At 42.2% G+C, this 72,089-nt stretch overlaps 4 protein-coding genes across 10 annotated transcripts; 2 read left to right on the top strand and 2 right to left on the bottom strand.

Moving 5' to 3' along the window:
• Positions 1–3,281: 3,281 nt before the first annotated feature.
• Positions 3,282–28,313, bottom strand: LOC109431857 (unextended protein). Its single transcript, XM_019708115.3, has 2 exons — positions 26,837–28,313; positions 3,282–5,882 (listed from the first exon to the last, which is right to left on the bottom strand). The coding sequence occupies exons 1-2, from the start codon at positions 28,142–28,144 to the stop codon at positions 4,557–4,559; spliced, it is 2,634 nt and encodes an 877-aa protein (XP_019563660.3). The 5' UTR covers positions 28,145–28,313; the 3' UTR covers positions 3,282–4,556.
• A 13,253-nt stretch (positions 28,314–41,566) lies between these two features.
• On the top strand, positions 41,567–45,109 carry LOC109415749 (uncharacterized). Of its 4 annotated transcripts, XR_009998647.1 has the most exons (3): positions 41,572–42,959; positions 43,024–43,128; positions 43,185–43,616. XR_009998647.1 is itself a non-coding variant. In XM_062856172.1 (2 exons), exon 2 carries the CDS (start codon positions 43,761–43,763, stop codon positions 44,541–44,543), a length of 783 nt encoding a protein of 260 aa, XP_062712156.1. In that variant the 5' UTR covers positions 41,567–42,817; positions 42,879–43,760; the 3' UTR covers positions 44,544–45,109. The 4 variants fall into 4 exon arrangements, 3 of the variants coding, with proteins under 3 accessions (XP_062712156.1, XP_062712155.1, XP_062712154.1); XM_062856172.1 differs by having other exon boundaries at positions 41,567–42,817; positions 42,879–45,109; XM_062856171.1 differs by having other exon boundaries at positions 41,567–42,642; positions 42,709–45,109.
• Positions 45,110–50,086: 4,977 nt separating this feature from the next.
• LOC134290020 (copper homeostasis protein cutC homolog) lies at positions 50,087–52,476 on the top strand. Its single transcript, XM_062856945.1, has 2 exons — positions 50,087–50,758; positions 50,824–52,476. The coding sequence occupies exons 1-2, from the start codon at positions 50,204–50,206 to the stop codon at positions 51,052–51,054; spliced, it is 786 nt and encodes a 261-aa protein (XP_062712929.1). The 5' UTR covers positions 50,087–50,203; the 3' UTR covers positions 51,055–52,476.
• Positions 52,477–54,184: 1,708 nt separating this feature from the next.
• Positions 54,185–63,159, bottom strand: LOC109431740 (uncharacterized). 4 transcript variants are annotated; one of them, XR_009998845.1, is made up of 3 exons: positions 55,742–63,159; positions 55,614–55,681; positions 54,185–55,549 (listed from the first exon to the last, which is right to left on the bottom strand). XR_009998845.1 is itself a non-coding variant. In XM_062857070.1 (3 exons), exon 3 carries the CDS (start codon positions 62,329–62,331, stop codon positions 56,029–56,031), a length of 6,303 nt encoding a protein of 2,100 aa, XP_062713054.1. In that variant the 5' UTR covers positions 62,332–62,717; positions 62,782–62,849; positions 62,910–63,159; the 3' UTR covers positions 54,185–56,028. The 4 variants fall into 4 exon arrangements, 2 of the variants coding, with proteins under 2 accessions (XP_062713054.1, XP_062713053.1); XM_062857070.1 differs by having other exon boundaries at positions 54,185–62,717; positions 62,782–62,849; positions 62,910–63,159; XR_009998844.1 differs by having other exon boundaries at positions 55,614–63,159.
• Positions 63,160–72,089: the final 8,930 nt, after the last annotated feature.

Here is a 72,089-nt window from a genome sequence, read left to right on the forward strand (position 1 = left end):
TCGTCGTCCTCGTCGTCGTCGTTGTCTCCATTCGTGCTCTGTTGATCTACTTGGTCGGCTTCTACCATAATTAGAAAATGTAAACAAAACAACTTGAACCACTACGAAGTCACGCACAAAGTTTGAACATCTAGCTTTGCAGCAAGTGTTGGCAGCTGATGTAAACAAAATTAACAGCGTTGCCGAATCGACATATGTAACTTCCGCTTATCTCTATGTAGAGGATTTCTACAACATACCGGAGAGGAAAGTATGACGTCACCATGCACGTTACTACAACCCATTTAGTCCCTCAGCTTCCATGACGGTGTGCGCTCGTTGTGCACTAGAGCCAGCGTTCACTAGAGGAAACAAACCATCATCCTTATTGAAAAACTTGAAGGCAATTCGCTCAAATTTCAACGAATGGTAATAAAAATATATCACTGCACTTCATTTATCATCTAGATAACAGTGAAATAATTTTCATTAGAGGATTTATGAATTTGAGCGAAAAAACTGCTTTTTAATAGTTGATGATTGCTGATGATTGAATGATGATTATTTGAGCCTTAAAGGCGACGTGACCTGGTCAGTGAAATATAATTGGTGAATTGGAATGTGTTTTCGTGTTCTATGATCAGAGATGATGGTTCATAGGAGTGGTTTACTTGGGATCCCAACATGTATATGAAATAATTTTCAACAAATCCTTGGGGCAAAGTTCTTTGAAGAATTCAAAGAGGAGGTCATGGAAAAATTCATGGAGGAATTGTTGAAGAATTATTCCTTAGCGGATTCCTGGAAGAATGCGTGGGGGAATTTCTTATGGATTCATATATAGTGATGTACCGAATATTCGGCCGGCCGAATATTCGGGCCGAATATCAGCCTTTTTTCGATTTTGCCGAATATTCGTTTAGCAGAATATTAAATGTATTATTCGGCCGAATATGCCGAATAGGCCGAATAATGACTAAACATAGCAACAACAGGCTGAATCAAGAATTCAATTAATATTGTAAAGTGGATTTTCGGGGCATTTTATTTGAGAAAAGTTACCTTTTCTGTGATGTAAAAACGTTTCTGAAGATCATGGCTGTCAAATTGTACTTCCTTGTAAACGATCTTGCCATCCATAATAATTTCATGAAATTTTTAACAAGAAAATCGGCCGAATATCTGACCAACTATTCGGCCGAATATACGGCCGAATATTCGTTTCGCAGAATAAAAAAATTTGAAATATTCGGTATTCGGCCGAAGGCCGAATAGTACTATTCGGTACATCACTATTCATATACCCTTTTCACATGTTACGCTAGGTCTACAAGATCTCAAATGTTCTCATGAGTATCTACATCACAATAAACTCAGTTAACATGAATGAATGCAATATATACATCTAGCAGATGTATATGATCGGAATCAAAATCGTAATATTAATATTATGATAAATTTCAAGTTCTTGACTAAATAACAGCTTTATGAAGTTCCTGCATCTGCATGAACTCCAATTAATAGTTTGTAATGTCTCTTGAGCTTCCCGAAGATGCAGTTCGTTGCGATTGGTAACGTTGCGTAAATTAAAATAGCAAAAAAGTTGCTGTTACGGCTAGATCCCATGTTCTGAATTTCAGAGCAGTTTGAATAATCCTGAAGATTTCGAAAGTATCTAATAGTCTCTGTTAGGGTCCGTCCAAACGATGATTAGGGGAGAAGAGGGTTCTGGCCAAAGTCTACGCTCCATAAAAATCTCGAAAAGTTTGTATGGACAAAAGTCTACGAAGAGGGTCTGAGATGGCCAAAAACTTACAATTAGTGGACCTGAACATTGCATCTGGTATTTAAATGTAAATTACATCCGTAGACTATATGTTGTAAGCTGAAGGATAGTTTGGATAACCTAACAAATCCGAAAAAAATATCTTTCGCCATATTTTGACATTTTTATGCTTGAGAGCATCAAAACTGTAGAAATACGTTGGAAAAACTGTATAACAACGCTTGTAAAAATTTAGGCATCAAAGGCTTAATATAATCAAGTATTCATTAGGATTACCATTTTGACCTGGTGATTTAATCATTTTTTTTTTTCGATGCAGTCTTGGAAGTGCTCATTGTGAACTACCCTTTGGTCAACATCAAAAAGATAAAAAGAGTATCAAATCCAGCGCACAATGTACGCTTTACAATCTTCCAGATAAACCCCAACCAATGCCGTAGGTACCGGTAGCGGGCGCTACGGCACAACCAACGTAACGTCTTGAGTGGCACATTTATCTAGATTTAGTCAATCACCTTCAAGTTTAAAACAAATCAGTGCACGCAGAAAGCGATAACTTAATTGGTCTTATCAATTTATTCCTCGCCTTTTGCGACAACTTTGTCCGCATCCGTTCGGTCGTTCGTTTGTAAGCGACGACGAGACGTCCCATTTTATGGCCCACAGAGATACGTACAGAACTGAGAATGGTGATAAATACTGTCCCACGACGTCCAGTGGAATGAGTGAGTGTGAGCCAATGATGATTCATGGCTGTAATTTGTTATTCGGTTATTGTTCCGACCTTTGGAAGAGGTTTTTGGATATGTATAGGAAAAGGTGAGAAAAATAAGCGAAAACCAACCAAACAAACAGAGTTAACTAAATTCGCTGCACACAGAAATGGCATACTAATTAGCAGTGCAATGATGTGTAAAGCAAAGCGCAATGGTGAGGCATGTCATTATTAATAAGTAAACAGCAGAGTCTCCTATGGTTAACTTACTGCAGATCCACTACCAGCTTGATCATGAGGTAACGATTATGGGCTGTGCACGTTGCTAAAGTATTTTGAACTGATTAAATAAGATATCCAGTACCGCGTATTTGGATGTTCGACTAGAAGTCGTTCTAAAATGCATCTTCATTTTAATCTCTATCTCGATAGTCAGCATTACCGCCTGTGGGTCCACAGTTGTGCCTTTTTCTCACTTGAATATCAATGACTGATTTCATTATTGAGTATCGCCTCTGCATTGTTTTCTTTATGAACTATTTAAGATGGGAAGAGAGGGACAAAACTAAACCTTGATAGAGTGTTGACCCAAACGAACTAAAGTGCACTAGCCAGCATGCAGCATCTGTCGCAATTTCTAAAGAAAGTTAACCCTCCTAAGATGTTAGGTTTTTCAAACCAAGATGGCGCAGTGCACGTTCAGCGTGCCTGTCTGGGTCATATTGACCCCATCATCCTACTAGGGTTTAAGGTAGTATGGCCAACGTTCGAAGAAAATAAAAACGCCGAAAGCACATTCAATTCGATTGTGTGAAAACTAGGTTTTATTCGCATAATCTCCTGCATTGATTCGTACTGATAATGCACAACAAATGTATTTATTTTCTCTTTCTAAATTGCAGCAATGAAATGCTCTGGGACGATTCGTGTTATATAAATGTATAAACTGTGTAACATCATAAAATAAACTAATACCTGCTTTTCCTCCATTACTAAGTTATACTTCAGTGTTCAATGCGCGCTATCCAGCAGTGTGTGTTTGTGTGAGTTTATGGGAGGAATGGGAGGGGGAATATCCCGAAACAAATCGCGACGCGTTTTTTTTTTGCCCGTCTCTTCTACTACGAAAAAGGAACTTAATTCGTGATTTGACCTACGCTTTCTAGGTACTGTGTAGTTCTTTCCTTCTACTAGATACATACATACCTACATGTATAGTTGGTTACAATTTGGGGGGTTCTGAGTATAGGAAGCGATGTTCGATGTTTTGGGCGTTTTGGGGGTTTCCCGAATATGTGTAGTATGCAAAATGAACACACCTCTTTTGAACACGCGATTCCCTCGCAGCACGCGCGCGGAGAAGGCCACTAACCAACTTTATGGGGTAGTGATGAAATTCCTCTTTCGGGTCATGCCTTGTCAAAACGATAACATTTCAATTCATTCCAAAACGAAACAAATCACGGTACATATAAGAAATTATGTCAATTGGTTCAAAATTGACTGAGTTATAAAATGTTGTATCTTATTTTTTAGAAGGATGCCCTCGTACGTATAACAAAAAGATCGAAATCAATCGGTGGCATAATCGCTTTGTGTTCGAATATGATGCATTTGGGATTACTAATAGCACCGTGATCCTATTTAATCATTTAAAAAATGAACATATACACTGAAAATTATGCTTTCAACAACTGCAACAAACAGGACTTCAGTTTATCATAAAAAACGTTGAACGCAACTTATCGTTCAGAAGTAATTCAGCCTGTTTCGCGCTTTGGAACATTGCTTAAGTACCTAATCATTAAAATATCATTGATGTCAATCGTGACGTGGCATGACCCTCCTAAAATCTAGTATCATTTTTAAAGGTTCGTTTTCAACTTGTTTAGGGCAAAAATAATAAAACTTTCATCTTTTTATTAATTCATCTTAAATAGTAATAGCTTTGATTTGATTTTTCATAATATGATAATATTAATCTTTGACTACAACCAGGACTACAAACATTACTATCAACTTACTTGGCGAAAAAACAGTTTCAGTAGTATCATATGAGAGGGAGACAGAGAACATTCAAGATTTGGAACGGGTCAGCAGCGGTTTCTCCGAGTCGTCGAACGTGACCGCGAGGCTGTTGCTGCGTACGTTCGGACCAACCCCGAGGCTCCCCGGCGGAGGCGCCGGCACTGGTCCATTGTTATGATCCGACGAAAACAGCGCCGTCGTTGGCGAGGGCGCATTGCTCGTCGGTTTGCTGGCCCTCGGGGTGTGGAGGTTCGCCACGGTGTCTGCCCCGTAGCTGCGGTCATCTTCATCGAGAGAATGCAGCAGCTTTTCGACTTCGTCGTCAATCGGGTCCATCGATTGATCGCCGAAGCGCTGCGAACGCTCCATCAGGGTAGCACGTTTGGCCGCTAAGTACAGGTTGCGCTTGATTTGAATGTAGACCACCTCGGTCACCGCCTTGACGGTGTAATCCGGGATGAAGGTGTGGCGCAGCATGGCATCCATGTTGAGCGACTGCAGTGAACCCATGATCTGCTGGGGCGAATCCACCGGTACATCCACGCCCACGTTCTGGATCAGGGCCTGCGTTCCGAAGTAAGTAAATGGGCCACTCTCGAAAATTAAGTTCTCCCTGCCGACGGTCACTTCAACGCGACCTTCCAATATAAGCGCAAAATAGTCCACCGGCTTTCCACGGGTGACGATGAACATGCTCGGGTCATTTCGGTCCTTTCCTTTGAGCTTGACGTGGTGCACAATGTCCTGATTTAGCAAACGGCGGAGAATCGTTTCTGAAACCATCTCCTGCTTAAATGCGTCCACCGAGGTGCTCAGGTACTGGAACGTGGCCAGCGTGAGCTGTGGCGAAATGCGCAAGCGCTGCGAGTTTGTGTCTCGCCCTTGTGCGAATACTGTAAAGTCCTGGCGAAGTTTGGACCGATCCCGACGCACCTTCCGGCGATTGTCCGTGAAGACGTCCGTTTCGTCCATAATCTCCGCCTGGATAAGTTCCTCGATGACATCCTCGAGTGTAATCAACCCGACGGTTTCGTAGAACGGATCTCCCTCGCCTTCGTTGTTGACCCGATGGACGAAAGCCATGTGACCCTTGTGGCCCTCCTTGAACCCTTTGAACATCACATCCAGGGTTGTGTCCTCGAACACGAAATGGCACGGATTCTGGTAGAACTCACACAGCGTTTTCAGCTGGGTATTATCGTCCGGGTCCACGAAGGCCAAGTCCTTGATGTACAGCAGGGTGACTATGTTTTTTCGTTCGCCCTCGTACACCGGTATCCGGGAGAATCCAGACTTCATGATCTCGGTGATGGTTTCAAAGTCCAGCACGGCATCCATCGACAGCATAAATGCATCCTCAATGCGGGTCATTACCTGTTGAGTGGAGAATTATAATACATAAAACCGATTAATAAGTCGTTTTCTGTCGAATAAAAGGCAAACAAGCGCATTAGCATGCCATAATTTTCCCGACCCTCGTGGATTTCGGCTTACCGTAACCTTCAAAATTTATTTTAATGTGATCTAATACAGGGTGTCTACTACTTGGAAAAACCTGGAAAACCGGGAATCCTGGAATACTCAGGGAATTTCTGGAGTACTCAGGGAAATTTTACTCCGATAAAAAAAAACATTGGGTCGTATGAACCTGGTAGTAAAAATCCATATAGAAATTTCGCTACAAGGATTTTTTCCAGAAATTCCGTCAGAATTTCTTTCTGGAACTTCTTTAAAAATACCTCCTGGAATGTCTCCCAGGATTACTTATAAAATTCCTTCCGCATTTTTGACGCTATTTTTCTTGGTATTCCTTTTTGATTTTTTTCCGGAAAGGTATACTTCCGGATTTCTTCCAGGATTCCTGAATTCAAACCGATTTCTCCTGGAGTTTTTCACGGGGATGCTTTTTCTTCCCAGAGTTTCTCCAGTGTTTTGCTGAATGAAATCTTCGTAGGATTTCCACCAGAATTTATCCCGAATACTCTATAAGAATATCTGTCGGGATAAATCGTGGGATTTCTTTTAGCACTCTTCACGGAAATTTTACCCGATTCCTTCCGGTGTTCTTCTTGGGACTTCCTCAGAAGATCTTCACAGAATGTCTTTCAGAGTTGCTAAAGGAGTTATTCCTGGGGTTTCTACTAAAGTTCCTCCAAGGGTTTCTGAAGGAGTTTGCACGAATTTAGTGCAAGAGTTCCTCAAAAGATTTATTTCATTTGTTTCCTGTGATATCTTCCTAGTCTCCTACAGAAATTTGTTGAAAGTTTTCGCGAGGCTTATTTTGAAGTTTTACCTGAGATTTTTTTCGGAGTATCTCCTGGAACTTCTCTCAGAAGATTCCTTCCGATGTTGGTCATGAGATGTCTCTCAAAGTTTTTCTTAATTTACCCTGGATTTTCCCCTAAGATTTTTTTTCCAGAGTGCCTTCTGAGATTTCCACAGGAGTTATTGCTGATATTTGTCATTGAATTCTTCTCTTGCATTCTTTCAGAGCCAGGCTGTTTTTTGTAGTTGTACCGGATTTCTTGCACTGATCCACCTGAGAGTTTTTACAGATATTCTATGCATTATTCAAAATTCTTCCCGGAATCTTTACCAGAAATTGTCCCGAGATTTTGGATACTCCTTTAGGAATTTCTCCCAAAGTAATTGCAGGGATTCTTCTACGGGTTTTCCTCAGAATGTCTCCTGAGATAACTTACGAAATACCTTATAGGAAATTCATGGATAAATATTCGAGGGAATTCAAATAAAATCTTGCGAAAAACTCCGCAAAGTGGTATTGAAAAAATCTCGACATGAACTTCAGGAAAAACCTGAGAAAAAAAATGAGAAATCTCGAAAAAAGTTCTAGGTAATAGTAATCCCGAGAAGAAATATTAAGGACATCCAAGGAGGAATTCTGAAAACCTCATGGATACATGAAAGCAGCTGCGGACGAAGTTCCGCGAGGAAAAGAAGAGGAATATCGGAGAACTATCGGAAAAGTTCAATAGTTTATGGATAGCTGTCCCGAAAAACCACTAAGGCTGTGACCATAGTGGGTAAGGTGAGATGCGATCGGATGCGATAAGTTATGAGATGAGAAGAGGGATGTTTGATAGGCCATAGTGCATGAGGTTTTCAATGAGGGTGCGCATGTTGTTTTCACATCCTTTTTCGCCTATTTCGTGCGCATCAACGACTCGCGTGATTTGATCGATGAAGTCACGTGTATGTTGAAGCGCTTCGTTGGATGTGGGTAGTGAAATGATCGTTTCATCTATAAGAGCGGAAAGATAAAATGCACCCGCTTTTTATTTTGCGCGGGTCGTTTTTTTTGCTATAACTTAGTCAGTTTTGATCCTGTTGCAATAGCAAAAACCGACCAGTTAAAAAAAAATCTGGTGTAACTGTACAAGATTGAGATTATTGAATTAATTATTTGGGAAAAGAATGTATAACATGTAATCATATCCGCGTGAGCGATGTCTATACTTTTACTTTCCGAACTGGGCTATCTGAGTGTTGATTTCAATTTAAATCAATATGAGACTGTTATACTGATTTTCGGCATTAAAACATTACTTGATTGTGCTGACTTCGGCAAAAAGAAACAAAAAATCGGCAAGTATGTATCATTTAAGGGTATAGTTTTTTTATTACAAAATTTTCGGCGATATCTACGAGAAAAGATGTCTCTAATAAGTACACAGTATTCATCATAAGGACTGTATCGTTAATTATGAGTACATCTTTGAGGCCCTGTATTAAAAAGACTAAGTCTCATTTTGACAACTGCTGTGGGTTTATGTGTTGCTAGCGTTGTAAACAAAAGATAACCTTCATTAAAAGTTAAAGTTTTTTACGGATGAGAAGCGAAAATCGATTGTGATCAGGTACTGCTATGAAAAATGATTATCGCTAAGAAAATTAGCAAAAGTTGGAGGTGTTAGCGTTTTTTCTGTGTAAAATTCTGTCAAACGATTCGGTATGCATAACACACTGATAGACTCACCCGGACGCGACAGAAAACCAGGTGCGCCAAGTCAAATTTGGACAGCAAAATTTGCAAAATCTTCAAAAGAAAAAAGGAGGTATTCATCATAGATTGCGCAAAAAAAGTGTGGAACGACTATTCGTATGGTTCAGCGCGCCAAGGAGCGTAATTCCCTGAAAACTTACCCAAAACAGACATGTCCAAAAAACAGTCAAATTCTGGGGGATTATGTGAAAACTCGAGCTCGGAAACTGTACGATGATGTTTTTAGCAAAAATTACATGTGCATAATCATGGATGATGAAACGTATGTCATATTGGACAACAAGGCACTTTCAGGGGCACAGTTTTTCACTGTGAAGCGTGGCGCTGATGTTCCGAATTCGGAGAAATCGATTTTTTACAAAAAAAAAAAGTTGGGAAAATGTATTAGTTTGGCAAGCAATTTGTCAAACTGGTATGAAATCGTCACCTTTCTCCACCGTCCCAAGTATGAACGTCGAAATACATATACCGGAAGGAATGCCTCCAGAAACCAATTCTGCCACTCATCTGAAAGCACAAACGTCCTACATTATTTTGATCGAGTATGGCATCCTGCCACTATGCGCGTGACACCTTTGACTGGTATGAAGAAAACAATGTCCAATTTGTGGAAAAGGCAATGAACCCTTCAAATTGCCCGCAAATTAAGTACATTAAGAAGTATTTGGCTTTGATGAAAGGGAAACTACGGCAAAAGGATAGAGGAGCAGAGGACGTCATCAAATTCAAGAAAAACTGGGCCAACCCAAGCAAAACCATCGACGGAACGGTTGTCCAAAACCTTATTAAGAACACCAAGAAGAAGGTGCGAGAGCTGGCAAGATGCACGAAAAATTAAATATAAAATGATACCATGGACTTTTCAGATGGTCAATAAACAATGTAATTGAATTGAGATGTACTCATAATTAACGATACAGTCCTTATGTTAGGTAAAAGAGTATCAATCGGAATTGATGTCACACTGTTTTCGTTAAGGGATCTAGTTTTGCCTGACAAATAAAAAAGCAGAACTTTTCAATCAGAATCCTTCAGCAATTAAGTTGAATACCACAAAACCTTAAACTTTCTAACTTGCACATGAATAACATGCACTGAACAAACGAACATATCAAACATTGATCACTTGATTCAAATCCCAAACCGAGAAAATGAAATGTTCTCTTATACACATATCATAACAAAATTATGCTGTAAAAAACTTAAACGATTTGATGGAATACTATTTTATATGCAACGAAATATGTTATTTTACATAGTGATCGATAGACAACAAAACAGCAAAAACAACAATATATTAACGCATTTTCTATTAACCATTTTATATTACCTACTAGCATTCCCAACACATTAAGCCGCATTGCTTTACATACACAATGAGCGCAATCATAAAATCCATACCCGACAAGCATTCTCTTGCGTTCTCTTGCGATCACATGCGTTGAAGCAGCTCCATCGCATCTCCGCACTCATCGCAACTCATCTACTATGTACGGTTCATGCGTTCTGCATATAGTTTCCACAGAGTGTGCTTCGGCGCTTATCCGATCTCTTATCTCTTTGCATCGCACCTCAGCCACTATGTGCTCAACGTAAAACAGACATGGACACTGGCTTCAGCCGGCGGCTGTACCGATTGAACGAAACTTAACACGGAGTGGCTACGGATAAGACGTGAAAAATTTCATCGCTCGGAGCGGGAATCGAACCCTCATTCATCCGGACTCTAACCGCATGGCAACGAGGTTCAACCAATGACATTCTTAGAAGAAACTTTGAATAGTTTTGGATGGATCTTCAGGAGGAATCCAGCGAGAATCTCTAGAAGTATATCGGGAAACCTTTGCAAGAAATATCGGGACGTACTCAAACAGATATCTCGTGTGAAAGAATCCTGCGGAGAGCCAGGAAGAAACTTTGGAAAAAAAATTCAGGAATTATGCTCAGAAATCTTGAAAGAATTTTTGAAGAGTAGGGGAACTTACACGTATTTTCGGCAGTTTTGTTCTCTTCGTCATGTTTTTTTTTTTTAAACCTGTTGAACTCAGAGTTGGCATTAAATCCTTCCCAACCAAGCTGAATATGATCAAGTTTTAGGCAATTTAGCCGGCATAAATCCCTCATGACGAAGAGAACAAACCTGCCGATGATACCCCCTAAGTCACCCTTTATAATGATACATATTGCCCATTTACTGGCATTTTACCAGGTTTGCTGGTATGTCTTAAACATACTGGAAAAACTTGTAATTAGAAGGCACAAAATGTTGCTAATTGACAAATTGACAGATGAAATTTGTGAAAAAAATCGCGTTCTGGTGGGATTTTTTTCACAAATTTCATCTGTCAATTTGTCAATTAGCAACATTTCGTGCCTTCTAATTACAAGTTTTTCCAGTATGTTTAAGACATACCAGCAAACCTGGTAAAATGCCAGTAAATGGGCAATATGTATCATTGTACCCTTGCTTGCGTCACATGGCGCAGTTCGGTCGTCCGAGCGTCCGACCGTGCCGAGCTCTCGACGCATACTAATTAGACACCAGCAAAACAAACTGCCTGGTGGCTAGGTATGCGGAGTGCGAGAGTAAGTCTCGGCTTCATATAAATAACTCGCTCGCACTTGTCGTTACGTTGAGCGCATAGTGGCTGAGGTGCGATGCAAAGAGATAAGAGATCGGATAAGCGTCGCAGCACACTCTGTGGAAACTATATGCAGAACGCATGAACCGTACATAGTAGATGAGTTGCGATGAGTGCGGAGATGCGATGGAGCTGCTTCGACGCATGTGATCGCAAGAGAACGCAAGAGAATGCTTGTCGGGTATGGATTTTATGATTGCGCTCGTTGTGTATGTAAAGCAATGCGGATTTAATGTGTTGGGAATGCTATTGCTGACTGCACCCCAAATTGGACTGACACAATAGTGTGCACACACCTTCAAAGTGTGATTGCAGCGCAGGGTCACGTCGGATCGAGTTGAGGTCTTCGGTGCACTTATTCCTTGTAAATGGAGGAATAGGTGCACCGAAGACGTCGAGACGATCCGAGGCAAATGTGCACTTTTATCACACTTTTTAGGCTTACCAAAAAAAGTGTGATAGTCCAATTTGGGATGTAGTCTGCAATAGTAGGTAATATAAAATGCGTTAATATGTTGTTGTTTTTAAACATAACTCAATGCTTTTTCACATGACATGCATTTTGATGAACCAGACGTAATAAAAATTTATCATATTGTCTATCGATCACTATGTAAAATAACATATTTCATTGCATATAAAATAGTATTCCATCAAATCGTTTAAGTTTTTTTACAGCATAATTTTGTTATTATATGTGTATAAGAAAACATTTTATTTTCTCTGTTCGGGATTTGAATCAAGTGATCAATGTTTGATATGGTCGTTTGTTCAGTGCATGTTATTCATATGCAAGTTAGAAAGTTTAAGGTTTTATGGTATTCAACTTAATTGGTGATTTGTTGTTGCATGAGGAAGAAGAAGAAGAATGATGGTGTTTTGAAAAAATCCTATCCCTACAACACAGGGGAAGTTTTTAAAATGCCTCTATAAAATCTAAAACAAAATCTAATTAAAAACGGTTTGATGTACGGTGTTAGAATTTGGACGGACTACATATTGAACGTATAAATTTAAATTTAACATTTTTTTCTTGATAAGGTACTTAATTTGTAGTCCGTTCAAAGTCTAACACCGTACATCAAACCGTTTTTAATTAGATTTTGTTTTAGATATTATAGAGGCATTTTGAAAACTTCCCCTGTGTAGTAGGGATAGGATTTTTTCAAAACACCATCATTCTTCTTCTTCTTCTTTATGCAACAACAAATCACCAATTGCTAAAAGGATTCTGATTGAAAAGTTCTGCTTTTTTCTTTGTCAGGCAAAACTAGATCCCTTAACGAAAATAGTGTGATATCAATTTCGATTGATACTCTTTTACCTAATATAAGGACTATATCGTTAATTATGGGTACACCTGAAAATTGCTGTATCTGAAAATGTTTTATTTGTTTTGTAAATTAAATTCAATTACATTGTTTATTGACCATCAGAAAAAGCCCATGGTATCATTTTATATTTAATTTTTCGTGGATCAACCGTTCCGTCGATGGTTTTGCTTGGGTTGGCCCAGTTTTTCTTGAATTTGATGACGTCCTCTGCTCCTCTATCCTTTTGCCGTAGTTTCCCTTTCATCAAAGTCAAATACTTCTTAATGTGCCTAATTTGTGGGCAATTTGAAGGGTTCATTGCCTTTTCCACAAATTGGACATTGTTTTCTTCATACCAGTCAAAGGTGTCACGCGCATAGTGGCAGGATGCCAAATCCGACCAAAATAATGTACGACCTTTGTGCTTTCAGATAAGTGGCAGAATTGGTTTCTGGAGGCATTCCTTCCGGTATATTTCGACGTTCATACTTGGGACGGTGAAGAAAGATGACGATTTCATACCATTTGACAAATTGCTTGCCAAACTTATACATTTTCCCAACTTTTTTGCAAAAAATCGATTTCTCCGAATTCAGAACATCAGTGCCACGCTTCACAGTGAAAAACTGTGCCCCTGGAAGTGCCTTGTTGTCCAATATGACATACGTTTCATCATCCATGATTATGCACATGTAATTTTTGCTCAAAACATCGTCGTACAGTTTCCGTGCCCGAGTTTTCACGTAATCCGCCAGAATTTCACTGTTTTTTTGGACATTTCTGTTTTGGGTAAGTCTTCAGGGAATTACGCTCCTTGGCGCGCTGAACCATACCAATAGTCGTTCCACACCAAGGGGCTAGTCGCTTGGAACATTGTGCCAAGAGGTGCCAAGCACACCGTCTTATACGCTGTATGGCACACCGAGGCACTCTGAGGCACAATTTTGACACTTGAGTTTGGGTGAAAAAACTAGGCAACCATGTGCATTTGACCTGCAAAATGAAAACAAACAGTTGGTTGTCTTGGTAGTTGCCAAGCAAAATCTGAATCATCAAGCAGTGGCACTTCAGGGCACACTGAGGCACAATTCAATACCCGTTGGCACACTGAAAATAATTGGCACAAGTAAAGATGTGCTCAGCGACTCCCCCTTGTTCCACACTTTTTTGCGCAATCTATGATGAATACCTCCTTTTTTCTTTTGAAGATTTTGCAAATTTTGCTGTCCAAATTTGAGTTGGACGCACCTGGTTTTCTGTCGCGTCCGGGTGGGTCTATCAGTGTGTTATGCATACCGAATCGTTTGACAGCATTTTGGACAGAAAAAACGCTAACACCTCCAACTTTTGCTAATTTTCTTAGCGATAATCATTTTTCATTGCAGTACCTGGTCACAATCGATTTTCGCTTCTCATCCGTAAACACTCGCGTTGCTCCACTTGAGGAAAAACTTTAACTTTTAATGAAGGTTATCTTTTGTTTACAACGCTAGCAACACATAAACACACAGCAGTTGTCAAAATAATACTTAGTCTTTTTAATACAGCGCCTCAAAGGTGTACTCATAATTAACGATATAGTCCTTATGATGAATATTGTGTACTTATTAGAGACATCTTTTCTCGTAGATATCGCCGAAAATTCTGTAATAAAAAAAACTTATACCCTTAAATAATACATACTTGCCGAATTTTTGTTTCTTTTTGCCGAGGTCAGCACAATCAAGTAATGTTTTAATGCCGAAAATCAGTATAACAGTCTCATATTGATTTGAATTGAAATCAACACTCAGAGAAGCCCAGTTCGGAAAGTAAAAATATGAGTATACATAAAGACATCGCTCACGCGGATATAATTACATTTTATACATTCTTTTCTCAAATAATTAAATCAATAATCTCAATCTTGTACAGTTACACCAGATTTTTTTTTAAACTGGTCGGTTTTTGCTATTGCAACAGGATCAAAACTGACTAAGTTATAACAAAAAAAAGCCCGCGCAAAACAAAAAGCGGGTGCATTTTATCTTTCCGCTCTTATAGATGAAACGATCATTTCACTACCCACATCCAAAGAAGCGCTTCAACATACAAGCGACTTCATCGATCAAATCACGCGAGTCGTTGATGCGCATGAAATAGACGAAAAAGGATGTGAAAACAACATGCGCACCCTCATTGAAAACCTCATGCACTATGGCCTATCAAACATCCCTCTTCTCATCTCATAACTTATCGCATCCGATCGCATCTCACCTTACCCACTATGGTCACAGCCTTAGTGGGCACAAACAGGAGTGTGTTGTGGATTGGCATCTAAGCCGAAAAGAGAGATGAGTTTGTGAAATAGGAGTGTTCACGGTGCGGCTTCGGAGTCAGTTTGGCTTTCTATTCCGCAGAACCATTACCTGTTCTGTGGCTTAGTTGGTTAAAGCGCCGGTCTAGCGAATACGGAGTCGTGGGTTCGTATCCCACCAGAACGCGATTTTTTTCACAAATTTCATCTGTCAATTTGTCAATTAGCAACATTTCGTGCCTTCTAATTACAAGTTTTTCCAGTACCCTTTATAATTTTTAGAAAATTTGGGTTGTTTTATAATTTATTTGAGTTTATACAGTATTGTTCCGATTTTATCACGCCCATTTTCAAAACTGCTTTGTAATATTTTTCAAAATCTATACGCATTTACAATATTTTTAACATCACAAAACACGCCTTCAACATTCATCTTGAAGAAGAGGGGAAACACTTGTTCTCAAATGTAACAGCAAAATAATGAAAAATAAATAATAATGTAATAGTAAAATGTGTTGTGTGGTTTTATTTCACTCCATCATAATTTAAATTTTAGAACACGGAGAGAGTGTGCAAGACGGGGCTATCAAAAACTCAATCTCAAAAGGCTGAAAATGTTCTAATTCTAGTCTATCACAAAAACCCAGGTCAAGATCACGGGGTTTGATGGCAGTGAACTGCCCCCACTCGCATAACAGTCCCATTAGACTTTTCATCACTTTTGAGTTAACGTTATGAATAGTCATCATTTTTGATGTACTTCCAAGAACAACAATAAAAATTACGAATTTTTATGTCAATATGTGAAAAAAATACCAAGTTGGGACGCTCATATCAAAAGTACCCGCATAACAGTCCCATCATGGATTTTTGTGTTACGTAACACAAAACTGAACAACTTTGTAGTGATTGTAATATTTTTTACAGTTATATATTCATGTACAAAGCAATCTGTGAAAGTTTCGAGATGATCGAAATATTTTTCAAATTTTGGCGATTTTTCAAAGTTTTACATGGAAACAAGTTTTCAAACTTCAAATGCCGTTTTCTCAATTCCTACTTTTTGCAAATGGGACTGTTATGCGAGTGGGGGCAGTGAAGGTTTTTCATTTTAACCAATAGTGAACCCGTTAGAAGCTGAAATTTGTTTTGATCGTAAAACACATCATGATAACTTAATTAAATCGACTTTACCAATGGTTGCGCAACAAGTTCTATATCTTTCCTACATATTGCACACAAAAACCGAGCGATAACACCTATTTCTCATAAAGTATTTTTTGGAATTTCCACACTAGGGTCCACTATTGGGTAGATCGTATTATCTTATCATGTTAAATCGGTGACAATAGTGGACCCCCTTAGATTTAACATATAATAGTGGACGCCAGATTTGTTTACATTTACAAATTTGCTTAAATAATCAAATTATCGCTTCCCAGATTAGATTCATCACATGGAACTGCTGTCTACGAACATGGGTCATGGTCTCCCGGTGGAAGTTAATCGGTAGAAGCAGATTTGAGCTGGAAATTTGAGAATAATTGCTAGGGGTCCACTATAGGTTAAGGGTCCACTATTGGCTAAAATACCCTAGACTGGCCCAAATACAAAAATGTCGAATAATTCCACGAGGCACCCTCTAGAATCGTGCCTTTAGATAAGAAGAACAATCTGTAAAAGATTCAGCTCAATCGGTTGAAAACTGAGCTGGCGCAAGCCCTTGGCTGATTCGTCTCTCGGACAGAAAAATTGTGATTTTTTGACTGACCTCTACCCCCCTCCCCTAATGTACACGTGGACTTCAGGAACAAAATATTTCGACTTTTTCTATATTCAAATATTTTAAAGTTTTTTGTTTCAGAGAGTTATGCATTACATTAAATATACCTATTTCTAAATTCTATATATTACGACTATTTTCGCATTACAGATTATCTACATAGGATACCATGGCTCTCTGAATGTCTGTTCATTCCATGGTTGTCCCATATTTCATGCTGAGATATTAGGAAAACTATCAAAGGTTGCATTTTTTTAGATCATTGCAGAAAAACAATAATTACAGCAACATTTTGGAAATGCATGGTTGATTAATAAACAAAAAAAAAACACATAAAAACGTCAAAATTTGCATAGGCCCCAAGAAGTAACTCTACTAAAAATCAACATTTTCCTCGATAAAACTGTGCAACGATAAATAATTATGCAATTAATTGACAGAAAAGATGATATTCTAGTAATATCAATCACAGTTCGTGTTAAATTTTTCATTTTAATGAGAAAATAGGGGTGCGCAATCTTTGGAACCATTGTTAGCGCTGTGTTCCTAATTGTTGTGCACTTTCAGTATATAATTATCGCACGTGACAAATACATGACTTTTAAACCATTTACATATTATGTAACACTAGTACTAACAATTTCAGGCCTCCCGCTCCTACATGGTTTGTATACAAATGAGTAGGAAAATGTTTGAACCGTAGCTCTATGGCAGGCACTCTCTATCTACAGTGTGACGTAATTTGTGAACAGCCTTTCATTTGGCTTTTCCAGTGGTCAAAGTTAGGGACGATTCAAATGTTACGTCCGCCCTTTTTCAGGATTTTTAGACCCCCTGCCCCCTATTATCACGCTTTATCGCTTACCTAATACATGGAGTATTACACTTCCTCAGACCCCTCCCCTTCCTAAACGATGGACGTCACTTTTGAAAGACCTCTTATTGTCCTACCAGCAACCGTTACTTCAGTCACCGGAAAGCTTTTACATTTGATCTTTCCGACGCACGTTTTGTATGATGGCCACTGAAAAATCCCTACGTGAGGTGCCCATATTTCGTGCACTTAAGCATTTTCAAAATTTAATAAACGTCTGAAATTTTACCATAAAGTATATCAGATTAATTTCTTCAATAATATTTAGTGCTGGCACTGTAGCTCCCAAGAAATATATAAATTAGGCAACTTCACATTATACAAGATAGTTACAGCATTAGTTTTGATTTGTTTAAAAATGCCAAATTTCGTGCACGGGTTCCAAATTTCGTTCAAAATGGGTCCAAATTTCGCTCACTTTAAAAGACGTAGAATTCGCCTAAATGTGTTAATTTTCAAAGCGTAGCATACTCGTACAATACCAATGAAACCATAACGTGTAGATAAAATCGATGTCTGTGACGAACTATGAGTGAATATTTGATGTTTCCCGTGTTCGTCCCGGATGTTAACATTAAGATTTTCAAAATCCTTCTGTAGTTTTAAGGGTTATTATTTTTGATGTTTGTTTTGCTCTTTTTTTGAAATCTTAATAAAACAATATATTGTTTGCTATTTCAAATGTTCACTAACTTTACTGATGGTCAGTAATGTGAATTAATTCTTTTTTTTTTTAATTGTAGCTTTTACCTTTCTATTATGTGGCATTAATAGGCACATTCCTCGAGAGGTTAGTTCTAGTAAAGTGTCGTCTTCCATATTTGTGTTCTGGCAATAAAGCTTACAGCAATAATTTGCTTGAATGAAACTAGCGGCTGTAAGCTACTACTCTCAATGTTTTGTAAATAAAATCATCCCGAGCTTACTTAGTATTCTCACATTTATAAATTTGTTTATTTTTTTTTCTACGTAGTTTATGAGCAGTCCCTAGCTAATTTTAAACCAATTAAAATAGTTATTAGAACTATTATTAATAAACGAATCATGCGATGGCTTTGTAGCCATTTGTGTACACATGAACTTCTAAAACAAAGTTATGAAAAAGAGTGCACGAAATTAGGGACCCATACAAATTGTAGGTTCCTAATTTCGCCAACAACAAAAATGTTGAAACAAAATAAGAAAATAACATTTTTAAGTAATTATATTGCGTATTATAATAAAACATACTGAATTGAAATAATCAAACATAAATTGGAATATTTACCTTTGATAGAGATCGAAATATTTGTTCACTTCCGTGAGTGTTGATTTTCTCGTATCTCTGAATATGGCATCTGCTATTTGCATACATTTGCAATTTATTTTTCAATCTTTCACATAAATCAAATTTTTCATTTATTTTTTTTATTGGCGGAATTGGGGAGCGAATCGGACTGGACTTGAAAAGAAATCAACTTTACAATTAACAATTAACGTCTTTATTGCTCGGTGTTAGAATACAAACTAAAAATTCAAATTGAAAAATTCAAAAGCATGGACTGCTTCGATAGTCGATGGCATGCTGCGTTCGAGGCTGCGTTGCATTTACTCGACACTCCTCCTCAACGCTGCTGCTGTAGACCACACTGCTGTCGAAGTACCCCCAAACGTAGCCTCGCTATTGGCTTTGTCAGAAGGTCGGCTGCCATAGTTTCGCTTGGACAGTACTCGTACTGAACAACACCTTTCGTCTTCAAGTCCTTGGCGTAATGGAATTTGGTCGAAATATGTTTCGTACGATTACTGAACTTTTCAGCGTCCAGCATCTTCAAACAGCTCTGGTTATCTTCATATAATAATATGTTCGTTTTCTCGCCTAGGTCCTCCAACAGTCTTTGCAGCCAAACCGCTTCCTGGGATGCTTCGGAAAGGGCTACAAACTCCGCTTCTGCTGTGGACAAGGAGACGCAGGTTTGCTTCCTGCAAGCCCACGAAATTGTACCTCCACAGTACTGGAACACGTACCCGCTGTTGGATTTCCGATCGGTACGGCATTCTGCCCAATCGGCGTCGGCGAAACCAACCAGACCAGAGGAATCACCGCTGCTGCTCAGTTGAAGCTTCATGTCTGCCGTCCCCTTCAAGTAGCGAACCGTTCGCTTCAGTTCGTCCCAGTCACGTTGGGTAGGGCAACTCACCTTACGACTCAGGATCGAAATCGCCGCTGCAATGTCGGGTCTGCTGTTTACTGCAATGTACAGCAACTGCCCAACTACCTTCTGGTACTCCAAATTGTTTGGAAGCAGGTCGCTGTCCTCTTCTATCTTGCAGTATCCAGGATCGATAGGCACGCTTGACGTTTTGGCATCCTGAAGACCGGCAGATTGGACAACACTCTCGATATACTTCCGCTGGCTGATGAAGAAGTCTCCATTTTCATCTCGATCAACTTCGATGCCCAAGTAAACCTTGATGTCACCGAGACTGGTAATCTTGAAGTTCTTCTGTAGCACCAGCTTCAACGCACCTACGATGCGCTCATCCTCACTCGCCACGATAAGGTCATCGACGTATATGAGAACGTAACACCACTTGCCACCAACTCGCTTTCTATAGAGACAGGGATCTGCCTCACAGCGCTCGTATCCATCCGCTACCAGAACCTCATGAAGACGTTGATTCCACGCACGAGCCGCTTGCTTAAGCCCGTACAAGGATCTCTTCAAACGGCATACCTTGCTTTCCTTTCCGCTGACAACGAACCCCGGAGGCTGCTTCATAAAAATCTCCTCCTCAAGGTTGCCGTTTAGGAACGCCGTTTTGACGTCGAATTGCTTGACGCACATCTTCTTCTTGGCTGCGACGGACATCAAAGCACGAAAAGTCGCATGACGAACCACAGGCGCGAAAACTTCACCGTAGTCTGTTCCGAGTCGCTGGTTGAATCCCTGAGCCACTAGCCTGGCTTTGTAACGAGCTATGTTGCCTGCTTCGTCCTGCTTCAGCGTATACACCCATTTGCATCCGATGGCGCGGCTTCCGACCGGCAGGTCGACCAATTCCCAAGCGTCGTTCTCTTGCATCGATGCCAGTTCTTCCAACATCGCTTTGCGCCACTCGTTGCTATTCGGACTTGATAACGCTTGCTTCAGGGATTTCGGCTCCTCCTGAACCGAAGTTTGTGCACTGCACGCATACCGCTTTGGGATTGCACCAAGGTTGGGTCTAGTGGATCTCCGGGGCGTATTGACATCCACGCACGGCATGTTCGGACGGGCGCCGTCAGATTGCGGCTCCGCTACATCCAATCGTTCATCTGGGACTTCCCAGACCTCATCGTCATCGGATTCGATTTGCTCATCCATCGGCTGCATTCGTTGAAACATGATCGATGGTACAACCAGATTTTCCTCTTCGGGACCTAGACCGGACCCGCAAGTACCAAGAAATTTAACGTCACGGCTAATAGTTACCTTTCCTGTTGCTTCATCGACCAGGCGGTATGCTTTCGACACCTCGCTGTACCCGACGAATCTCAACTTGATGGCCTTCCGATCCAGCTTACCTCGCTTCGCATTTGGCACATGACAATATGCATCTACGCCGAACCGCTGAACATGTCCAAGATTGGGCTTCTTCCCGTACCACCGCTCGTATGGTGTACCGCTGATTGACCGCGATGGCAGTCGGTTCTGCATGTAGTTGGCCGTCATTACCGCTTCTCCCCAGAAACGGTTGCTCAGGTTTCCATCGATGAGCATGCACCTGGCCATTTCGACAAGGTACCTGTTCTTCCGTTCAGCTACCCCATTTTGCTGTAGGGTGTACGGCGCCGTCAGTTGACCAACGATGCCATTTTGCTTCAAAAACGCCTTGAACTTCTTGCCGATGTACTCACCACCCCGATCGGACCGCAAAATTTTGGGCTTCCTTCCGAATTGCGTCTTGGCCATTTCAACAAACTCCTTTGCTTTCTCGAGCGCTTCGGATTTCTCACGCATCAAATAGACCACCGTGTACTTACTGTAGTCATCGATGAACGTGATGAAGTACCGCCTTCCGCCCAGTGTCGTCGTCCGCATTGGTCCACAGACATCGGTGTGAACCAGATCCATCACCGCCGATGAAACACTTTTTGTCGCCTTCGGAAATGGTGCTCTGTGCAATTTGCCTTCAATCACAGAACAGATGTGTATCTTCGAACAAATGTGGAGTTTCGAGGTGGAAGTCGTGAAATTGTCACTTGGAAAACTAGATTGGAATGATTTTCCATGGGAAAATAAAAAAATCATCAAAGCGTGCTACGCCGCCTCCCTATGCTCGCTGCAGGCTAAAGCTTGACTTCCACCACCAGGTTCGCTAGTGTTGAGCTATCAAACGGGCAGTGCTTTTCGTGACGAAGATTCACCCCCGTGCTTCAATGCACACTTCACAAGCACCGGTGCAGTTGCAGCTCTTCACTTTCACGCCTTCTGCCATGGTTGGTAGCTTCAATACCGCTTCACAGTCTCTGTGGCCCAACCGTCGATGCCACGCATGCACACAGTCGTCACTCGTCGTTGCCATGGATACGCGCTCGGTGGGTTGGCGCAACACGAACAAATTTCCGACAGACTCCGCCGTCGCGCAAACTTTTTCGCCTCTCATTATCCTTGCTCCACTCGCATCGAATACGACGACGAATCCTCGTTGCACCAGCCGCTTCACGGATAGCAAATTTGACTTCATCTCTGGAACGTAAAGCGCACACTCTATCGGCACTTCACGCCGTTGGCCAGCATCATTGATGACGGTGATCTGTCCAGATCCGCGACCTTCCGAGCGAGCTTTCGCACCGTTGGCAACCCAAACGTCCTCTGTAGCTGCATCGTCCAGATTGTGGAAGAATTCCCGGTAATTTGCAATGTGGCAAGTCGCACCGGAATCCAAAATCCATTGCTTTTCCACCTGATTGGCGCACCCAGTGAGGAACGCGTAGTGATCATCGTCGTCATCGCGCTGCGACACGTGGTTAGCTTTGTGTTGCTTGGATACCACCTTCGGTTGCTTGGTTACCGCCCCGCTCGCTTTCGTCGCTTTCCACGTTCGGAATTTTTCGCAGCTTGCCTTCTGGTGGCCCAACTTTTTGCAGAAAAAACACCGATCCTTTTCGGTCTTTGAATCTGCATAAAGAACGGTTTCGGAATCGTCCCCGTCACCGTTGCGCTGCTTCTTTTTTGTCCACTCATCGATGAGCTTACCTTTTACCATGTCCAGGGTCAAATCTTCCTCCGGTCGAGCTTCGAGAGCAGTGACCAACGTCTCGTACTCCTCCGGCAGACTGCTGAACAAAATGGCGACCAGCCACTGGTCATCCAGGATTTTCTCCGGCTGCAAATTGTTCAGTTTCTCGAACAATTCCGCCAGCTTCGACACGTGCGCTTCCATGTCCCCGTGCTTCTCCAGGCGTAGGCTGCAGATTTTCCGCATCACCGAAACTTTCGTCGTCAACGTCTTCTTCACGTGGAAATTTTCCAGAGCATTCCACGCCTCCGCCGCCGATTTGGCCTTCCTTATGTGGATGAGTTGGTTGTCCTCCACGGCCAATCCGATTGACGCCAGCGCTTGCTCGTCCTTAGTCCTCCACGCGTCCGTGACCGGTTCCGGTTTTGCATCCGCTACCGCCGTCCAATTGCCCTCCTTGGTCAGCAACAGCTTCATCCGGAAGCTCCAATTGTCGTAGTTGGAGCCATTCAGCTTCGGAAACGACACCAGCCTGTCTCCCATCTTGATGGACGAATACCTTCACCAGTTCCGATTCCGGTCGCAATGGCCCATAACCTATTGGCGGAATTGGGGAGCGAATCGGACTGGACTTGAAAAGAAATCAACTTTACAATTAACAATTAACGTCTTTATTGCTCGGTGTTAGAATACAAACTAAAAATTCAAATTGAAAAATTCAAAAGCATGGACTGCTTCGATAGTCGATGGCATGCTGCGTTGCATTTACTCGACATTTTTGTGAATTGTATTGAGATCAAATGCAGTTTTGAGGTTATAGCAAATTTTGGATGATTTCGCTGTTAATTAGATAATAATGCTCTCAGATGTCAGAAGTTAACGAAGTTTGGGCGCGCACGAAATTAGGGCACCCCACGGTATTTTGGATTGTTCACACGGTGCATAGTATGAAACGTATAAGAATTCAAGAATCCCTCCGTTCCTTCTCCCTCCTAGGACAAAGTATTTTAATGATGACCACTTAAGGACACACTACCTGAACATCTTTAGTTTTATGTTAAAACATTAAATAATAGTATTTTTCCCCTAGCCAAGTTCGCAGGGGTTGACGGTATTAACCCTTTCCTTCCCGCGACTTTGAACGACTATTTCTATGCCAAGAAAGCGTTTCCGAAAAAAGTGCTTGAACAAAAGTTATTGCAAATTGGTCAAATTTTTCGAAATAACGAAAAAAAAAATAGTTGTAAATCAATAGTATTTTGATTGTTTATCAATAGTTCCACTATTGAAACAAGTAGTTGGGAGTTGGGTTTGTCTAATGAGATTACAATCATATTCTAAAAACTGTTGCATCATATTCATCTGATTTCGTTTGTCTCGAGTTAGTCGAAAATCGATGGTGCTCTAGAGCAACCATGGGAAGTAGAGGGTTAAAGTGAAGGAGTTTCATTTTGATTATTGTAATGTAGTGTTCTTTAGTGAAACATATCGTTTCATTTTTTTTCATTTTCATTTTGCAGCATTTGGTGGGGCAATGAGAGCGCAAATCAGTCCAAAGCCGATGATAAGGAGGGGTAATGGCTGAATAGTCTTTGCTGACCACATAAACGCCATGGGATAGGAAAAGGGTATTTTGGTGTGGGTTGAGGGTGTTGATACAGACTTGACAATATCAATGCTATTCAGATGCAAAATAATTTTAAGGCTCAATAGTGAATCGCATACCTTCCAAAACCAATAAAAAACCAAAATCCACAAAATGCCTAGCAAGTCATAGAAAGAAAAAGCGCCCGATTGTTTATTTTGCCAATTAACAAACGGAAACTTCTACCCTCTCCGACTCGCCAGTCACCCCGGAAAAAATGTCCTTTCAGTTCTGGAAAATATATTATTCCCAATTAAGCCTTTAATCGAATTGTGCGCGTGGTCTTATAGTACCGTAAACCGGGGTCAAATTGATCAGCGGGGTGAATTTGATCACCCGGGTACTACATTGTAATTCCATACTAGGAACTCATAAGTGTCGTAATGATCTTAAACTTTTTACGTCATCTGATTCATAGATGTCTAGAGATGAGTTTAGACTTTTAATTTTTTAGAAAATGTTAGTTTTGTCTTATTCTTTCAAGGAATTTGCAATGTATTTCTCATTTAGCTTAAATCATTGCTACTAAACAATCAATTGCTAATAGGACTTCCCGTGAATTCCCTGTTTTAACATTTTTGTGGAGCCTTGGTAGGGATGTAATGCAGCTAATCAGAAAATGTAATAGTTATAAAAAAACCATTTTATGAAGAAATAGCCATTTTTGTGATAGAAATCACTTATTTTAAATGAAATTGACTAACTTTAGGCGTTTAAGGGGAAATTTCGAAATTTAATTTTGCATCTAAAGTAATAAATTCACTAGTTGTAAGATTTTAAACGCGTTATTCGGTTTTAGAAGAGCAAAATTAAGTGGTGAAGGAAATTTTCCTTTCCAACCGATGCTTAATTGTATAGTGATCAATTTCGCCCCAAAGTTTCCAATATTTTGATATTTGAAGTTATTTAACTTAAAGTTTAAATTTGTTGAACAAAATTCTGCCACATGGTTCCATGGAGATCCACTGGGTACTGGTTTTACAGAAATTCTGTTGGTAATATTTGAACAGGCACTGATGTTATCCGCAAAAGTTGTTTTAAAGTGATCAATTTGACCCCGGATTACGGTACCCCTTCTATGTAAGAACCAGTCATTGCCATACATATTAAATGCTAGACATGACCCCATGGATAGCATTTGCATATGTAAAAGCTTTGCTGATGTGACTTTCCTATTAGGCAATTCTCTCATCACATGTTTGTCTTCAAAACCTTGTCAAGCTTAGAAAATTGGAGTTAATTAACAATACATTACTTTACTTTATTTATTCCTTCAGGAATTTATTCAATAAATTCCTTTAATGGATTTAACCAAGAATACCTCTGGAGGATTTCAGGTGTTTGTCGATAATTATTTTACGGGTTTATCCAGGAATTCTAATAGAGATTTTTAAAGGAATTGCTCCATGAATCACCAGAAATTTCTCCTTATATTTTCCCAGGAATTTCTCTTGGAATTTCTCAATGCATTTGCAGCGATTGCTTAAAAATGCTCCAAATATTACCCCAGCATTTTTTCCTCTGGATTTTTTTTTTTGGGAATTCCGTCGGGCATTCGTCCGTGATTCTTGCAGGAATTTCACCAAGGATTTATTTAGGAACTCTTTATGGAAATTTTCCAGGATTTTTAAGACTTCTCCCAGTGATTCCTTTGGAAATGTATCCATTATTTTCTTGTTTATTCAGAAATTCCTTCAGGAATTTCGCTTAGAATTTCTTTTAGTATTCTTCCAACAATTCCTCCAGAGGATGAACAACTAATTATTTCGTGTTGGTATTTATTGAGGAAATCTTCTAAGAATATCCAGGAACTATTATAAATGTTTCCCCAGGGATTTCTCTAAGTATTCCTTGAGATATTTTTTTTTGAGATTCCTCAGCAGTTGTTCAATAAATTTACTCTAGAATTTCTGTAGGCATTTCTCTAAGAATTATTCCAAAGATTATTTCAGACTTCTATGAACTCTCCCATGGATTAATTTATTTTCCAGATTCCAGAGATTGCTTTAGAGATTGTGCTGGCATGTTTTCGGCTAGGACACTTTGAAAGTTTAAGCAAAATAGTGGAAACGGAGCCAGTTTAGGCAGTATGAAATTGTTTTAAAGAGCAATTTCTTATACTAGAGCATCATTCACTTAAAAAATTTAATTAATGCTCGTCTCTGAACACTCACTCAAAACTCCTTTCTTCTTACATATCGCCTTCCCTGCTTATATATTTGACCCTGTGTACTGGAATCTTAGCGTTGATGCAACCTCACGACCAGAATCAAATTTATCGTTTCATATTGGAAAATCCTCGTTACATATTATCACTACCTACCCATCGCCAATCTTTGCTTTCTTCCGATGAGAGAATTTAAATATCTTGGACAGTTCAAGTCCTATTCACATCAATCCTTCATTTAAGGTCCCATCTTAAGTGATTCTGGAAGCCAACATCCACGAAGGTCTTCGAAATAAGACGACACCCCAAAACGCAAGAAATTATAGGTAGCGCAAGAATCTGTTCATTGCGAATTAATAATAAGGAAAATCTACATTACCTCTTCCACCGTTTTCTTCCGCAGTTCCAGCACACCGGAGATAACGTTCACCTCGTCCTTGTCCAGGTCGTTGATATCGGTCGTGACCTTGACCAGCTCCTTCAGGCGCTCGCGATTGTAGAAGTTTCCGATTTCTTCACCAAGCAAATAGTCCAATATTTTGGACGTGGGGTAGGACAACGGAAACGTTATCAGCATGACCGCCTTGGTGATGATTATCGTTTTAGCACCGACGGCAAGGCCATGGCGAGAGCAGATAGCTTGCGGAGTAATCTCACCGAAGATTACGATTGCAATTGTCGAGCAGATGACCGCCACCACCCCGGATGTTAAACTGTCCAACAGAATGGTGAACGTCGAGTTGACCAGCACGTTACCCAGCAAAATACTACACAGCAAATAGTTGCCGTGATCGCGAACGGGCTGGATGGCACGGGCATAGCGCTTTTCTTCGTCCGTTCCGGTGTTGCAAAGAATTTTCAGATCGGTCCTATCCAGTGACATCAGCCCCAGATTCAAACCGGAGAACAACGCGGAAAACATCAAACACACTCCGATGATAACCAGCGAACACCAGAGCGGCAGCATCGGCTCATGACTGGTCATCCGCATCCATGGATCGGAACCCTGATGGATAAATGGTTCCACCGAACGGGCCAGTTGTTCCGAAGTAGTTTCATTCGAGGCTTCATACTTTGCACACACGTAGAAATACTTTCCACTTGTCCCCGGGGGAAGCTCAATCCTCACTAAAGCACTGTGTTCACTAATAGAGTCCCGGCTGACGCGGAATTTGTTTGTTACCGGAACCAGACACGAACCACCATACACATTGTGTTCCTGTGTAAAAATCACCACCGTGTTTTCGGTCAGCCCAGTGCCGTACAGCCGGAGCGTCACGGAAGAGTGCGCCAACACAGACGGAACAGCATCCTCGTCTATGATCGGTTCCTTCTCGGCGTGTTCAACCCGAATGCCATGCAGCATTAGGTTCTGGCTCGACGTAATTACCGCCGCAGCCGCCGTTTCTTCCACACTGTTCTTCCCCCCACCTCCCCCATCACTCCCATCAGCGATACTACGCTGCAGTCGCGGTATCTCATTTGTCTTCGGTAGCCAGAAAAACAAATCACTGCTCTGCTGCTGCTGCTTCTGCTCATTTTCAGGCCCTGCTACCGCTGCTGCTGCACACACACCGAACGATTGCGACACTACGGCCAAAGCCACTAGCACAAATGCCACCGCGACGACGACGACGGACCGATTACTAAGAATTTTTCGCGACGAAACGACACCGGCCTTCGGCATATTTTTACAATTTTTCACCGATGGCAAAACACTACTAAACTGAGGCTAAAATTTGTTGATTGCTGCCGTCGTCGAATCCGTGCATGTTCCGTTCCTCCACCGTTCGATACCGATACCGATCTATATTTTTGTTCTTGCTGCTGCTGACTAGCTGGCTGCTAGCACAACTGCGGAGGATGATCGGAGAATGACTCACTTTTGTTGTCACTTCGCGACTGAGTTCACGCGCGTTCACCGCCTTTAGAGCAGCTCCACCGTCGGTTCCAAACTTGGCAATTCAATGTGTAGAACAGTTCTAGCTATAATACCAATCAAGTCAAATTTCAATTGTTCCGCACTTGAATTGATATTGTTTTTCTTCAAAACCCCTTCTGCATGTCGATGTGCTGCAGAATCTCCACTTATCAGAAAATTTCGACTTGATAGCAATAAAACAACCTTTACACTCTGTTAGAAACTAAGTAATCGTTGAATTGTATGTTAGTTCAAATATGTATCGTAGTAGGTCATGGGATTTTTTTAAATAAAGACTGTCATTAGTTGCCCGAACCTCGCCTGAGTAAGACCTACTTTATCAGGTTATGGGCGCAGAAAAGTTTCCATAGAAACGGGCTTTTGTTTGGAGCTTCAAGATTTTTTCACCCTCAAGAAATTCAAGAAGTTCTGGAAAATGATGTCCAATCAAGCTGCTGGAGGCGTAGGAGCTCAAGATGCTGGAGATGGTCGCCGTGCCGGTGCGCAAGCTGGCGGAACGAGACTGCCCGGAGGCATGGTTTCGTTGCAGGCGAGAGAAGTGCTGCGTGGATCGGAAAATTACAATTCCTGGGCGTTTTCCACCAAGATGGTCCTCATCAAGGAACGGACCTGGTGTGCCGTGAAGGAGCGTAATGCAGGAGATCCGGAACCAAGCGAAGAATTGTCGGAACAAGCTCTGGCAACCATCTGCCTGAACATCGACCGGAGCATATACGGGCTGGTGCAAAATGCGAAAACCGCAAAAGAAGCGTGGGACACCCTGCGGAACACGTTCGAGGACAGCGGTTCCACCCGTAGGATTGGACTTCTGCGTAAGTTGACGGGCATCCGGCTGGTAGGTGCTGAGAGGGACGACGACGTCATTTGCCAGTCCCCCCAGGAGTATGTCAACGAAATCATGCTCACGTGCAACCAGCTGGCGGAGGTCGGCTTCAAGGTGGACGACACGTGGATGTGCAGTTTGCTGCTGAAGGGCCTGCCGAAGAAGTACGATCCGATGATTTTGGGTCTGGAGTCATCCGGTGTGGCGCTGACGGCGGATTTGGTCAAGGCCAAGATTATGCAAGAAGTCAAGGTCTCAAGCGGCTCGAAATCGTCCGACGATGGTGCGTTTTTCAGCAAGCAAAGCGCATCGAAGAAGCAAGTCGACAAATCTGGCGTGAAGTGTTTCCGGTGCAAGAAGGTAGGACACTTTGCGTCGGAATGCCAGAAGGAAGCAAGCGAGAAGAAGAAGGAGAAGCGTGGCACTCAGAAAGGTCATGCAGCTTTCTTCGCTGCCCATGCTGTGCAGTCATCGGAGCGGAGCAACAGCGATTGGTTCTTCGATTCTGGTGCGACCACCCACTTGTGCCGGAACAAGACCATGCTGGAAAATTCGCAGGACGTGTCGACGAAGATCAACGTGGCCAACAATGCGGAAGTGGCCGTTGTGGCGAAAGGATCGGTCAAGCTGGAAGCGGATTGCGGTGAAGCGACCTGGGACCTCACGATGAGCGACGTGCTTTGCGTCCCCGACCTGGCGATTAATCTACTCTCCGTAAGCAAGGTATGCCAGAAAGGATTCAAGGTGGTGTTCACGAAGGAGGAGTGCAAGGTCGTCAATCCCTGCAACGAGGTCGTTGCGATTGGCCGTGAAGTGAATGGTCTCTACAAGCTATCCGAGACGAAGAAGCCAATTGCAAATTTGGTCCAGGACGACAGGTACGAGCTGTGGCATCGGCGAATGGGACACCTCTCTGCCGGTGGGATGAAGCAACTGAAGGAGATGGTCACCGGACTGGACTTCGAGGTTCGGGATCCGGCGAGGTGCATACCGTGCATCGAAGGTAAGCATTGTCGTCAACCATTCAAGGCGAAAGGGCACCGGGAGGATCGCGTACTGGAACTGGTCCACTCGGACTTGTGCGGCCCTATGGAAACCGAGTCGATTGGAGGCAGTCGATACTTTCTGACCTTCATTGACGATGCCAGTCGGAAGACCGTGGTCTACTTTCTGAAGTCGAAGACGGAAGTGCTCGAAGCTTTCGAAGATTACAAGGCCTTTGCGGAGAAGCAAACGGGACAGCGAATCAAGCGAATACGGACGGACAACGGCAAAGAGTACGTAAACCGCAATTTTCGAAACTTTTTGCGGAAAGAAGGCATTCAACACGAGACGTCGGCCCCCTACAATCCGGAGCAAAACGGGTTAGCCGAGAGAATGAACCGGACGTTGGTCGAAAGAGCGAGGAGCATGCTATCAGATGCGGATCTGGACAACAAATTTTGGGCAGAAGCAGTAACGGTTGCATCGCACGTGGTCAACCGATCACCGACAAAGGGACTGTCGGTAACCCCCGAGGAGAAGTTTTCTGGCAAGCAGCCGGACGTGTCCCATCTTCGTATATTTGGAGCCAAGGTGATGGTGCATGTACCGAAAGAGAAGAGAAAGAAATGGGACAAGAAGTCGGAAGCGTGCATCTTCGTTGGCTACAGTGAAGGCTCGAAAGCGTACAGGGTGTACAACGAGAGAACCAAGAAAGTCTACGTCAGCCGAGATGTGATTTTCTTAGACGAAGGTCAAGCACAGCACAAGACGACGAGAGGTGAGCGAGAACCGAATGCGGAAGGAAGCGAACTGGTGATTCAGACCGAGCCAAGCGAAGACGACGATGAAGCCGAGGGCGCCGTTGGCGGCGAGAATCCCCTTGACGAGTCGGTCTACAGCGATGCAGATTCGATCATCGATGAAGAACCCCAACCTTCCGTGCTCCCTCCACAATCAGAGGACCCACAATTGTTGGTAAGGCGCAGTGCGAGGGAGCACACTATCCCAGGCAAGTATCGTGATTATATTATGAGCTGTAGCACTTTTCCTGAGATAGTTTCCCAACCCGAACAGTTTTCCGATGGAGCGGCGGATGAACCCGACACGTTCCGAGAAGCGGTCACCCGGCATGACAGCGACAAGTGGAAGGAAGCGATGATATCGGAGTACGAGGCTCTGGTGGACAACCAAACGTGGGAGTTGGTGGAACTGCCGGACGGAAGGAAGCCTCTACGTTGCAAATGGGTCTACAAAGTGAAGACGAACCTGGACGGAACCGTGGAGCGCTACAAAGCCCGCCTGGTCATCAAGGGTTTTTCCCAGATCAAAGGCATCGACTACAACGAAACGTTTTCGCCCGTAGTGCGGTACGCTACAGTACGGTACCTGATGTCGATGGCAGCCAAGATGAATCTCAAGATCCATCAGCTGGACGCGGTCACGGCGTTCCTACAAGGCGATCTAGGTGCGGAGGACATCTATATGGTTCAGCCGGAAGGATTCGTCGATCCGGAATCACCCAGGAAAGTTTGTCGGTTGCGGAAAGCACTCTATGGCCTCAAGCAAGCCAGCCGGGTGTGGAACCAGAAGCTGGACGCCGAGCTGCGACGCATTGGTCTGAAGCGGTCGGCCTACGACACGTGCGTCTACTTCAAGATTGAAGGTGGTATGGTCCTGATTGTGGCTGTTTACGTGGACGACATGTTGGTATTTTCGAACAACCAGCGTTGGGTGGACAGGCTGAAGAAGGAACTGATGACCAAGTTCCAAATGAAGGACCTCGGTTTGGCCAGCAAAATTCTCGGGATGCGGGTGACCAGAGACGGCAGCCGAGTGATGCTCGATCAAGAGAGCTACATCAATGATTTGCTGCACCGGTTCAAAGTTGCTGATTGCAATATGGTTGCGACACCTGCTGATCCGAACCAGAAGCTGACCAAGGAGATGTGTCCGAACACCGATGAAGAACGGAAGTTGATGGAGAACGTGCCGTACCGTGAGCAGGTGGGCAGCTTGCAGTATCTAGCGCAATCGACAAGACCGGACATTAGCTTCGCGGTCAACATGGTCAGTCAGTTTTGTCAGAATCCAGGCAAGGCACATTGGACGGCGGCCAAACGGATACTGCGGTACCTGAAAGGTACCAAGTCGAGGAAACTGACCTATTCGAAGACATCGGAGGAGGGATTCGTCGGCTACAGTGACGCGGATTGGGGGAATGATCCCGATACTCGTCGATCGATCACCGGATACGTCTTCAAAGAAGCAGGTGGTGCGATTTCCTGGAGTTGTCGAAAGCAGGCCACAGTCGCTCTATCCACCATGGAAGCGGAGTATATGGCTGTGTCGGCGGCGACCCAAGAAGCCATGTGGTGGCGTGGACTACGAGGCGAGCTGCATGGAGTATCTGATGCTGTGCAAATCCGTTGCGACAATTTGAGTGCTGTGCATCTGGCGAAGAAAGAAGTCGGATATTCACCTCGCAGCAAACATATTGACATCCGACATCACTTCGTGCGAGAGAAGTTGGCGCAGAACATCATTGGTCTTGAACACGTCAGGACGGACGAGCAAACAGCGGATGCTCTCACCAAGGCGGTTCCAGTGGTGAAATTAGATGAAGCGATGAAGACCCTTGGAATTCTGTAATTCAAGATTAAGGGGGAATGTTAGAAACTAAGTAATCGTTGAATTGTATGTTAGTTCAAATATGTATCGTAGTAGGTCATGGGATTTTTTTAAATAAAGACTGTCATTAGTTGCCCGAACCTCGCCTGAGTAAGACCTACTTTATCACACTCCTTATGATTTTTCTCAATCGAAATTTAACAAACTTTTCATTCAAAGCTCAATCCATACTACTCCACTGCATTCGGCTGAATTGATTTTATATACTACATGCGAAGTATGAGGAACAAGCAATGAAAAATATTTCTAGAAGCTTCTAGATTTCTCTCGAAACAGGTTCCGGAATGTTCTACATACTGTTAGGAGAAAAAGCAGGTATGGAAAATTCTTCTGAATTTCTGAAGAAATTTCAACAACCGAGTTTCTTGACACTCGAATCATTTGATCTATTTCCCGTTCAATTATAGTTTTCCAGAAGGTCAATATAGGGTGGCGTGGGGTATTATCGGCAGGTATGTTCTCTTCGTCATGAGCTCGGTCATGAGGTGTTTTTGTCGGCCAAATTTCTTGAAACTTGGTCGTATAATTCAACTTGGTTGGGAAGGATTTGAGGCATAATCACTAACTGTAGACGCAACGTATCTCATATTGTAGATAACCATTAGCAATTGTGATTGAACTATTTCTCGTACTGTGCGGGATAACAGTAAGATAACCATACCATGTACAGATCTGCTTGTTTGACAAATGGTAATCCGCCAATTTACAGTATGTGGGATAGGCGGTTAAGATTGGTTACCATAAAAAATTGCTAGTTTTCTCGAACAAATTTACTGCAATACAGTAAAGGATAAGGCCAAGAAACTATCCAGTTTTTTAGACAATGCACTGCATAGCAAATGGTTAGATAACAGTTTAACCGAGGGGCGGATCACTAGCCCATTTTCGATTCAGTCTTTTGTATTTATCGACATTACGCATTGGTGCATTTTGTTGCGCATTGGCGAATTAAGGTTTAAAAATACGTGAGTAATGTTTCGAACTACTTGGGCACCAGCACAAATTCCCGGCACCTCACAGTAAAACAAATCAAAATATCACTTGCCGCATATTTTCCAAACGCACTTCCGTAGGTAATCATCTCTAGCAAAATTTCCGCAACGGGATCCACAGTTAATGAGCTACACTTTCTCTCTGAAACCGCACAAGTGCTCAAAACAACTATTACACGCAGACGGGTGCACTTCGGCAGCACAAAGATGGGTGCTGAAATGATTTCCCATTTGATGTTGCTGGAAGTTCGGCACTGGTGCCGGGAATTGGTGCTGGACTAGGTGCAGTAAACTCGTTCAAAATCAACTTTCTGGCAGAAAATGTTCACAACAATCACTGTAAACGACCAGTTAATGCAATGGTATCTGATTCAGATGGAAGAAAACGTTCGTTTCGTTGTGAGTTTAGTAATGCACAATTTTGTCTCAAGTTAGACTAGTGTGATCGCCAATTCGATTCCCGGTCCGGTCAGGAATTTTTTTTGACTACTTGCCCGCATAGCAAATTACAATTTGTCTTGAGGTTCAAACAATAACCTTGTTCTATCTGTTGAGGTTAATATACGGAAAGTAGTTGCTTTCATGTCCAAGTATATGAAACTCAATTTGTTTAACAATAAGTTACGGTGTATATAATTCATATCAAGTGTTAACAATTTATCATATTTTGCAATAATTGTCTAACTATATGAGGATGAAAACTCGTGAGAAATGGTGCCACTATTAATTCACTCTTTATCATGTGGTTTGTACTTATTTTGCGTAACACACTAATACACGTTTATTTCACAACACGTTACTGATTTTGAACAAGTTCACAAATTGTTGCACGGATCGGTATTTGTGAGCGAATGAATATGTACCGGCAAGCTGCTTGCTACGACACGCTCGCAAAAAAAAAAAAAAACACGGGGAAGCAACGCTTCAAAAGAAATTTAGTTTTCGTGTTGCAAAAACATCTTCATCTTCATCTTCATTTCGTGTTGCAAAAACATCTTCATCCAGACGACGAAGAAGACTGGAAGCTGGGAAGGAAAATTAGGGTTCTTCGGGCAAACGTGGAATGTCTGAGTAGAAGGTTGTGCCAGTGACGAAAACGTTGCGGGTTCGGTTCGGATGATCAGAGACAGCCAGGGACAAAATAGCCCCAGGAGTGAATATATAAAGTATGCCAAAATCCCGGGTAAAATATGTTTAATTGAAATAAATTTACAATTATTATAGTTGTTCATTATTCAAAGCAATTTGATATCTTCTGGTAAGCTTTCAGAGGTTAACAATTTTCATAACGATTTGCAATAAAATTGGATAATGCGGATTTGAATTTTAGCAGCATTGGAAATGGCTGATATTTCTTGTAAATCGTTAAGGAAATTGTTTACTTGTGAAAGCTTTTACTAGAAAATAGTTAATTGAATTATTTATTTAAATTGTTTAAACATAATCAAGCAATACAGTATGCTGTTCATTTAAATATATTGCACAATAAATGAACAATCTCACTTAAATTATTAGTTCCACCATATTTCGACAATTTGGTTTGCAGTTCTCGTTGCGAAAAATGAACAATATATCTACAACATGGCTCATTGTTTTGCAAAAAATTTGTTCGAGAAAAATGCTGATTTTTTATGGTAACCTAACTTAACAGCCTATTCGCCATATAGTGATTTGGCCCATTACAATATGCCAAATGGTATACTACAACAAACTAACACTACCACTTGATGTGGAGACAGATTACATGTGATATTGTTCAGGCATTGTATCAAATTGTTGTGAACATTATGTGAGATAGTGTGCTTACAATTCACAACTATGCGGGTGGGCATAGTGTATTATTGTGCTTGCCTCACAATATACAAATTCATGCAATGGCAGGCAAAGAATGCCCTTCAATTAAAAACTGTGGAAGCGCTCAAAGAACACTAAGTTGAAGCGAGGCAGGCAGTGGGGACGTAGAGCCATAAAGAAGAAGAAGAAGAACGATTTTGTATACATGTTATGCTGGAAATGGGGTCAAAAACCCTATTTCGTGCATTTTTTTCAACGCATTGAATCTTTTGGTGCATTTTCAAAGCATTTTTCAACGCATTAGTCCAAATCATAAATTTTCTAACGCATTTTGGTAGTGATCCGCATCTCGAGTTTAACTATATTGCCACCTAGCATTTTTATTTTTTGCGGCTCGATAACGAACTTCTTTTTTGGTTTACACAAAAATGGGATTACTAACAACGCTTGGTATTTTTTGGTACTGAACAAAGCTTTAAGGGCTATTCCCATTACATCGGGCCAGGACCGTGCCGAGCCCCGGCCGTGCCCCGGTCATCGATTTCTTACATGCGATTACTATGGCGTGTTTGACATCACACCGTGCCGGGGCTCGGTCGGGCCCCGGCCGGGCTAATGAGAAGCACGCCATAGATATCGTTAGAAAGAAATCGATGACCGGGGCACGGCCGGGGCCCTTCAACCCGAACCAATTGCGACTGCTGTTCCTCATCGGTTGGTTCGCTTGTGAAGCAAACTGACTAGTGATCGTTCATGCTCAGTTGCTGCGGTAAATGTGAAGATGGGGAAATGATTCGGTTTTATTTGTTGCTCAAAACTTGTAGAAACAAGCATTCTGTTGGTATGGGAAAGTTGTACGTGACCATTGTAATCGATTTGATTTGAGTTTTAGTTATTTGCACTGTAATAACGGGATAAAAACTTAGTATATTCATTGCCGTATACGCCGGCGAAGAGAAAGATTCAGAGAGCCACTACGCATATGAACCACCGTTTCTCACTCTCAGTAATAAAATTCGTTGCTCATGCTCCCACTTGCTTCTGAAGCATGTTAGCCAATGAAGGTATACAGCTACCGCTCTGGGTTGAACAGCGTTGGTCAAAGAGGAGCAAATTTTGATTCGTCCAGGGGAAAACGCTTCATTTTGCAAGCACTGGGGAGCTGTTTGTAGACTGAAAAATGGCAAAATTTGGCTGCATGGAGAAAATCAGTAAGTTTGACTGTAACACCGATGATTTAGTAAATATTTTAAGAAATAATCAAATTACAGGTTTACATGAATCTAATTAAGCAGTGTTTATTATGGGTTTACTCTTTTTCCACTTTAAAATCTATTTTCATGCAGTTAGTCGCAGCCTTGAGAAGAAAAGTACCCCAAACGGTCAGTGGCAAGAATATTGCCACCAACGCTAGTGGCCTAAACGGGCAGTGGCAACCAGGGTCGTGCAATTTCGAAAGGAAAACATGACGTACGACAGCTGTAGCAAATCGTTTCCCATACGAACGGACTGCTGTGATGCTTCATCTCTCACCCAGCAACACACTCATTCGCTGCTGCTACAGAAACAAGTGTGTATGAAACATGGAATGATACACTTGGATTTTCGTTTCATTTATGAGTCATTGAAATACTTCAACATGCTAAAAACACTATTTAAACCGCATTTTTCAATAGTGGTGCACGCCAATAGAATGATAATTATGTTTTATGAGAGAGGATAACAAATTCGACCACTTAAATCCAATTAATCGGCGCCGTAACCATTGAGAGACTAGCGCGCACCAGTGAGACACTAATGCAATGCCGGGTGAAGCACAAGCAATGCGACCGGGTGGGAGACTACCGAGTGCTACGATGAGTGGAAAAGTTTTTTTAAACGAAACGAATGATTAGAAAAATGTATGCAACAGTTGAAGTGACTCATTCAAATGTTGCATGAAAGTGTATCATTGAAACGAAATTGTACGCCCCTGGTGGCAACTATATTGCCACCAGGGCTTCTGGGGTAAAAGGGGGCAGTGGCAACTATATCGCCACCTAAATTTTTGAGTACAGTAGACGTTCGATAACTGCAACATGTTTACGTTCCACTTAGCGAACGAAAATCCGATAACTGCAATGCCTGACAGTGTCAAAAAACCATCAACTGACGTAAAATGAACGCGAACTTCATCCATCTGTTCGTTTGGGCGAACGTGGCGCACCATTTTGACGGATGGCGGAGCGATAACTGCAAAATTGTTGCACTTACCGGACTTGCAGTTAAAAAGCATTGCAGTTAAACCGTTTGCACCGAGCGAACGTCTACTGTATTTCTTTTTAACAAAAATGGTTTTGTACATGTAATCATGCATATAGCTATTTCCATAATAGTATGCGTTGACATCTCGTTTAGTTTTCTCGGCCTTATAAAGGGTTAAACGAGGCCTACCAATGTAAACAAAATTTTACTGTTACCGTAAACCGGGGTCAAATTGATCAGCGGGGTGAAATTGATCACTCAGGTACTACATTATAATTCCATACTAGGAACTCTTAAGCATAGTAATGATCTTAAACTTTTTACGGCATCTGATTCGTAGATGTCTAGAGATGAGTGTAGACTTTTATTTTTCTAGAAAAAAGTTAATTTTCCATTATTTTTCCAAAGAATTTGCTATGTATTTCTCATTTAGCTGAAATCGTTGCTGCTAAACAATCAATTGCTAATAGGACTTCCCGTGAATTCTCTGTTTTAACATTTTTGTGGAGCCTTGGTTGGGATGTTATGCGGCTAATCAGAACATAGAATTGTTATAAAAAGTCAATTTTATGAAGAAATAGTAATTTATTTTAACAGAAATCACTTATTTCAAATGAAATTGCCTACCTTTAGGCGTTTAAGGGGAAATTTCGAAATTTAATTTTGCATTTAAAGTAATAAATTCACTAGTTGTAAGATTTTAGACGCGTTATTCGGTTTTAGAAGAGCAAAATTAAGCGGTGAAGGAAATTTTCCTTTCCAACCGATGCTTGTATACTGATCAATTTCGCAACAAAGTGGCATTTTCAAAATTTTGATATTTGGAGTTGTTTAACTTAAAGCTTAAATTTGTTGAACAAAATTCTGTCACATTATTCCATGGAGATCCACTGGGTACTGGTTTAACAGAATTTTTTTGGCAATATTTGAACAGACACTGATGTCTGTGACCCCGGATTACGGTACTGTCCCATTTGGAGCACGGGCTTATGAATGATTGAGAAAAAAAGCAGGGATAGGCCGTTTTGAAGGTGGGGTTTTTTGCGAGACAGTGACATAATTTTCGTTAGAGGCTTTGTGAATTGGAGCAAAAAATTGCTCTTTAATTGTTGATGATTGAATGATGGTTATTTGACCCTTTGGAGCGGTGATCTTTGCACAGTTGGGGGATGCTATGGAATGGTATCAAAATCGATTTGTTCACATTTTAGGTATAGGTTCTTTTCAAATGTAACGCGAGAAAAGCGCTAATACAAAACGTCGATGAATTGCAGTAGATTTAATAACTTCAAAATTACTTGCTTGTTCATCGCAATTTTGTATAACAGTAATCTCGTTCGCCAATCCGATGCAACTGCTCTAATCAAGGTTGAAGCGTTCATTTCTGACAGCGACTGATGAAAATTCATTTAATGAACTAAGCAGCACTGGTGTGTGCTGAAGTGAACCCGTTGTTTATGTACGCATAAATATGAATATAGATAATAGACGAGTGCACCGATGAACTGAATTCATCGCGGTCCGAGAATTTTGACACTACAGCGGGGTCGTTCCCAATCAGAATTGTTCAATTCTGATTGGAAATCTATCACTTCTGATTGGAAGCGACCCCGCTGTAGTGTCAAAATTCTCGGACCGCGATGAATTCAGTTCATCGGTGCACTCGTCTATACAAATACCGTTAGTGGTGAGTAAATATATCAATGGAGCGCTGACGAGTGCGTCCGAGTCCCGACGGGTCCTGGCTAAAAATAACTGCATCTGTAGTATACACACTATTTTGATGATAGAAGGCGGGTAATGCTGTGCGGATGTTGATTATGATGAATCAACGCGGCATTTGGCGCGTCAGCTGAAATTCTAAAATATGAGCAAACTAGTTGATCACAGCGCAACTGGCAGCTGACGAGACCGAGACGCCGCGTTCGATGTAAATAGGTTAGATAGGTGTATCGTGCACCTGTCTGCGGTGCTGCAGCACGTGTTGCAACTATTTTGCAACCTTTGTGAAATGTGTTTTCGTCAAATGAGCCGGTTCAGTCTGGATTTAGAGTTGTGCTTGTTCGAAAAACACGTGTTGACAATCGGAAGATAAGGTTCGCAAAACGTCAACCGTTTTACTCAAAGACTCGCAATATCTTCGGTATCAGTTAGGCATAATATTATCTGGGTATTATGGAAACTGATCCCGCATGTCAACCATTGAAGACATTGTTCCATTTTTTGCTGCTAGAAATTATCAATCGAATCGGTTTCCTTTTCAACAGGTTCAGCTGAAATCATTATGGCTCGTGCATGTATTGATAAAAGCGTACGACACACCTTATCTTATAAATCTGTAAACATCAATGGAAAGGTTCTTTGCCCATCGTATGTAGCGTGATTAACAAGTGTTTAAGAGTCTATTCGATCACACACTCACGCTTTTGTCTACTAGAGACGTTTCAATTGGCAAAGATATTTCCATCAATTCCAGTCAATCAAGCACTATGTGGCCATGCGGGGGTTTTAGCGAATCGAATGGGAACCACCATTCTGAAGCCGTACCGCATTTAAACGGTGAGGATCGTTGATTTATTGATCATCGTTCATCCACTCACTCGTAAAAGTTTAACAACCCTCATTGAGAATGCATCCCTTCTCCCTGACAACGTTGAGTGGTTTCTATTGTGATTTTTTTTTGCAATACGAGCACTTGTACAAAAACATTTTTGTGAGATAAATGTTTTGAAACTGTGTTATTATTAAGCTCCCATATATTATTCTGAAGCAAATAGTTAATAGTTAATAATCGTAATATTTTTATTGCAATGTTTTCGTAATGCAGGGCACACAGAGACTTTTGAAATGCAAGTATCAAAGTCTCGTAAGAAAAAATAAGCTAGGTATCACATTCATATCATTATTCTGCGAACTTGATTAGTGCAAATATTTTGCAATCATAACTTTGACATGATATCCCAACGGATCCAAAGGAATGTCTGTGGCTTGCTGACTGCGCAACGCTTCTCACGGTGGCACAGTTTGATTAAACAAACGATCGGATGACAATGCATAATCTTCCAAACTGAACGATAAACATTAAAGATGAAATTCGATAATCCTCCATCAATCCATATACATAAACATCGCGTCGCACTCAATAGCAGACCTTCGGAAGTGGAAGAAATACAAAACACACGCATCGCATGAATGAGGTGGGTTTTAGAAGTAGCGGCGATGGGACATCCACGATGGAAATAGAAAATCTGACCAACAACGGACCGGATATAGGCGGTTTATTCTACTTCTTTGGTTGTTGGGTCGCAGTTTTGGGAAGCAAGTTATGGGGAGTTTTGGTGATGCGCTCGAAAAATGGCACGTTCGTTCCATGTGCTACCGTTCTACGCATAATTGTCCCATGTTATATGAGATATTGCGCCTTTATGGAAGCATGTCTTCCGCTTAAGAAAAATTCTGCAGGATTAGACAGATTTTTTTTAATTTAAATATCGTAGGTTATCTCAGATTGTTCATTCATTTATTTAGTACTACATCAAATTCATGATAATACTGAATCAACAAAATTTCTCCATAATACACGGTTCGTGGCTGTCGTTCTCCATCCTCGGTTACGCTCAATGCTCGCCAACTCGCGCTCCACCTGGTCCGCCTATCGTGCTCTCTGCGCTCCACGCCTTTTTGTGCCAACCGGATCTGTCGCGAACACCAACTTTGCAGGGTTGTTGCCCGGCATACTTGTAACATGCCCTTCCCATCGTATCCTTCCGGCTTTGACCACAGGTCCTCTTCAAGCATGGTCCATGTCTCGTGTCCGTATAGCTATATGCATGCGCTCAAAACTTTTGACGGTTATTACCACGCGTCGAAGCCGAACGCCACGGCTCAATACCGAGCAGCTGCGTGGCTCAAGACTACGCGCAGCAGTTAGCAGTGGCCCTACCAACGGAAGAGCAGCTTGGCGCAGCTACACTTGAAGATGGCTGGAGGGACATCCGATCCGCCATAGGTAGTACCTCGGCTACAGCACTAGGCTTCGCGACTCCGAGTCACAGAAACGACTGGTACGACGGCGAATGTGAACAGTTGAAAAACGAGAAGAATGCAGCATGGGCGAGAATGCTGCAACACCGTACGAGAGCGAATGAGGCACGTTACAAACAGGCGCGGAACAGGCAGAACTCAGTCTTCCGGATGAAGAAGCGCCAGCAGGAAGAACGAGATCGCGAAGCGATGGAAGAGCTGTACCGCGCTAAGGACACACGAAAGTTCTACGAGAAGCTTGTTACATTTAGATCTTGAATGGGTAGTGCTCTAATCATAAACTAGAAAATCATTAGAGTGTAAGCGAACAAGAACGCAGCCAGGCATGAAGCACAAGATAGGGAAAGCTTTTCAAGACAACTGTCGCTGTCAAACGGTTTTCCTATCGTCAAACCAACGATCCTACACCACTTCCGCCCGAGGTGAAAACGAAAGAAGCTGCAAAAGAGAACTCGTGCCAGATTGAGCAGACAAGTTCGGGCTGTTGAACATCCTAAAAATTGCAGTCGGTCAATCATCACACGGAAAATCGGAAGCCCGGTACCTGGGTGTACAAGGAGGACCGGCGCGATTGAGCCATCCAAATACGACACCAAGTGCCTCTCTTGCATTGGGAGCATTCCCGGCAGCGGTAGGCGGTCGACAAACTGGGTGGACCGCATCAGCCAGAAAAGGTAGAAATCAGCGTTTTACGTGAGACGGACAGTGTTAACCTTAATTCATAAATCCTTCCTTGACAGTTGGACAGCGGCGTCGTATTTAACGGAGCATTGATCTCGTTCAGCAGCCCGCTCGTCGGCCGAACTCTTGAGCACGTGATCAACACTTGAGAAAGGAACGGATCGAAAGGTAACTCACTCACTTCAGTGTGGTAATATGCCTTTGACCTCATGATGACTCTCTACCGCAGATTGGAAAGTAATTCCTAAACGCATGTTTGATCTGGACATCATCGGATCCGAAGTAGTTTGCACCTAGCAACACCGCATAGGTAAGACACTATTGACAAATATTGAACAACCAGAGCAAATTATATCATCTTGCGTGTTCATCAGATATTTCCGGCAACCGTTCGGAACCGCAGCGCCGCCGAACAGTGCCTGGGCTGCTGGCGACCCTTGGGTAGAGGATCGTCCATCTGCAAAAGCCTTCAACGAGAAGTAAGTGCTTCCACCAAACTCCAACGCATGCAGAATTCTAATTGCCTGAATGGTAGGGCTTTTGTTTCTACCCTTAGAACACACCGAGAAGTTTGGCACACCGAGCATTGGACGGCGAGGATTCCGTGTGCATCTTCTGGAAGGCACGCGGCACACGGCTCCGTTGGCGACACGGGCGCGACCTCGTTGAACCGCGATCTCATTCGTGCTGCGGGAGTGCTGAACCGACTCGGACCCGATTTACGTGCAACGAACACCGTTTTCGTTCAAGAAGCGAATGGTGTGGCGAGCCCCGCTTGCATGGAGCTCGAGTGGGCACAGCATCACATCCAGGATTAGAGCAGGTAGCGACAGTACGTCAGCAACCGTGAGTCGTAACCAATAGATTATAGCATAGTCGTAAGAAAGTGCAGCAAATGCCAGTTAGATAGGAGAGATAGGGCTCAGAGAAGAGGCGCATGTAAGGAAATATAGAGCATTAAAATGTATTCTCGCACGTTTTGATCAGTTGAGCTTTTTCTCCCGATGTACCTAGTCCCACTCCAGGCGTAAACTGGGCTTTAGTCAGTACGCTAGCGGGTATTTAGTAACAAGCTAACCGCTCGCGCAGAGGCTTTGTGCCACAAGCCGACATGTGCCGAGATAATCACGGGAATATTCTCACGAGCGAGAGTGAGGTGGTCGAGAGGTGGCGGCAGCATTACGATGAGCACCTCAATGGCGACGTTGCAAGTACCGAAGGTGGCGTGGTAACAAATCTAGGAGTATGTGCACAGGACGAAAGACTTCCGGCCCCTGACCTTCAAGAGATTGAGGAGGAGGTTGGCCGGTTGAAAAACAACAAAGCCGCTGGAGCAGATCAATTACCAAGCGAGCTACTAAAATACGGTGGAGAAGCACCGGTGAGAGCACTACACTGGGTCATTACCAAGATTTGGGAGGAGGAAGTATTACCGGAGGAATGGATGGAAGGTATCGTGTGTCCCATCTACAAAAAGGGCGACAAGTTGGATTGCGGGAACTACCGCGCGATCACACTACTGAGCGCTGCCTACAAGGTACTCTCTCAAATTTTATGCCGCCGTCTATCACCGATTGCAAGAGAGTTCGTGGGGCAATATCAGGCTGGATTTATGGGTGAACGCGCTACAACGGACCAGGTGTTCGCCATCCGCCAGGTGTTGCAGAAATGCCGCGAATGCAACGTGCCCACACATCACTTGTTCATCGATTTCAAATCGGCGTATGATACAAACGATCGACAACAGTTATGGCAGATTATGCACGAATACGGATTTCCGGATAAACTGGATACGATTGATCAAAAGGACGATGGATCAAAAGATGTGCGTAGTTCGAGTAACAGGGACACTCTCGAGTCCCTTCGAATCTCGCAGAGGGCTAAGGCAAGGTGATGGTCTTTCGTGCTTGCTGTTCAACATTGCTTTAGAGGGTGTAATTAGGAGAGCGGGGATAAACACGAGTGGAACGATTTTCACGAAGTCCGTTCAGCTGCTTGGTTTCGCTGATGATATTGATATTATTGCTCGTAAATTTGAGACGATGGCGGAACCGTACATCCGACTAAAGAGTGAAGCCAGGCGGATCAGATTAGTTATTAATGTTGCGTTGCGTGGTAACGGAGTAATTCGTAGATTGCATACTGAAAGTTGTCATGTTAAAACTTTAATACTCCTATTCTAATTGCTTATGGAATGCTATTTGGGAAGAAACAGCTATCCAATCAGAGGTTGAAGTAAAAAAGACATGATAACTTCCATTGCCGGCCACGCCCATCTTCTCCGTTACGAGGATAGGAAAGGATGTGATGATATGACACCTACTTTACAAGAGGACAGCGACTCACCGACACTCCCATAGGCGCCAAGGAGTTGATTATTTGGAATGGGGTGATCTGGGAACCACTATAAGCGAGTGATGCGACAAGATTCAGATTGTGTAAGTGTATTTGAGTAAATCATGTAAATGTGTTGGAGTGAGTGAAGGTGTTTTAGTATATTTGAACACCAACGTTGGAAGTGACATAGCTAAGAAATTTTGTCACTCCATGGGCCTTTTTGATTCCGGGATGGGGCACAGGCATTTTCACTGTGTCCTGGCTAACAAGCCTAAGCTGGCATCTCGGTAAATAGTTATCACTTCCCTACTATCCCTTCCCATCCACATAACGTGTTTCTTATCGTTCCATAGAGCGATCAATGGCGCTTAAGATCGCTCTCTGGAACGATAAGAAACACGTTATGTGGATGGGAAGGGATAGTAGGGAAGGGATAACTATTTACCGAGATGCCAGCGACTCACCGACGCCCTCGGAAATAGAAAGGGAATAGGATTTTGGTCTTCACACTAAGATTCAGATGTTCCAGCTCAGTAATTTTTTCACTGAGTTCAGTATTTTTTCCATCTTTTTACTGAGTTTTCAATAGCAGATTTATCTCGGTACACTCGGTTATCGTATTTACCGTTCACCAGTAACGATATTTACCGTGAATCAGTAACTTTTGACAGTTTGTTATCTGAGCTCGGTAACTCATTTACAGAATATCCGCAAAAGAAACAACCGAGCGTACCGAGTTAAATCTGCTGTTGAGAACTCAGTAAAAAGATGGAAAAAATACCGAGCTGATCTTAGTGTGTTGATTTTGGTACAGGAATGGTCAGGAGTTCAATATGAATTTAACAGTACATGTAATTAAGGCACATAAATATGATAATAAAATACTAATTTTACCATAATTTCAAATGTATACAGTAATGTTCCGATTATATCACGGCCTCCGTGCGTCAGTCCTTTATTTTTCATTTATTTTCTGTTACATTTGATAGCAAATGTTTCCCCTCTTCTTTAAGATGAATGTTGAAGGAACGTTTTGCAACGTTAAAAATATTAGAAATGCGTGTAGATTTTGTAGCATATTTAGAAGCATTTTCGAAAAGGGGCGTGATAAAATCGGAACAATACTGTATTGACATTAAGGAAAAACAAAAATGTATATGCAAATATACCAGCCTAACAATCAATATTGAGACATATTTTCAAACAAATTACTGTGGCCAGCCCCTTTAAGTGGTGGACTTTACAAAATGTAGGTAAATTTTGTGTTATAAAAACATATCGATACTTTAAGACTTTGGACCGAAACTTGAGGTGAAGTACTTTACAGTGCGTGTTAAGTATCCTACGTTCCGGAAAAAATCAACCCGGAAATTTAATTGTCATCCTAAACAGATGTACGCAACTGCAAGAAACCTTTTTGTGGTAATTAGCGAACTTATTGAGGAGGACCTCAGGGCTCTAAACGTTCAGGGTGACTGGAAGTTATTGGCCCAGGACCGAGACCAGTGGTGGCGAATGTTTCATTCGGCGTAGACTCACCGCTACGAGTTGTAGTCCATCAACTCGTGTCAAGTATCAAGTAAGTGTAGAAGACAATTAATCGGTTTAACGTCAAAGCGCACATTCAACGATTGCGATTAAATTTGCGGGTTGATTTAGTCGACACCCATGGTGACGAACTATACAAATTTGATGAAGTAGTAAAAGATTTATACTCACAATATAATGAAAATAGAGTCCACAGGCTGGAAGGGGGCAACAAGAAACAAACTCACCGGATAAATCCATTCAGCTCTCTTTCCGAGTTCACTACCGACTACATCTCTCAAAAAGGTCCAAAACGCCTCTCAAAAGCTCCTGTAGCTCAACCTCCAATACTCGCCCTCGGATTCATAAGGAAAATTCAGATATGGAAAACCTCGGATCGCTCCATAAACCGAACCGAACCATACGGCATACAAATGGTTGAATCACGATCGGTTCACTACCATCATCGTCCAAATCACCGAAGATCATCACAGTCTTGTAGGAGCTTTGCGTAACTCATAAATAAATAACCTGCTATTTCGGAATCTCCTAGTGTTATCGCGCTTTACACAATCCACAATCCTTTTCATGTATTTAAATGTAATGTCAATAATTGCACAAATTTCCACTATTAGCACTTGAGTTTTGAAATATGCAATTCGAGAAAAAAATGCTGACAGAAAAAAAAACGCGTCCACTTACGAGCAAAGCCTATTGCGATCTCAATCGGATTAGTCATTAATGTGTCGAAGACAAAGTACATGGCAAAGGGCTCCAGCGGTTGAAGAATTAATGTACTTGGGCTCACTGGTGACCGCCGACAACGACATCAGCAGAGAAATTCAGAGACACATTGTGCCAGGAAATCGTGCTTACTTTGGACTCCGCAGAACTCTACGATCGAATAAAGTTCGCCGTCACACGAAGTAAACTTTCTTCAAAACGCTGATTAGACCGATACCGTAAACTGGGGTGTAGTTGATCAGTGGGGTGCACCTGATCACTCAATTACCCACGAATATCGACTTTCAAGGAAGCAACAATTCTATTTTAACCATTCGCAATCTAACGACGTAACATTAAAATGGAATGGTAACTTCCTTGAAAGTCGATATCCGTGGGTTATTGAGTGATCGATCAGGTTCACCCCACTGATCAACTACATCCCAGTTTAGGGTAGTCCTCTATGGGCACGAAACATGGACCCAACGTGCAGAAAACCATCGCGCCCTTGGAGTTTTCGAACGGAAGGTGTTGCGTACCATCTACGGCGGAGTGCAGATGGAAGACGGGACGTGGAGAATGCGAATGAACCACGAGCTGCATCAGCTGCTGAGAGAACCAACCATCGTCCACACCGCGAAAATCGGGAGGCTAATCGGATAGCAACCCGACTAAAGTGGTTCTCGAGAGTTTTCCGACCGGTACAAGAAGACGTGGTGCGCAGCGAGCTAGGTGGGTCGACCAAGTGGAGGATGATTAGCGGACCCTACGCAGAGTGCGGAACTGGAGACAAACAGACAAGGACCGAGTGGAATGGAGATGGCTACTATGTACAGCAGAGGCCACCCAGGCCTTAGCCTGATCGGTAAGTAAGGTAAGTACTGAAAAAAAACAACAATAAAGTTTTGCCCAAAGTTTCGCCACACATAAATAGGTATATCTTGTTCGTTAGTAAACCTCGCTCGTGGTAGTTTTTCAACGCTTCGCAGAGCATTTGATGAGTGTGGCTGAGTTGATGCATCGTTTGATTGCTCTGGGCGAAGGACTGCAGGAGTATTGGATTGTGGCCACAATCTAACCGAACTTCAGACGTACAAATCTCAAGGAGCAAGGTTCAAACAACAGTGCATTTTATTATTCTGTTCTTGCTCACTTGTAATAAGCGTAAAATAAGAAGATCAGATGCACTGGTTTTGTTTACGAAGAGATTTGTGCTTTCGAAATCGTGGGTAGGTACCAAAGTCGACCATGTTGTGGCGGCCATTTTGGGATTCTAACAAGTCTGCCTTTAAGCAGGACCATCTACGACAAAGCGCAGATAGAAGACGGGACTTGAAGGAGGCGATTAAATGATTACATGGGCCTCAAGAGCAATCCGATCGGTACAAGAAGAGTGCGGAACTGGATACGCACAGCCTTTGACCGCGTCGAAAAGAGACGACTCTTACGTACAGCAGAGGACATCCAGACCTTAGTCTAACCGAGAAGGTAAGACACCTATATAAGTTTTTTATTGAAACTTTCCATACTAAATTTCAATGCATGCTGTTTTAAGTTAAAATGCCTCCCATACAAAAATGTATGAAATTTTCCGTGATGAAATATTTTCTAGTCTTCATTATTCTATTTTCTAGCTTTCATTTTTGAAACTTTCATTGTTTTTCTACGTGCTTCTCCCATTAACTAAAGTTGTTGTCTTTTCAAATAGAGTTTCATGTCATAAATATGCACAACGCTGTGCAAAAAGATGAAAATATCTCACGAACTTCAAATGGTCCCATTCCTACTGCATGGGACATACAGGGGATAGACAAAATGATCGGGACAGGCAAAATTTTCACTTCTCAAAAAATGGTAAAAGAGCTGCAACTTTTTGAAAAGTGCATCAAAAAATCTATATTTTTCACTGGAAGTTTCTCAACTAGTTGTGTATCAGTGGTCAAAATTTGGGAAAGATCGGAATATTCTACATGAAGTTATAAAGATTCTAAGAAAAATCATAATTATCCGATAGGCAACTTTGAACTGTTATATCTCCGGGTTCAAAGAACCAAATGCAATGAAATTTTGAGCGTTTAAGACTTATATAATAAGCTTTCAAAAACTTTTGACATAACCTAAAATTGTTAACACGGAAGAAAACTATAGCGTTGAGAATATTTTTCTGATATAACATCAAATTATTGAAATTTTCAACATCGCTTCAAAATTCGAGATGGTAATTATAGTTTATTTAAATTCCCTTTAATTGACATTCATATGATTATGTTTTGACAGGAAGAAACAAAATAATCGGCAATAAATTGAAAAAGTAATGGGAATTATATGAAAATTAGACCAATTTACTAAAAAATCATAAAATAAATGAAATCGCTGTTACTTTTTTTCTTATTAATAATTTCAAGTTTAGTCAAACTCTTTTCAAAGCTTATTATATGAGTTATAAACGCTCAAAATTTCATTGCATTCGGTTCATTGAATCCGGAGATATAACAGTTCAAAGTTGACTATCGGATAGTATTGACTTTTTCTAGAATTTTTCTAACTTCATGTAGAATAGCCCGATCTTTCCCAAATTTTGACCATGGATACACAACTAGTTGATCAACTTCCAGTAAAAATTTAAGATTTTTTGATGCATTTTTCAAAAAATAACAGTTCTTTTACCACTTTTTGAAAAGTGAAATTTTTGCCTGTCCCGATCATTTTGTCTATCCCCTGTACTTGTAGATAAAATTCGTTAAATATTAAAAGTAAAATAATCCTTTCTTCCAGACAAAATAGGACGCATAGAACAATATGTTACTGAAGCGACGATATACCCGACACACTCTTATCAACTTTTTGTTTTCATAGCCGATGGCATAGCTTACAGAATGCACATCTACTTGCATATATAGCATACACCTATGCTTGCTTTATTTTCACCCGGATTTTCATAATAAACTTTAAAATTACTGCCCGACCATGTCCTCGCCACTGCTGGAAATCTGCATCGATTCGTTCGATTCGGCCGTGGCAGCGATCCGCGGTGGAGCAGACCGCCTGGAACTGTGCGCCGCGCTGAGCGAAGGTGGCCTAACACCATCCGTGGGATTGCTTCGCGAGATACGTAGATTCACCCTGGAGAATGTCGCCCAACAACGGGAGGTAAAGCTATACGCTATGGTGCGATGTCGCCGAGGAAGCGACTTCTGCTACAGTGAACCCGAGCTGCGGATTATGCTACACGATTTGGAACTGCTGGCGCAGAATGGAGCCGATGGATTCGTGTTTGGAGCGCTGGATGAGGCCGGGAATGTGCACCGGGAGCACTGCGGGTTGGTGGTGGCGGAAGCGTCGAAGCACAAAAAGCCGGTCACATTTCACAGGGCGTTTGACTGTACGGACCGGAGTAAGATGGTGGAAAACTTGGAGTTGGCGGGATCGTTGGGGTTCACGACGCTACTGAGCAGTGGACTGGAGAGAACGGCCTTGGAAGGAATCCAGAATCTCACGGAAATGGTCAAATTTGTGTCAGAGGTAAGTCCGTCTTGCTGGCGAATAGCACTAATTTTGATATCTCAATCAATAAACTTCTATTTCAGAGCGAACGTATGCAACTAACGGTAATGCCTGGGTCGGGTGTTTCTCCGAGGAACGTACAAGAGATAGTTCAAAAGACTGGATGCCGAGCAGTTCATGCTTCAGCTCGCTCGCTGAGAAAGGGCCCCAAAGGAGGCTCTATTTCGATGGGAGGAAATGCAGCTGATGGCGAAGGACTGCTGGTATGTGACGAGACAATCGTGAGGGAAATCAAAAATCTACTAAAAAGTTAAAGGGATGAGATATGAAGCCGTAAATCAAAGAAAACTTCCAATTATTCAACATAAACGTTATTATGGTACCTGCAATAAAATTAATATATATTATTGAGCAATAATAGCTTAAACCTTTGAAGACGGATTTTTTTAAGCGTTATTATAGAGTTTTCTCTAGTGGTTTTAGTGCTCAACAGCATAAAAAGGGTAGAATATGGTGCAGAATACTTTTTTCTTGACATCCTAGGTCATCCAGTATCTTCAGTATCTTGCGTATACTGCCCCTTTTGGCATGTCAGTCCCATGTTGTTTCTAATGCGAATCATATTTTTGTCTCTCACGAGCCCATGTAAAATAAATTTGATATTTTTCTCGCCTCATTTCACAGCTCAATGTGCCACGAAAAGTGTATGCACCACATGAAAACACTTTTTGGAAAACATTCGGAGTTATAGTGCAAAACGTAGGCACTTTGAAAAACAACATGGGACTGACATGCGAAGAGGGGCAGTATAGATCTTAAAATATACAAGTGTAGCGGTCATTTCTTTCATTATACAAAGCTACTGTTTGTATTCTATTATGTCCAGTAAGTCTTCTGAAAGTTCAAAAGACAGAACCAGATCAGTCGGGTTCTCCTAGGTCTTCCAAACTGTTCTTGAGCTTAGATCCTAAAGTCTACGGGTGTAACGGTAACTTTTTTATTATACAAAGCTATGCAATATGTAATATATCATGTTCAGCAAATCTTCTAAATGATCAATGGACATCATCAGATCAGCTGAGATCATCCAAATTATTATGAAGTTAAAAATCTAGCCTCTACAGCAATAATTGCAGTTTCTATTTTGGCTATATAGAGTTATGTTGTATAATCTACCGATCTAATCAGCGTTTTGTAGATAGTCAACTTCGGTGTGACGGCGAACTATTTTCGATCGTAGAATTCGAAGTCCAAAGTAAGCTAGATTTCCTGCCATAATGCGCCTCTAAATTTCTCTGCTGGTGGATGATTTGAAATAACTCGTCAAAATTATCTTGACTCATGAAATGCCAGGGAGATTACAGATTACATTTGGATGTGTAATGTTACAATTCATTGTTACTGACAAGAGCTAAACTTCAGGGCAGTTTGGACGACCCTTAACGTACCAAAGGTTAATAATAATATATAGTAGACTTCAGTTTGGTTCAGTAACTGCGGTTCAATATGCAACGTTAATCAGTATAGCAGATATGGCTACTGTTACGAGTGTAGACCTGAAGTTCTGAACTTCAAGGTAGTTTGGCTGATCTGGGATATCCCTATAGTGTCACTAAATGACATTTGAGATTTCAGGAGCTTCACGGATCGCAGCAGATTATGCAATAATATACCGCATTTAGTTCACCACTGGACTGCGAACTGCGACTTCATAAGTGCGAAAACGTAAATAAAAGTGCGCGATTGCATCAAATCAGGTTGATGTCTTCGGTGCACTATTTCTTCAATCTATGGTGAACAAGTGCTCTGAAGATACCGAGTTGATTTGATGCAATCGCGCACTTTTATTAGCGTTTTCGCACTCGTGAAAACTAGTGCGATAGTCCAGTGGTGAACTAAATGCGCTATACTATTATTTCTGCTATTCTGCATTATCAACGCATTCCCTGTCATTTGCCCATCTGCGTTGTCTTTTCACAAGGCAATACGTCTACCAATTGATGTTTATGGGCTTGCCGGGCCAAGTCATGTAGCTAAGCCAAACACCCCATCTACAGCTGTTGGGTAGGCACCATTGTCCCGCCCACTGATCTTTTACAGCTAGTTGTAGGTGCATGTGTGCGTGTAAGTATTGTAGTGTGTGTGTCAGTGTTGGTGTATTGTAGGGGCCAACTCGTTCTAATCCACTCTGATTGTGCTAACACTCTATTGAATCATTACCCTTAAATCTGGCAATCTATGAAATAGAATGAGTTAAGCGCCTGTACATAACAATCAGTTAAATGAAACAAGGAATATTAGTATTAAAGCGAAGATACAACGAAGCAACGCCCGAACCTCGAGAGCACAAACCCCAAGAACCAAATAACAGGCAGCGCCGACAAGTCAATCGACTGACCACCACCAGTGAATAACCAATCGAGCAAACCCCCCAGCACAAACCATCACCAGCTCTCCCGACCTGCGTTCAACACATCCGAGGCACAGCCCAGCCATAGCTTCACCTTAAAACAAAAATATAGATTACAAAGCACAATCCCAAGTAGCCACGCAGCTCGGGCCGCAAATCACGTACAACACGGCACAAATAAGACAAACACTACCCCGCCCGTACAGCCGAAACCGACCTAGGGTAGAGAAGGATTTCTTTTCACTCCAACCCGGACTCAACGGCACCCACAGGCAGTGTTGCGAATACTCACTTGCGAAAAATTATACTCACTTGCTTCTATCTCAGTCCAGAAGCATGCTATCAAAAAATGATATTTGTTCCTTCCATTTAGAATGTAGTTTAATCTAAAAGTTTGCCGAATAAAGTAAAGGTCGCAGACGCATACCAAAACAGTGAGAGAGCTGTGAGCACAAGGTGAGTATAAATTACACGAATTTTACTCATCTCGTACTCACAGCTCTCTCACAACTTTGGTATGCGTTTGCGACCTTTACTTTATTCGGCAAACTTTTAGATTAAACTACATTCTAAATGGAAGGAACAAATATCATTTTTTGATAGCATGCTTCTGGACTGAGATAGAAGCAAGTGAGTATCGCTCTTGCAAGTGAGTATTCTCAACACTGCCCACAGGGCAGCGCACCCCACACACACCGTACTCATGCATCCATCACGACCCGAGCCGCACGGTCACCTGGGTTGCTTCGATCTGCATGACCTCACCCAACCCGTAACGCAGAGTTTAAATCCCTCTCTTGCATTACAAAGCAGTCCGTCTTCCCAAAGTATGTGCGTGGTATAAATGAGATTATAAAACTGAAGAAATCGTCACCAACACAACCGCCAACAATGAGCACTCAATGGTGTCGGCAGAATCAATGACGACCCCCTCAGTCCCAAACCCAATTATCCTACACTACCCAAGTAACCTCAATGGTGAAGCCGTACGCAATGCACGTGCGAAGTACATACAGACCTACTCACACCGCCTAAACAAACTGATGTGTATAGCTAAAGGGAGGCACCCGTTTTCGTAGCCATAATTCGATGTTAACGTTCTGTGTAGTAGTGCGCAATCTGAATAAACCATTTATAGCAGAAGTGTAATGATGGGCAATAAAGAAGCAATCGACCTCTTTTAGTTCAGGTCGTCAAGGAGTGAACAAGTGTTTTAGGTGAACCCCTTTTATCCGAAGAAAACCCTAAAGTTATATTTTTTCAGTTTCGACGAGGAAAAACTTTTTTTTTTAAGTGAATCGTGCTACTTGGAAAACTGAGATTTGTTAGTATTCTCAGTATAGAGTAGTTTAAATTTCATAGCGGCAATATTCGGAACAATTGACCGTGTGTGAACAATAGAACTGAGGCTTGTGTCCCATGAACAATTATTCACTGTTAATTTTGTACGCAGCGATTAATTGTTTGAAGAGGTGTTGGAATCAGTTCTTTTCATCGAATCAGTGCGAACAAATAAAAACAGGACTTTGAAAAGAAAATCGGCAGTTTATAAAACACGTGTGAGGGCGAAATAAACTGATATTTAAGAAGCGACATTGTGAGGCAGCAGCAATAACCGGGCCAGCAATAGCATTATAATAACGGTGGTTTTAACTATATAGTGCAACGCGAAGAAAATTTGTAGCGGATAGTGAGTAACAATTGCATGTGTTCGTGAGCAAAGAGGAAACAATAGAAGAGCGTGTAAAAGCCAATTGTGTGACAGTAAGCACCAGTGAAAGAGAACAGTGAGCAATCGGGTGTGTTAGATCAAGAAAGGGTTAGCACCGGTTTTTGAAGTTACGCCTGGAGCAGATTCAACATCAGCAGAGCACCATATCGGAAGTACTGGATCAGCACCGTAAGGAAAAGGTCACGTAAGTCGTTCTATTGTTCATTATATTTCCTATTGTTTCAGTTTCTATTGTTTGTCATTTCCTAAGCCATCATGTCTTCTTTGATCGGTACTGTCGACCATTTTGTTCGAGGGTCTAGTTTTGCGCAATATATGGAGCGTGTTGGAAAATTGCCAACAGAGAAAAATTTTCCGAAATAATAATCCCGAAGTAAAAGACAGTCGTTTATGATTACTGGTAGGGGGATTATTATTTTCCTGAAATGCATGATGTTTGTCTTAGTTATTGTCACTCATCAGAACCAACATTAGATAGTCACAGATAATCCTTAGTCTATACGTCTAACTTACGTTTAGTCTCCTTGCTATGCCAAGTCCAGTATATCTGTCTGTCTTCTTGAGCCGGTCTAACGTTGTTGCCTGCTGCAAATCGCTTGCTGTTTATGTGTGAGCGAGCGATTTTGTTCGTTCAATCCGTACTATCGATTCGTACTTACAATCCGTACTATAATTAGGCTAGATTTAGATAATTGCATGTCATTAAGTATTTCGTTGATTTAGTTATTTACCCTTTAGCTTGTAAGTGTTCACTAGTAATTTAGGTTAAGCGTACGGAGATATTAAGGACTACGAATTCCTGTTAAATTTCAGAGCATGTTAGATAACAATTCACTTCAATATAAGCATTACAAAATACCTTCTGGTATACACACTAGTTCACAAATATTCTAGTTCAAATTGTTCCAAAATTAGTGCATTATCAATAATCTAGAATTCAACACCTGGTTGCACATAGATGCACTTTCTCTTCCTCCTATCATTACATCTGTCTATACATCTGCCAACTCACCGCTATGACAGTTCGTGTCATATCTGCCGACAATGGGTACGATGAATGGTTCGTGTAGAGATATCAAACTTGTAGAGGCGCGCTGGCGTGGATTCGGCAACAGTCCCCCCAGGTACGATGGCCTCTTGGTCAGCTTACTTCGTCACGCGCCGAACGTCTAGCACGGCTAATTTGGCTACCGGACGTTCATAAATACCAGTCGATGTCCGCACTGTCGCAGATCTGGGTTGTCCATCTCGTCCAGGATGTGTACAGATTATTCGACCCTTTGGCCAACAGTTCCGGGGTAGTTTAGAGTCCACAATCACTACCACGTCATTGTCCTGTATTGGTTTGGTATCGGTGAACCACTTTGTGCGGCGAGTTATTTCAGGGAGATAATCGTTGATCCATCGCTTCCAAAACCGATTGGCCTGGACTTGAGATAGCCGCCAGCACTGTCGTAATGCTTCGCCACTGTCATCGATAGTGCAGAGCGGTTTCACTCCATTAGATGACCCAATCAAAAAGTGGTTGGGCGTTAGGGCAGGAGCGGACTCATCATCTACGGGAACGTGGGTCAATGGTCGGGAGTTGACGGTGTTCTCTACTTCGGTGAGCATGTTTCGTAGAACTTCATCTGACAATCTTCTCGTTGGTAAAATTGCCATAAGGTTTCTCTTGACGCTGCCGATTAGGCGTTCCCAACTGCCACCCATGTGTGGTGACGAAGGGGGAAGAAAATGCCAGCTGGTGTCTGCGTCCACGAATTCTTTCATGAGTTCTGCTTGGTCGACGGAGTACTTCGCTTCGGTCAACTCTCGGTTCGCTCCAACGAAATTCGTCCCTCGATCGCTATGGATAGTTCTTGGTTTCCCTCTTCTCGAAATAAGGTTTCGCAGTGCCATAACACACGAATCAGTGCTGAGAGAGTGGGCGACTTCAATGTGGATTGCACGGGTCGTGAGGCAGGTAGCCAGCATACCCCAACGCTTTTCTGCCCTACGGCCAATGACGATCTCGTATGGTCCGAAGAAATCTATCCCAACGTGAGTAAAGGGGCGCGCGAAAGCATCAAGTCGGGCTGCTGGTAGATCGGCCATTATTGGAACTCTTGGATTGGCACGGTGATTCTTGCAGCGTTGGCAGCTCTTTCGAACATTGGCGAAAGCAGTCCGAAGCTTCGGAACACTGTACTTTTGTCGAATTTCGTTGATTACGGTCTCATGGTTTTGGTGGTGGAATTTTTGGTGGAAATGTGCTATGATCAATTTGGTGGTAGGGTGGTCACGGGGAAGGATAACAGGATGTTTAGCGTCTTCGGTAGCATAGTCGCAGCTGGCGATGCGGCCTCGCATCCGCAGAATTCCATTCTGGTCCAGCCACGGTGATTTTTGGTGTAGTGGGCTGGTCTTAGGCAATGGTGTTCTGGATAGCTTCGGTTCAGTTTGCGATAGTTGGAGAAGAGCGACTTCATCTGGATAGGCTTCCAGCTGCGTCTGGCGTAGCAGGTATGTTTCAGCGTAATTCATTTCTTGGCTGGAAAGAGGACCGCTGATACATTCTTCCAGATGTTTGCGCCTGCAGTTGTTGAAGAATCGGTAAACAAATGCAATTACTCGAACTAGTCGACTCCAACTCGAAAAATCGATTACTCGTACTATGGATTCGGGTGCGATGCAGTGCACCATTACACTGGGACGGAGTTCCAAGTTGGTAGTGTTTGATTTTTTCAAAGTGCGAGGCCACTGATCTTCTGGGAGGTAAAGAAATTGTGGACCGTTGAACCATCTTGCTCCAGGCTTAAGATCTGGAAGTACTTTCCATTTCGTTCCATCATCCGCAACGTTCAAGTCAGTGGGAACGTACCTCCAATCAGCAATCTCCGTCAACTCTAGGATCTCACTAATCCGAAATGCTACAAATGACGAGTAGCGGCGGTGATCAGATTTTATCCAACACAGGACATCTTGGGAGTCGGACCAAAATTCCCGGCGGGAAATTTCAACAGTGAGGGCGTCGGAGACTGTTCGAGCGAGACGGGCTCCAATCAAAGCTGCTTGAAGTTCTAGTCGGGGTATGGATAAAAACTTCAACGGCGCGACTCGGGTTTTTGCGGCGACTATACTGCATTCCACGGCGTTATCATGGTTGAAGCGCAGGTAGCAGGCAGCCGCGATACCATTCTCACTAGCATCCACGAAGGTGTGCAGCTGCACGTCTCCACAGTTGGCATATCGTTCACTAGAGTAGCAACGAGGAATACTGGTTTGTTCAATTTGCGGAAGAATTTGGAGCCAAGTTTGCCACCGTTCAAATAGTATTTCGTCAACTTGATCATCCCAGCCGATGCCGGAGCGCCACACGTCTTGGAGTAGGACCTTCAAATACATCAGAAACTGAGCAATTAGCCCAAGCGGATCGAATACCGACATGAGGACACGTAGCATCTGTCGTTTAGTTGGACGATGCTGGCCTTCTAGCAGTGCTCGACCATAACGATTCCAACCAACCTTGTATGTAAAGGTATCTGAATCGGTACACCACCACATACCGAGCACCTTCTCTGTGGCTAGTTCTGGCGACAGGTCAAGGTTCTTTTGTTCTGCGTGATTTTCCTCTAAGGCACCGGTGACGCGTTTGGAGTTGCTGATCCAATTACGGATTTCAAATCCGCCTTCTGCATGTACCTTCCTCACTTGCTGTGCGAGTTTGATCGCTTCTTCTTCTGTTGCCACACTCACCAACATGTCATCAACGTAGTGGCGCTTGTGGATCACTTCGACTGCCTCTGGATAATCTGCTCTGAATCGCTCGGCGTTCAGGTTTTTAACATATTGAGCGCTACTAGGGGAGCAGCATGCTCCGAATGTCATAACCTGCATCACGTAGACAGAGAGTGTCCCATCTTTGTCATACCAGAGGAACCGCTGACATTGCTGGTCTTCCTGGCGCATTAGTACTTGCAGAAACATTTCACGCACGTCTCCAGTTAAGGCAACCTGTCCCTCTCGGAATTGAACCAATATAGTGAAGAGCTCGCATAGTTGATCAGGTCCTTTAAGTAGCACGGAATTTAAAGACACTCCGTGGGCGACCGCTGCAGCGTCCCACACCATTCGAATCTTCCCTGGCTTGTTGACATTTGTCACGGGAAATACCGGCAAGTACCATTTACGAGGGAAACTTTGGGAGAGTTCGTCATCGGTGAGTTTCCTGGCATATCCGCTTTCGACAAAGTCGGTGATCTTTTTGTTTAGTGCTACCTCTAGTTGAGGGTCTTTGTCCATTCTCTTTTTGAGACACTGGAGTCGTCGATAGGCCATCGGAAAACTGTCCGGCAATCGAACATTATCGTATCGCCACAATAGTCCAGTTTCGTAGCGGTTTCCCTTCAGCACTGTGCGTGTCTCGAGCAGACTCTGCGCTTGCTCTTCTTCGATCGAGAGAAGTTGGTTCTTCGGATGAGCAATTCCTACACTGTCTATCGCGAAGTATTCTTTCATCAGTTGATGCAGGCTTGCGTCCGCAACAGAGTTGCATTCACAGATATGAAATACCGAGTGGTCAAGGTTGGCACCGGTGTCGCGATTTCCTTCTCCACAAACCGTCCATCCTAGTCGAGTTTTTACAGCGATCGGCTCGTGTATCGCTCCCTCACGGCTCTTCTGAACAAGGCTGAGGTGCTGATCCTTCATCCCGATGAGTATACGTGGCCGAACATCTTGATATGAACAAATCGGCAGGCCCTTAAGATGCGGATATAACTCAGACATCTCTTCGAAGTTGAGTGTCTGTGATGGAAGAAGTAGTTGAGCAACTGTGCGTACCCCATGCATGGTGTACTTTTTGGAACTGTTGTGCCTTGCAGCGACCTCCAGCTGAACGCTTTTTGAATCAGCTTCTCGTCGCTTCGCTCCTCCAGTCCACAACAAGCATAATGGTGTTTCTTCGCCCTCCAGTTGCAGTGCATCCGCAAGTTCCTCGTCAAGCAAAGTGAGCTCGGATCCGTCATCCAGAAAGGCGAATGTCTCGATTGATTGGTGCTTTCCGTGGAGCACTACGGGTATATAGCGGAACAACACATGACTGGAAGTGACCTGGTGAACATGGCACCCGTGCTCAGTAGAATTTGGCACTGTGTCTGACGTGGTTTCTGTACGCTGAATCGACGATGGTTTGCTCGAAACACATGGAAAAGCGTTTGACGGTAGCGGTGCGCTCCTCTGATCATTGTGCAGCAACTCGTGATGCTTCAACTCACAGCCATTCTTCCCACAAAGTTTTGCTTGGCATCCTCCCTTATGTTGGCGTAGACATCGGCGGCAGAGGCCTAGATCCCGTACAGTCGCCCAGCGAGAATCGCGAGAGAATCCCAGGAAACGATCACATTTGGTGATCGCATTGCAGCTTCCTTTGCATATTAAGCAGCTTCCTTCTTTCGAGCTTGAAGGTGCTGCGGAGTGCTGACCTGACGAGGCTTCCTCGGAATGAGCGTTTACGAATGAGTTGGTCTTCTTGGCCGCACGCGAGTCGTTACGTGCGGGATGAAACTCGAAAATGGTGTTCGGGATGGTAACGGCACTAGCAGCTTCAGCTAGAGAGTAGAGCCAGCTGCTGAAAGACGACAAGTTGACCGTCGGTAGCGATAATCGGTACTGCGCCCAATTCAGCTTGATCGATGGTGGCAATTTGTTCACGAGTTGGTGGAGGAAGGTCATGTTGTAGAAATATTCTTCCAATCCACACGCGTCCACGGTTGCACAGAAGTTTTGAACACTGACGGCGAAGTCCACAATCATCTCTAATTTGTCCTCTTTCAGTGCCGGAAAGGAGTTGATCTTTGCCATCATTGAATGAATTATTACTTCCGGTTGCCCGAACAGCATCTTGAGGGTTGACATTATTCCAATGACGTTGGATGGATGCAGTAGCCGACTTTTGACCGCTTCATATGCTCGACCTTTCAAGCTTCGCTGCAAGCGGGCGATGTTTTCATCATTGGTAAAACCACAGAGGGCGGTGGTACTGTTGAAGGTGGCTAGAAACATAGGCCAATCTTCTGGATCTCCAGAAAACGTTGGAAGATCCTTCGAGATGGCTTGTCGGGCAGCCAGCTGCCTTCGAGTTATTGGGTATGGGTCAGATTCTTCCTCCTCTTGTTCGTAGAGGCGGTTTTCACGCATGGTAGATGACTGAGGATGGTGCTGCTGATGGACTGCTGATTGACTCGAGTGAGGGGCGAACCTCTGGTACTCCGGAACCGACATGTTATGTGAGAACCGTCGTGATGGATCTGCTTCCATGTTTTTGGAATGGTCCGGTGCAGCTGCTCCACGGTCACCAGAATAAGGTAACTGTGCCATAGAAACCCGACGCGAAGGCGGTGGAATCGGTCGCGACTGCATCGGCGGGGGGATTTGATTCTGCGACCCTATAGCTAACCGCTGCATTCCGACGTTCAGCGCTGGTGGATCTACGGGGCAACTCAGCATGGACTCCGGCGCTGGAAATGGATCCGGAGGATTTGGTTCTGATAGCGACGAACGACACCTACTAATCCGCGTAGCTGGTGGATTCCAAACTTGCATCTCACCAGCTCGCACGTTCGAGTTGGTTTGGATGTCGTTTTGAGCTACTATCTGCCTATTGCGATGCGTATTTGTAGCTGCGATCCAGTTCTGCGTTCTGGTCATAGAATCGCTTTTAGAGGAGCCGTTTTCGCTCATGGCCTGCTCCAATAGATGATACTTCTGCTCCAGGAATGCCTTTTCCTTGTTTGCTTCCTCCGCTGCGATTGCTCGTTGGCGCTCTGCTTCACGCCGCTCGACGTCCCTAATCTCTTCCAGCATTTGAAGTTTTAGCCTAGCGAGGGCTTGTGATGACCGACTCGAAGACTCCGATGAGGCTTTGGATCTGTGTTGCGAAGGGGACACAACCCACTGAAGCGAAGAGACGAACGGAGCTTGATCTTCTCCCTTGGGTTGGTTTGACTCATCCGCTGCACGCGAGAAGGCTAGCTGACAAGCTGCTACATCGGGACTCTGCTGATGCTGTTGCTGGGCTCGTTGTTGATGTTGGAGCTGATCTGACTGCACTGACAGTCTGTTCGCGTGAGATTTGAACGACTGTCCTAATGGACCACCGCTTCCTTGAAGAAGAGCTGCAGTAGAACCGATTTCCTGAACTCCTTTCGCTGATTCGCATTTGGCACAACTCCATGGAAAATGTTCTATTTGCTGCGTGACTCCTACGCACCGGAAGTGATGCCACTTGGAACACACGTCGCACTGCACCATATCAACTGTATCCAGCACACGGCACACTTGGCATGTTTGTCCGGGATGCGACTCTTCCGGATCAGCCGTGACCACCACTTGCACGCCACCATTTGCACTAAGATTTTCACTAGCAGTCTCACCAACCACCTTACCCGACCGTAGAGTTCGACGCGACATGACCGGCTATTTTGCGACTTCGTATAAACGAAAATAATAATTTGTTGGAAAATTGCCAACAGAGAAAAATTTTCCGAAATAATAATCCCGAAGTAAAAGACAGTCGTTTATGATTACTGGTAGGGGGATTATTATTTTCCTGAAATGCATGATGTTTGTCTTAGTTATTGTCACTCATCAGAACCAACATTAGATAGTCACAGATAATCCTTAGTCTATACGTCTAACTTACGTTTAGTCTCCTTGCTATGCCAAGTCCAGTATATCTGTCTGTCTTCTTGAGCCGGTCTAACGTTGTTGCCTGCTGCAAATCGCTTGCTGTTTATGTGTGAGCGAGCGATTTTGTTCGTTCAATCCGTACTATCGATTCGTACTTACAATCCGTACTATAATTAGGCTAGATTTAGATAATTGCATGTCATTAAGTATTTCGTTGATTTAGTTATTTACCCTTTAGCTTGTAAGTGTTCACTAGTAATTTAGGTTAAGCGTACGGAGATATTAAGGACTACGAATTCCTGTTAAATTTCAGAGCATGTTAGATAACAATTCACTTCAATATAAGCATTACAAAATACCTTCTGGTATACACACTAGTTCACAAATATTCTAGTTCAAATTGTTCCAAAATTAGTGCATTATCAATAATCTAGAATTCAACACCTGGTTGCACATAGATGCACTTTCTCTTCCTCCTATCATTACATCTGTCTATACATCTGCCAACTCACCGCTATGACAGTTCGTGTCATATCTGCCGACAATGGGTACGATGAATGGTTCGTGTAGAGATATCAAACTTGTAGAGGCGCGCTGGCGTGGATTCGGCAACAGAGCGTATGGACATACTCTATCAATTAAACAATGTGGCAGACAATATGAAGAAAAGTCTTTTTATAACTATGAGTGGACCTGTGATTTTTGAAGAGGTTAAATTTATTTATCCTGGAATGAATGTTAAAGATATTGATTACGCTGATATGATTGAAAAACTTAAAAATCGGTTTGACAAGATCGAGCCAAATATGATGCATAGGCATAGGCTGCATATGAGAAAGCAGGGCGTTGACGAACCAGCCGAGAATTACGTGCTAGGGATCAAACTAATTGCGGCTCAATGTGGTTTCGGTGCTCATAAAGACGAGGCGATCAAAGATGCTATAATATTCGGTTTGAGGGATCAGGAATTAAAACAAAAATTACTCATGAAAGATGAAATGACAGTAGATGAAGTGGAACAAATCGTTATTAGAACTGAGTTGGCGAAATTGAGGGCTAAAACTTTAAGCGGGGAAGAAGAAGCTAGAAGCATAAATTCGGTTAAATATCGTTTGGGTAACAATAATGATGAGCAACGATGGAATTCGGGTAGAAACGGAAGGCAACAGACACGTAGGTTTGGAAATGGAAACCGTAGCTACAGCGTAGATAGTAACCGTAGTCGTTCTCCGGGTCGGGAGCATCAAATGGGCAGAAGCCATTACAGGAGCCAGTACCGCTTAGATAACAGTAATTATCGTTCATCTTATCAACAGCAGCAGCGTCGTAGGCCTGAAAATGAAGACATGCATGCCAATATCATTTGTAACTTTTGCAAAAAACGCGGTCACGTTAAACGTAACTGTTTTAAGTTAAAAAATCGTAGAACGGTTAATTTTGTTCAAGAAGAGGAAGTTAACTCTGTTCAGGAGCGGGATCCAGAGAAAGATGAAAGCTATGACTTCAAGCGTTTGAGCATTCGTGAACCAGAGGACTCGGATAATGACTTTGCATGTATGATGATCAAATCGGGGATTAGAGATGGTGGACCTTGCGTAGTAGAGGTTGTGGTAGAAGGCAAGATTTTCAGCATGGAGGTTGATTGCGGGGCAGCAGTATCCGTAATAAGCTTGGCCACTCACAAAAAATATTTTGAAAGTGTTGAAGTCGTGGATTGTGCTAGTCGATTAGTTGTAGTAAATGGTCAGAGATTGAAAATACACGGAAAATCACAGGTTGTCGTTAGCATTAACAACATTGAGAAACATGTCAGTTTGATCATTCTGGATTGTTCAAACAACTTCATGCCACTTTTGGGTAGAAACTGGCTCGACGTGTTTTTCCCACATTGGAGAAACGCTTTTGTGGGCGTCAAGAGCATCAATTCGCTACAACCGGAGATCAACAACCTTAACACTATGGGACACGAAGCAGATTTAGTTTTAAAAGATGCTCAACCAATCTTTAGGAAAGCATACGAGGTCCCGTTTAAACTTAGAGAAAAAGTTTTGGAGCATTTGGACTCTTTAGAGCGGCAGAACGTGATCACCCCGATCCAAGTTAGCGAGTGGGCGTCGCCGGTGATCATTGTATTGAAAAAGGACGATGATATACGCATGGTCATCGACTGTAAGGAACACCTTGAATGCACATCGGTCGCAGTTGAAGCTAATGGAGAAGAGGCCAACGGGATCGCGAATGAGGATTCCTATACAGCGTGTCAAAAGGCCGAGGGAAAGCAGTGATTCCGAAGAAGAGTTTCTTGGCTTTCCGGACGTACCGGCGGTCCCAGGACGGCCAGAGGACGATCGTAGTTGATTCAAGCAGTTGAAGCGTAGTCCGATCGTTACTAGAAGCAAATCCCGAACAGAAACGAATTGACTGTCAAAATCCGAAGAGCTGAGACAGGACGCTGGCAATGGTTCAAAGGCAAATAGCATTTGCGGTCTGAAGTTGTGAAGATTATGATTATGTTATGCATGCAAGTTGTGGAATTATGCATTCGAATTGAAATTTTATTTGAATTAGTCTAAGAATGTGTAGCATGTGTATGGTATTATGAATTAGGATCCTACTGTCCGTTAAATATGAGTTTACAATTGGTAAAAAGTATTTCTTTATTATTTCGTTCAGTTTCTGAACTTAAGGGTGGAGAACTGATGTGTATAGCTAAAGGGAGGAACCCGTTTTCGTAGCCATAATTCGATGTTAACGTTCTGTGTAGTAGTGCGCAATCTGAATAAACCATTTATAGCAGAAGTGTAATGATGGGCAATAAAGAAGCAATCGACCTCTTTTAGTTCAGGTCGTCAAGGAGTGAACAAGTGTTTTAGGTGAACCCCTTTTATCCGAAGAAAACCCTAAAGTTATATTTTTTCACAAACCACCAAGGAAGGCCGAATACAAGCGAAAAGCGGCGCCACCGCTGTTCAACCACGACTATACCAGTAGGTATAATCGCAATTCAGCAATCGTAGATCCATTCCCCGCTCCTACTCAGCCCTAACGATCTATAGCAATGCTTGTCAATATATGCACCCCACACACGCAACCCTCACAACCTAACAGTATGGTCACTTGAGTATCCCTGGGGTTTTGATTACATGATGGTCAGCGATCACAGCCATCAAAACGTTTCACACTTTATCAGGGCTTACGACCTGAAGTCATGATGATTTCCGCTATGGGAAACCATGATGGCTAGCGGTGTTATTATGGAATAATACTATTAATTATTTATGGCGAAAATATATAACATTATTCCTGTAGATTTGAAGGAATTCATTATAGGACAGTTTGGACGACCCTGAATGTCCCAAAAGTTTATAGCAATATCAAGTAGACTTCAGATTGGCCCAGTAAACGTGGTTGATTATGCAACGTTGCTCAGTACCGTGTGCGCACCTAACTTTGCGCAGGTCCAAACTTTGCGCATTTTTGTAAAATAACGAAACAAATAACTAAATGTCAACATATTTACCAGTTTAATCATTGCACTAGCATTGTGTAAACATAAACATTATTTGACAAATATTTAATTGCCATAAAATCTTTGTTTATGTTGAATAATAAACAAAAAATACACAAAAATTCTAGATTGAGTTTAAATAAGGGCGAAAGTAACATGAGAGAGTTCTCTTCATCGACTCTCTCTTCTGCAAATTAAAGTGGCAAGATGCAAATTAAATAAAACTTTTTTACATTTAGACGCTAGATTGCATCGCAACCTAGCGATTTATGACAAAAAAGTTCAACCATACTTGCATCTTGTCACTTTAATTTGAAGAAGAGAGAGTCGATGAAGAGAACTCTCTCATGTTACTTTCGCCCTTATTTAAACTCAATCTAGAAATGTCAAAATTTGCCTCGCCTTAACACGGTTGCCAAGAAGTAACTCTACTAAAAATCAACATTTTCCTCGATAAAACTGTGCAACGATGATTATTTTTGCAGTTAATTGACAAAAAAGGTGATATTCTAGTAATATCAATCACAGTTCGTAATAAATTTTTCAATTTAATTAGTAAATAGTGGTGCGCAATGTTTGGAACCATTATTTGCACTGTGTTCCTAATTTTTGCGCACTTTCAGTAAATGCATGTTGAACGTGAATACATGACATATAAACCATTCAAATGTTATGTAACACCAGTACTGATAATTTCAGGCCTGCCTCTCCACCATGTAGCAGATTTTGTATAGAAATTAGTAGAAAATTGTATGAACCGTAGCACTACGGCATTCTCCATCTGTCTACAATGAGACGTGATTTGTGAACAGTCCTTCATTTGCATTTTCCGGCGGTCAATGTTAGGGACGATTCAAATATGACGTCCACCATTTTTTTAGATTTTTAGAACCCCCTCTTCCCCTGGGCCACCCCGTCACGCTTCATAGTATACCTAATACATGGCATATCACACTGTTTCAGACAAGCCCAGCTCCCTCCCCCCAAAGATGGACGTCATATTTAAATGGCCCCTTAAAGCCTGTATCCGCAATAATCGGGACACAGAAGCACGGCTGTAGCTCTGTAATGAATCGGTAAAATTGGCCAAATAATTGACTGAGAACTCTTTGGTGTATGTTTATTATTTGTGCCAAATTTCATAAGAATCGATGCATTATTACTTTTAACTGTGGATGAAAAACAAACAGACGTGGTTTTAAGCATTTTGTACAATCATGCCCAATTTTCATTCGCATAGTAAATGGTTCTTTTACGCTACAGTTCAACGTACTGTAATGATAATTATGAAATTTCGTTAGCAGTTATGATACTTATAGATACACTTTCATGCAAAATTTCATCAACTTTTGTCAATTGATTCGAAAGCTACTGGTGTTGATAGGGATGAGTGTTAGTGAAAATGTTTCGTGTTTTTCAAGTGCGATGTTTGCCTATTCATAACTTTTGAATTTCTCTACCAAATTTAATGAATTTTCCACAGAAAGTAGTTGATTATGTGTATATTATGTCTGCAAAATTTGATGATTATTGGTAAAGTACTTTCAATAGTACAATGAGAACAATATAGGGTGCTGACTAAATGCTGTCTGAGGGGCTAAAATCACGTTCAGTCCCAATACATGTTTCGATTATAAAGTTGTTCATAGTGCATCGATTTTTTTGAAATTTTGCCTATGCAACGAATGTAGATTGAGAGATTTGTATTCAAAATTTCAGCCATTTCCTTTGCCAAATTCAAAAGTTGCAGCCCTGACAAGCAAAACTAGGGGCTGTACAAAATTCAATGGCGCACATTCTACTCTTTCATTGCTACAACAAAAAGTACTGCACCGACTCACATGAAATTTTGTAGGTGAAATGAACACATCTAAAGATGTTATTGGGCCAAATTTGAGCAATTTTAATGTATCTGTTACCGCAACCACTGTGCGGTGCGGCAAAGAGTCCAATGTGTGAAGCAACCGGCTCATCCCTACGCACCGATATACATTATACAGATAGACTGCGGGTAAAATCTATTCACACGTACATATTGTACAGACAGTTTGAACACAATCAGTTAGTTTTCAGCTTGAGTTTGTTGAGTACGTAGTATGTACTCCAAGTAAACGAAAATACTCTGTAGTATAGAGTATAATCCATAATAATTAGCGCAGGTTAAAATAGTTAAGAGTACACAGAAATGTAAGTAGTTTTATTTCCTATTTTCTTGTGAAATTATTAATAATAAAATATTCTTGCAGCTTTAAAGTTGCACAGTTTGCCAACTAAAAGACTGTGTGTTTCTTCTAACTTGCGCCAACATCCTTTAAAGATTTCTTGGTCCAGAGTTGGACAGAAGTTTTCATCGTACTGCGAGGATCATCCGTGAGGCCACAACAGTATAGTTTGTTCTGCAGTATAGAACAGGTATTGTTTGATTGATTCGTAGTCAGAATCGATACCAGTTTCTCTTGGTCTGCCTTTGTTAAGCGAACACATTGTATTCGCACATCAGAGCACGAATAAAAAAAAAATGATGAGTCTTTGTTGTTACTCATTGAGAGAACATTATATGTAATGCTGTTAAAGAAAACATATGCATTTCAGCCACTAACATTTCCATAAGAAATTTTTCCTTCTTTCGTATATAAGCTGTTCTTTCAAGTTGAGTTGATGTACCTAGTATTTAATGTCAATTTAGTTTGATATTTTGTTTAGGAATTTTTCCTTCTTTAATATATATGCTGTTCTTTTAAGTTTTGTTACTGAAATAATTATTGACTCTTTAGGTACTTATATTTCAATCAGACATTTTGCCTTTTTTATTCAATAGCTGTTTTTCCTAGCTTTACTGCAGAAATGTTTATTGACTGTTTGTACTTAGTGATCATCCTCTCTTGGAATGATAGGTAGTTCCTATGAATTGCACTGTATAAGTAAATAATTTCATTTTGTTTGCTCATATAATACCCAGAGATTTTTCCTTCCCTAATTCATAGACTGTTTGGCTTTATTAACCCTAGTAGAATGTTGGGGTCGATATGACCCAGCCCAGACAGGCACGCAGAACGTGCACAACGCCATCGTGGTGCGAAAAACCTAGCATCTTAGGGGGGTTATCATTTATGGACATTAAGGTGGCCAACACTTAAAAGAAAAACAAAAATTTCGAAAAATGTTAAGTCAAATTTTCAAAAGCACAGATCTGAAGAACCGAGGATCGATTTGCGCTGAATAGTTGATCGATTGGTTACCACCAGCGTGTTACCAATCGATTAACTTTTCAGCGGAATCCGTCTTTTGGTTCTTTAGATTTGTGCTCTTGAAAATTCGAGGTGAGGCTTCGTTATATATTCACCTTAAGCAAAATTGAATAAGCCTAAGGGGCGCTCAAAACGCTTAAAGTTTGTATGGGAAAACTTGACCATGCACTTGTATGCAGAAATTTTAGGTTTTCGAATTTTGCCGCTAGGTGGCGCTGTAAGCATTCAATAAATAAACCCGTTGACTTCCAGAAGGGATTCCTGGAGATATTCTCAGAAGATTTTCTTAAAAAAAAAAAAACCGACAGCTTTCCTTAGAAAACTCCCGGATCTATTCCTGGAAAAACTCCTGGAAAAAAATCCCGGAGAAATTCGTAGAGAAATTCTTGGAGGAATTCCTATAGAACATCCCTGAGGAATTCCTGAAGAAATCCATGGAAGTTCATGGAAGAATTCCCGGAGGCACTCATGGACGAATTCCTGAGGAAATTTTAAGTGAAATTTCCGGAGAAAATCTTGGAAAAAAAGTCCGGAGGAATTCCTGGAGAAAATCTCAGAAGACTTCCTGCAGAAATTGCCGAAGAAATTCCTGAAGGAGTTCCTGATGGGAGTCCTAGATGAAATCCTGGGATAATTTCCGAAGGAATCCCCGGAGAAATTCCTGGAGGATGTCCTAGAGGATTTCCCGGAAGATTTCCTGATGAAATTTCTGGATCAAGTTCTTGAGGAATTCCCAGTGGAATTCTTGGATAAATTCCCGATGGAATTCCCGGAAAAATCCCGGAAGAGTTCCTGTAGAAATTCCCGGAGACATTTCCGAAAGAAAAAACGAAGCAAAAGAAGCAATATTGTAGCGCGACAAAATTTGTCTGCAGGGGGTCAAAGACGGTATTAAAGTATGGCCTCTTGTACCACCGTACTCGACCGTCTACTATCCTGCCAAATAGCTTGCTGAACAACTATGCTAAAAATGGAACACTTCTTGTTTATTAGAGTGTTCATGTAAATACTTACTCATTACTAGACGGAACCTATGGAATAATATCAGAACCAAGGACACCAGATACGTCTTACTTCCTCTTAACTTTCGGAACAATTTGCTGGACATTTTACGATTTTTGAGATAAAATTGTTTAAATGTTTTGATTGCTGGTGTCACCTAGCGTCGCCATTGCCGGACAGATCTCAACCTGCCGAACAATTTTACAGAAAACGCCATGCTTTAAGCTTATTACAGTAACGAGATACACGTGTTTAAATATTATACACAAGGTGCTACCTAGCGAATAAATCACGAATCAAAGACTCAACTATCAGACAGTTTTTAGCTTGCTGAAGAGCTTTGTTGAAGACGGCATCATTCTATCTTATCAGGATTCTGAGATATAGAAGTTTGAAGATTTTTGACACTAGCGCCACCTAGCGGACGATTCTCGTACCAAGAACGCCATTGCCAGATAGTTCTTAGCCTGCTAAACAACTTTGCTGAAAACGGCAAGCTTGTACCTCATTAGGGTATCGAGATAAACGTGTTTGAATTTTTCAGACACAATGCGCCACCTAGCGGATAAATTCCAAACCAAAGACTTTACTATCAGATAGTTCTGAGCTTGCTGAAGAACTTTACCGAAGACAGCATCATTCTATCTTATCAGGTTTCTGAGATATGAGGTTTTGAACATTTTTGACACAGGCGCCGCCTAGCGGCCGAATCGCGAACCAAAGTTGCCGTTGCCAGTTAGTTCTTAACCTGCTGAACAAATTCGCCGAAGACACTATACTTCTACCTCATCGGGATCTTGAGATATACGTTGCGCAAAGTATGTGGCCAATTTTGGTACCCCAAAACAATCCGGAATAACTCCGGAACCATGTGGACCAGGCACATATTTCCCCGGCATCATAAACTAGAAGAGTTTTTCGGGAAGTTGTGAAAATTTCATCAAAATCCATCAAAAAACAAAAAAGTTATGACTATTTTTGTGCTTTTCCGAAGGTGGAAAATGTACGTTGGCTGGATGAAGGTTAATACAAAGCCATTTTACATTGTAGTATCAGTTCCCCGGCCAATCTTCTACCAGCGGTACATGACTTGTCGTAGTTCTTCTTATCACGAACTTAAATGCACTACCCTATCGTTGTAATTCATCAATATGCAGCCACTGCAGTGCCAGTGGTTCAGATGCACTGTGAATGATTATTGAAGTCATATAATCATTTGCCGCAGTATGGCCTCTGGAGTGAACAACATGCAGACCAAAACAAACCCTTCACGGCTTCAGCTCGAGTTGGAGTGGTTGCAACTTCAAGCACATTTCCAATTGGGTTTTTAAATTTATGATAATGTATTGATTTTTTGATGTCATACGAAAAAGCGGCTTTTTCTGGGCCACTATAATTTTTTTCAGATTTTTAGAACTTTATTTTGATACCTAAAATCAATTACAAAGAGATTTTTTTAAATCACCTTTTGACAGCTGGGTAACTGCTTGACAGCTCCGCCCAGTACAAATTGCGACGAGGGGTGATTCGACAAATCGCTCCCATACAAACTTCAAACTGATTTTTCAATAGGTTCCCGGGCACCAAAATTCATGAAAATTTGGATTTTGGCTCAATTTGGCATGCAGATTAAGAATATGGAATTATCTCAACACCACGAAAGAAGCCAATTGAAGATAATTGAAGCAGAGAATGATTTTCTCAGAGAGAAGTCTGAATTGCTGCAGCAGCTGGAAAACGTTAGAAGTCGAACGAGCCATCAGGACATAATCAGCGATCAC

This window comes from Aedes albopictus, chromosome 3 (assembly GCF_035046485.1).
Source record: "Aedes albopictus strain Foshan chromosome 3, AalbF5, whole genome shotgun sequence".
NCBI classification, from domain to species: Eukaryota; Metazoa; Arthropoda; class Insecta; order Diptera; family Culicidae; genus Aedes; species Aedes albopictus.

What these genes read in the sequence shown, in the direction of transcription:
- LOC109431857 (XM_019708115.3), bottom strand. Translation starts at nt 28,144, where the DNA reads ATGCCGAAGGCCGGTGTCGTTTCGTCGCGAAAAATTCTTAGTAATCGG. An exon ending in GGAAGAAAACGGTGGAAGAG is followed by an intron (nt 5,883 to 26,836) that starts GTAATGTAGATT and finishes TCCACTCAACAG; the next exon opens with GTAATGACCCGCATTGAGGA.
- LOC134290020 (XM_062856945.1), top strand. Translation starts at nt 50,204, where the DNA reads ATGTCCTCGCCACTGCTGGAAATCTGCATCGATTCGTTCGATTCGGCC. An exon ending in TGGTCAAATTTGTGTCAGAG is followed by an intron (nt 50,759 to 50,823) that starts GTAAGTCCGTCT and finishes CTTCTATTTCAG; the next exon opens with AGCGAACGTATGCAACTAAC.
- LOC109415749 (XM_062856172.1), top strand. Translation starts at nt 43,761, where the DNA reads ATGTGCCGAGATAATCACGGGAATATTCTCACGAGCGAGAGTGAGGTG.
- LOC109431740 (XM_062857070.1), bottom strand. Translation starts at nt 62,331, where the DNA reads ATGTCGCGTCGAACTCTACGGTCGGGTAAGGTGGTTGGTGAGACTGCT.